This window comes from Pelophylax lessonae, assembly GCF_965119305.1.
Source record: "Pelophylax lessonae genome assembly, chromosome: 1".
Taxonomy (NCBI): domain Eukaryota; kingdom Metazoa; phylum Chordata; class Amphibia; order Anura; family Ranidae; genus Pelophylax; species Pelophylax lessonae.
In genome coordinates, this window is record NC_138768.1 from 575,071,648 (window position 1) to 575,143,736 (window position 72,089).

The 72,089-nt window shown below is 42.0% G+C and overlaps 1 protein-coding gene across 1 annotated transcript; it reads left to right on the plus strand.

Annotated features, from left to right (window-relative positions):
• Window positions 1-537: 537 nt before the first annotated feature.
• On the plus strand, window positions 538-18,355 carry LOC309566320 (uncharacterized protein). The gene is made up of 4 exons (XM_082271430.1): window positions 538-608; window positions 4,847-4,903; window positions 5,884-5,970; window positions 17,385-18,355. The coding sequence occupies exons 1-4, from the start codon at window positions 546-548 to the stop codon at window positions 18,312-18,314; spliced, it is 1,137 nt and encodes a 378-aa protein (XP_082127556.1). The 5' UTR covers window positions 538-545; the 3' UTR covers window positions 18,315-18,355.
• Window positions 18,356-72,089: the final 53,734 nt, after the last annotated feature.

Sequence of the window (72,089 nt, forward strand, 5' to 3'; positions counted from 1 at the left end):
AATGAAAAATACTAAAAAACTTTTTGATCTTAAATGGAATCCATGGTTTATTTACAAAAATTCACCAAATGTATAGACTACATGCCAATACAGTTCTATATTGCTCCCTAGTTTTGTTCTCTTTGTCTAAGAGAACAAATACTTCCTCCCCTTTTTTTTCCCTCTCTTATTGCGGTTTTATATTATACAATTGATATGCATTTCTAAAACAAAATGATATGTTCGTTATAACCTAATGATATAACAAGTATGACCATACCAAAGATCGCTTTTTTTTTTTTTTACATTACATTGTACATATAATGTTTTTCCTATTATTTGAAATGTTTTACTCTATTTTCCAAACCTTGTCAATTTTTTGTATCCCGCTATACGTTCTTTGTATTACAAATTATTTTTATTTCAATAGTTCAAGTTTGTAATAAAAAAATAGAATGGTGGAGAGTGTTATATAAAAAAAAAAATGATAGAGTTATATAAAAACCATTGTTGGGCTACCACTTAGATGACCTGTAATTATTGTGTCTTGTCCACAGAAACATAAAATGAAGATTGTTTTTGTCTGGGTCTGCCTCCTTACTAAGGCCAGCGCATTTCCAGTAACTATGGTTGGTACCCAAATACAAACTGCTGAGTGGATGAATATGTTTGTGTTCTGACAAAGATAGTCTGTTCCTGTGGTCTGCTGTTGTGTTTGGTATTTCGTTGCAGCACGCATATTATAGAATTAGTTACAGTGTTATTCCAGCAAATAGATATTGTGATAATTGATATTGCTGAATTATAAAGTGTATGTGAACTCTGACTATGATCCTAGAAATCTTGAGATCTGATAACTTCCTGTGCTCTCTAACTCTGCTGCACTGCTATCAGTTACATTATTACTAGTTCTCTCTAAGACCTACAGAACACCTTTCCTCTATGTTTTCAGGAGGTAAGGGAAAGTGTTTAATAGTCCTGCCCTAGGCTAACAATGCTGTTCCTCTATTGATACAGTATGGTGAGTGAATGTGGTCACCCTAGGACAAGAAGCGTGTAGCTGACAGGGTCACCAGGTGGAATTAAAGAAATTAAAGTTATTGTAAAGTCTCTTTTTTTTTGTTAAAAATAATAAACATGTTATACTTATATGTTTGCACAGAGCAGCCCGGATCCTCCTCTTCTCGGCAGGGCCGGATTAAGAGCATCATGGGCTTGGTGCTGAGGATTTTGAAGGGCCTTAAGGGCCGTGCCTTGGCATGCACCCAGAGGAGGAAGGGTGCAGCCATGCATGCCTAATTCAACATGGGATGCTGTCTCTGAAGCCCATAAACACATCCATGCATCGGCAACTGTCCCTCCTTGTCCGGCCTTCGTGCTGTGTGGGGAGGTTTTGAGGGAGCTGCCTGGGGAAAGCGAGCATAGAAGCCAGACTTCTGTGTTTACAAGTGACAGAAGAGCGGTAACAGTGAATATGGCCAACCCGGGGCCTATATAAAGGTAGGGGCCTGGAGCTGCAGCTCCAATAGCCCCTACGTTAATCTGGCCCTGCTTCTCGGGTCCCACTTAAGTGCTCCTGGCCCCTCCCTCCTGTTGAGTGCCCCCACTGCAGACAGCTTGCTATGGGGGCACCCGAGCTGAGCCACAGCTCCGTGTGTGCATTCAGACACTAAACCGTGGCCCGGCCCTGCCCACTTTCTTTCCTCATTGGCTGACTGACTTTGATTGACAGAAGCAGGAGTCAGTGGCGCCGCGCTGCTGTCTCAGCCAATGAGGAGGGGAGTCCAGGGCCTCCGAGACACTCCTGCAACATTGCTGGGTCTAGATGGCCCTCAGGTAAGTATTAGGGGGAGGCTGAGGGGAGCTGCTACACACAGAAGGGTTTATATCTTAATGCATAGAATGCATTAAGGTAAAAAATCTTTTGCCATTACAATCACTTTAAAGCCCTAAAAATAAAACAAATGCATCCACCATATTTAAACACTGGTAGGCTGAATTATATGCTTTCAAATAATACATTTTAACCACTTCAATACAGGGCACTTCCACTCCCTTCCTGCCCAGGCCAATTTTCAGCTTTTAGCGCTGTTTCATTTTGAATGACAATTGCGCGGTAATGCAACACTGTACTTAAACCAAATTTATGTAACTTTTTTCCCCACAAATATAGCTTTCTTTTGGTGGTATTTGATCACCGCAAGGTTTTTTCTTTTTTGTTAAACAAATAAAAAAATACCAAAAAGTTTGAAAAAAAAAAAAAAAAAGTTTTTTTGTTTATGTTATACAATTTTGTAAATAGATACATTTTTTCCTGTGCTGATGAGCACTGATGAGGCCGCACTGACAGGCACTGATGAGGAGGCACTGATGGGGTTGCACTGATGGGGTGGCACTAATATGCGGCACTGATGGGCAGCACTGATAGGCAGGACTGATGGGCACTGATATGTGGCACTGATAGGTAGCACTGATATGCAGCATTGGTGGGCACTGATAGGCGGCATTGATGGGCACTGATAGGTGGCACTGATGGACACTGATAGGCGGCACTGATGGGCACTAATGGGCACTGATAGGCGGCACTGGTGGGCAATAATGGGCACTGGTCGGCAGCACTGATAGATGGCAATTATGGGCACTGGTGGGCAGCACTGATGGGGAGGGCACTGGTGGGAAGCACTGATGGGGAGGACACTGGCGGGCTCCCTGAGCCCTAATGGCCATCCCTTGTGGCCATGGTGGGCATCCCTGGGGTCATGGGTGGGCATCCCTGGTGGTTCTAGTGGCACCCCCCCAAGGGTCTGTCCTGGTAATTAATGCTCCTATTACCAGTGCAGACCCCCCCCCCCCCCTGTCAGGAGGGCCGCAGATCGGCTCTCCTCTACTCGTGCCTGTCAGGCACGAACTAAGGAAAGCCGATCAACGGCTCTTCCTGTGTACTATGTGGCCAGCTGTGATTGGACACAGCTGGTCACATGGTAAAGAGCCTACGTCAGTAGGCTCTTTACCGAGATCGGAGATGCGGTGTGTCAGAGTGACATGCCGCATCACCGATCGCCGTCATATGACGTCCGGTCAGGATAATGCAACCACCTTCCCGCCGTCGTTTGCCTATAGGGCGGGTGGGAAGTGGTTAAAAGCACTACTAAATACAACAAATGTATTTGTTTAGTAACAAGTTAGGAAGTGCAAAAACACAAACACACAAAACATAAAATGTGGCCAAAAGCTGCATTTGCCCTACTTTGCCTGCAGTGCAAATGCATCTCACTAGGACAGAGGGGATTCCCTTCTTGGGAATTAAACCAGTAATCTAATCAAAGTAGTTGATATGGGAAGAAGAACTACTGCAACCAGCATATAACCTAAGTAGACCAGTGCATCACACCAAAAAAGTGTCACCAGACCAGTGCTGCCAGCAACAGTGTTCCTGATCACTACCACACCAGTACAGTGTCACCATACCAGTGCAGCCAGTCACAGTCTCCCTGATCACTACCACACCAGTACTATTGTCACCAGACCAGTGTAAGCCAGTAACAGTGTTCCTGATTCCCCCCCCCCCCCCCCCACACACACACACACGCACTAGTTCCAGTGTTGCCAGACTAATGTAGCCAGCAAAAGTGTTCCTGATCACCACTACACCAGTGCCATTGATCCAGACTAGTTGCCAGTCCCAGTCTCACCAGACAAGTGTAAGCCAGAAGAAGTGTTCCTGATCACCACCACACCAGTACTGTATCACCAGACCAGTGCAGCCAGCCACAGTCTTCATGCAGCCAGCCACAGTGTTCCTGATCCCTACCACAGAAAGGGAAGTTTCACCAGACCAGTGCAGCCAGCCACAGTCTTCCTGGTCACTACCACAGAAAGGGATGTGTCACCAGACCAGTGCAGCCAGCCACAGTCTTCCTAATCAATACCACAGAAAGGGAAGTGTCACCAGACCAGTGCAGCCAGCCACAGTCTTCCTGATCGCTATTACAGAAAGGGAAGTTTCACCAGACCAGTGCAGCCAGCCACAGTCTTCCTGATCGCTACCACAGAAAAGGATGTGTCACCAGACCAGTGCAGCCAGCCACAGTCTTCCTGATCGCTACCACAGAAAGGGAAGTGTCACCAGGCCAGTGCAGTCAGCCACAGTTTTCCTGATCACTGCAATACCAGTCCCAGTGTCACCAGACCAGTGTAAGCAAGTAACAGTGTTCCTGATCACCACCACACCAGTGCCATTGACGCAGACTAGTCACCCACCAGTCCCAGTGTCACCAGACCAGTGTAAGCCAGCAACAGTGTTCCTGATTGCTGCAACACCAGTCCCAGTGTTACCAGATCAGTGTAAGCCAGTAACAGTGTTCCTGATCACTGCCACACTAGTCCCAGTGTCACCTCACTAGTGCAGCCAGGAGCAGTGTTCCTGATCATCGCCACATCAGGGCCTGTGTCACCAGGCATGGTAAGCTCTCTGTGTCTGTCAATGCTCTGTCTGCTTGTGACTGTGACAGATCTAATTACTGTGTAGCTTTCACCTGCACAAGCACTAGACCAAGAGACCCAAGGTGTGTGGTATATGTAGTTTCTTTACAGGTACTGGACAAGTATTAGATCTCAGACTACAGAGATTATGCCATACCTTGTGCAGAGCAATGACAAATGCCTCATGTTTCAACACAAACAAAAATTGCTGACACAGGAAGGTGAAGATTTACTCTACTATAGACTGTCTGTGCAGGGCAAGAAATGACACCATAAACTACATGTCCAATGTGCATCTTAAATAGGTGAAGAAAAGGTGCTGTTAGTAAGGTTTACCATATTTTTAAATATGCTAATCTTAAATATCTGCTCTTCTTTATTAAAGACAGAAGCTCCACCAAATACAGAAGAAAAAAAGCCTTGCTGTGTTGGACCACCACGTGTATGTATCTACATTTTGCACAGCAAATATTGTTTATGCACCATGTTAAACAAATTGTATACACAATGAAAATCTTCAAAAAAGTTATCAGAACCAATTTTGGGAACTAGCGTGTTGGATTTATCCCAGTGTAATATATATTGTCCTCTGGAATTCAGTACAATATTACACATACCTTGGAGATGATTATAAAGTATGCTGCCAGATATACATTGCCTGGCCAAAGAAAAAGTCGCCACAAAAGAAAACACCTTTAGCTTTGATTACGGCACACATTTGCTGTGGCATTGTTTCGATAAGGTTCTGCAATGTCACAAGATTTATTTCCATCCAGTGTTGCAAAACTTTTTCACCGAGATCTTGTATTGATGATGGGAAAGTCAGACCACTGCACAAAGCCTTCTCCAGCACATCCCAAGGATTCTCAATGGGGTTAAGTTCTGGACTCTGTGGTGGCCAATCTATGTGTGAAAATGATGACTCATGCTCCCTGAACCACTCTTTCACAATTTGAGCCCGATGAATCCTGGCATTGTCATTTTGGAATATGCCCGTGCCATCAGGGAAGAAAAAATCCATTAATGGAATAACCTGGTCATTCAGTATATTCAGGTAGTCAGCTGACCTCATTCTTTGGGCACATGCAGTAACTATCCAATAGGATAATTACTGCATGCTTAGTTTAGTTAGTTTCTTAGTAAATTCCAGGTGGCAACTTTTTTTTTGGCCAGGCCGTGTACTGTATGTACCAGGATGAAGTATGCTGACAGTGTCTCATGCTAACTACTGGTGAAATGAAAATGATTACACTTGTTCTTTGTGCTCAGTATACTGTATACTGACAGCATTATCAGTGCCTAATATCAATTACTTGGATTTAAAGCAATTGTGTTTCTGGAATGAATAATGTAAGCTCAATATGTGATAATTTTGTTACTGTTCTTTAATATTAATATGCAGTTTTATATATTTACTTCTAGTTACTTTTTAAGGGCTATGATTCCAAACATGGAATCAATGTATATTTATTTGAATTCCCACCACTGAAGGATGGCTCTAAATCAAACGTAAGTGTATTTATTGCTTTTAAATACTTTTAAACATTTTGGTTATTTTGTAAGATGAGCAGCTGTCTTTAGGCTAAACTAGGATTGTATTAAATGTGTTACTGCAGCTGAAAGTAGTAGTTGTTTTCATGTCTGCAGTCTCTGACCATCTCCCGTAGTACAGGTCCCTCTCAAAAAATTTGCATATTGTGATAAAGTTCATTATTTTCTGTGATGTACTGATAAACATTAGACTTTCATATATTTTAGATTCATTACACACAACTTAAGTAGTGCAAGCCTTTTATTGTTTTAATATTGATGATTTTGGCATACAGCTCATGAAAACCCAAAATTCCTATCTAAAAAAATTAGCATATTTCATCCGACCAATAAAAGAAAAGTGTTTTTAATACAAAAAAAGTCAACCTTCAAAAAATGATGTTCAGTTATGCACTCAATACTTGGTCGGGAATCCTTTTGCAGAAATGACTGCTTCAATGCGGCGTGGCATGGAGGCAATCAGCCTGTGGCACTGCTGAGGTGTTATGGAGGCCCAGGATGCTTCGATAGCGGCCTTGAGCTCATCCAGAGTGTTGGGTCTTGTGTCTCTCAACTTTCTCTTCACAATATCCCACAGATTCTCTATGGGGTTCAGGTCAGGAGAGTTGGCAGGCCAATTGAGCACAGTAATACCATGGTCAGTAAACCATTTACCAGTGGTTTTGGCACTGTGAGCAGGTGCCAGGTCGTGCTGAAAAATGAAATCTTCATCTCCATAAAGCTTTTCAGCAGGTGGAAGCATGAAGTGCTCCAAAATCTCCTGATAGCTAGCTGCATTGACCCTGCCCTTGATAAAACACGGTGGACCAACACCAGCAGCTGACATGGCACCCAAGACCATCACTGACTGTGGGTACTTGACACTGGACTTCAGGCATTTTGGCATTTCCCTCTCCCCAGTCTTCCTCAGGGTCCGGTCACCTCTTCTCGTTGTGCAGCGTTTTCTGCCACACTTTTTCCTTCCCACAGACTTTCCACTGAGGTGCCTTGATACAGCACTCTGGAAACAGCCTATTCATTCAGAAATTTCTTTCTGTGTCTTACCCTCTTGCTTGAGGGTGTCAATGGTGGCCTTCTGGACAGCAGTCAGGTCGGCAGTCTTACCCATGATTGCGGTTTTGAGTAATGAACCAGGCTGGGAGTTTTTAAAAGCCTCAGGAATCTTTTGCAGGTGTTTAGAGTTAATTAGTTGATTCAGATGATTAGGTTAATAGCTCGTTTAGAGAACCTTTTCATGATATGCTAATTTTTTGAAATAGGAATTTTGGGTTTTTATGAGCTGTATGCCAAAATCATCAATATTAAAACAATAAAAGGCTTGCACTACTTCAGTTGTGTGTAATGAATCTAAAATATATGAAAGTCTAATGTTTATCAGTACATTACAGAAAATAATGAACTTTATCACAATATGCTAATTTTTTGAGAGGGACCTGTATGTCTGCAATCTCTGACCATCTCCTGTAGTATGTCTGCAGTCTCTGGCCATCTCCTGTAGTATGTCTGCAGTCTCTGACCATCTCCTGTAGTATGTCTGCAGTCTCTGGCCATCTCCTGTAGTATGTCTGCAGTCTCTGGCCCTCTTCTGTATCAGGTTGTTTCTGACCATCTCCTGTAGGAATGCACTGATACTGGATTTTTATTAGCATATCCCTTTTCCCCATCCTGCACTCTGTAGGAGCCGTACAGGAGATCAGATCTGTGGGAGCCGTTGGGAGACAAGCTGATAAACACAGAAGCCAGACGTCTGTGTTTACAAGTGATCGGAGTGAGCAGGGAGCAGAGAGCCTGAGCCGGAGGTGGTGGAACTGAGTTCCACCAAGTTCCAGCTTAAAAAAGCCCTGGTTGTTTATACATTGAACAGGGTAAAGCTGCCCACACATGTTACAGACTAACTGTAGAATCTACTTTAGATATACCAACAACTATGTAGATAAATAGACAATCTTGTTACAAATTGATTGGAAAGTTTAGGGAGGTTGTCATATTACACAGTTGTGGAAATTTTAAAGGAGATTGTACAGAGATTGTACAACCAGACTGTAACATATATGGTGAGCTTAAGTCTAATAACTTTTACTTAAAGCTGAAGTTTAGGTATGGATTTTATTGCATTGTTATATTGGTTCCAGCTTGGATAAATGTAAGTATGCATATCTCATACCTGGCAGATCCCTGTGTAAGCTGCAAATCATTGTAGCAGTTACTACTACTACAGTGATAGCAATAGTCTTCTGGGTCCAGTGCTAAGCACCTGCCCTTCTGCCCAATGACTGCCTAAAGGAGGTCGCTCATTATGTGCTGCCACCATTAAGAGAAAGCCTTGTTTGTTTCTTGTTTTAAATACAATGTTTTCTCTGATCGGAGGAGATGAAAATGATAATATCACTGCCCCACCACTCCACCTCATCCAATCAGGCAGTCAATTAAAAAAATACAGGGTTTTCTCTGAATGGCAGCAGTGCCATACAAGTGAACTCCTGTAGAAGGGCACTGCAGTAATGGCAAGTACTACAGTAATTTGTACCTTACACAGGGATTGGTCAGGTATGAGATATACATACTTACATGGGTCCAAGCTGGAACCATGTAACTATGCAATATAATTCATACCTAAACTTCAGCCCGTGGTCCTTCCAGAAGTAAAATTTTTATTTATGGAAAATATTGGTAAATTTAAACACTTATTGGCTTCTTGTATTTCTGTGACTTTGAAGGTGAAAATGTGAGCTTGAGCTCCCACCAACCAAAATGTGAAGACAATTGCCATGGTGTTCCACTATTTTGTTGTGTTCTTCATGCGTTTTATATAATGGGGAAAAAGGTTTGAGAATCCAGGAGCAGAGTCTGGATCTATAATTTTGGGATAACTTACCACTGGAGAACCCAAGCGATAAAGAAGCAAGTGGGTAATCCAGTTTGCTGGCACCAACCAAAAAATATAATTCTCTCTAGTCCTTTACTGCATGAAGTTCTATACTTCGGCTGTCCCAAGTATAATGGCTTCCACTAATGCACTTCGTATTCTAGATGAGCCAACTGCATTTTAAAGGCCAAGGGGGAAAGGTTTAAAGGAAGATACAATATACTGCGCTATGTACAGAGTGCAGGATTCAGAAGTACAGAGAGCAGAGTCAGAAGTGTGCTGGGTACAGGGTCCGCTACTTGCAGAGTGTAGGGTTCAGGAGCGTGCTATGTACAGAGTTTAGGGTTCAGGAGTGGGCTACGTGCAGAATGTAGAGTTCAGGAGTGCCCTACATATATAATGCAGAATTCAGGAGTGCACTTCATACAGAGTGCCGGGTTCAGGAGTGTGCTATGCACAGAGTGCCGGGTTCAGGAGTGTGCTATGCACAGAGTGCAGAGTTCAGGAGTATGCTATGCACAGAGTGCAGAGTTCAGGAGTGCGCTATGCACAGAGTGCAGAATTGGAGAGTGCATTGCCTACACAGAGTTCAGGAATGCACTACTGTACATATAGAATGCAGAGTTCAGGAGTGCGCCATGTCCAGAGTGCAGAATTCAGAAGTGTGCTACATACAGAGTGCAGCTTACAGGACTACATTACGTATAGAGTGCAGAGTTCAGAAGTGTTTTATGTACAAAGTGCAGGGTTCAGGAGTGTGCTATGTAAAGCATGCAGGGTTCAGGAGTGTGCTATGTACAGCGTGCAGGGTTCAGGAGTGCGCTACAAACAGGGTTCAGGAGTACGCTACTTTAAGAGTACAGGGTTCAGGAGTGCGCTTCATACAGGATGCAAATTTGAGGAGTATGCCATGTACAGAGTGCATAGTTCAGGAGTGTGCTACGCATAGAGTGCAGGGTTCTGGAGTGTGCTATGTATAGACTGCAGGATTCAGGATGTACAGAGTGAAGGGTTCAGGAGTGTTCTACATACAGAGTACAGGGTTCAGAAGTGCACTACAGGTAATGATCCCCTAAGGGCAGGGAGAGATCTGTCAGAGCCGCTGGGAGAGGTAAGCTTTCACAGTGACAGTGGTGAGTGGAGAACAAGAGGGCCAGAGCCGGAGGTGGTGGAACGGAGTCTTGCCACGTTCCGGCTCCAAAAAAGCCCTGGCGCTACTAAACTTTTATGCAACCTCTATACTACTACATTTATTTGAAAAGCCAATAATAAATAAAAATGAAGGTTAAAAAAAAAAAAAAAAACACTTGTGTGGTTTAGTCAATTTTTTTTCTGCTAGACCTTAGTGATCTGCGTAACTGTGAGTGTGGCAGGTACAGTATGTGTCATTTGCCTACATACTGTGTGCCACAAGATGTCCCTCTTTATTATTTCAGAATATTGGGAGGTATGCTGCAAGTACAGCATACTATACTTTTGATGTGAATCCAGATGGAAACAAAGAAAGACCAAAAATGTTATTTTGCCAATCAGGCACTCATCTGTCAATATCTGACATTGCACATAGGGTTTTTGTCATAAACAACCTCTAAAAATGTGCAATATCTGCAAGTGAACTGGTATTTCAGGGCTTTATAAAACTCTGCTACTGCATAAAGCACCATCTCTTTACTCACAACTTGGGTTGCTGAGGATTAGTAGCTGAAAACAATAGCAGATTGTCCCAGGTATTTGCATGGGGCCTTGCAACCTATGTAGCAGAAGATTAAAAATGCTATTTGATACAAAACCCAGAAGTAGTAGTGGTATCTGGTTACAGCCTTCTTTATTGTAATATGTACATTGGGGGAAAAAAGTATTTGATCCCCTGCTAATTTTGTACGATTGCCTAATGACAAAGAAATGATCAGTTTATAGTTTTAATGGTAGTTTTATTTTAACAGCGAGAGACAAAATAACAACAAAAATATTCAGAAAAAAAGATATAAATTGATTTTAATTTTAATGAGTGAAAAAAGTATTTGATCTCCCTATCAATCAGCAAGATTTCTGGCTCGCAGGTGTCTTCTATACAGGTAACAATATGAGATTAGGAACACTCTCTTAAAGGGAGTGCTCCTAATCTCAGCTTGTTACCTGTATAAAAGACACCTGTCCACAGAAGCAAGCAATCAATCAGATTCCAATCTCTCTACCATGGCCAAGACCAAAGAGCTGTCCAAGGATGTCAGGGAAAAGATTGTAGACCTACAGAAGGCTGGAATGGGCTACAAGACCATCGCTAAGCAGCTTGGTGATAGGGTGACAACAGTTGGTGCGATTTTTCACAAATGGAAGAAACACAAAATAACTGTCAATCTTCCTTAGTCTGGGGCTCCATGCAAGATCTCACCTCATGGAGTTTCAATGATCATGAGAATGGTGAGGAATCAGCCCAGAACTACATGGGAGAATATTGTCAATGATCTCAAGGCAGCTGGGGGCCATAGTCACCAAGTAAACAATTGGTAACACACTACGCCATGAAGGACTGAAATCCTGCAGTGCCTGCAAGGTCCCCCTGCTGAAGAAAGCACATATACAGACATATCTGAAGTTTGCTAATGAACATCTGAATGATTCAGAGGAGAACTTGGTGAAAGTGTTATTGTAAAATGAGACCAGAATCAAGCTCTTTGGCATCAACTCAACTCGCCGTGTTGGGAGGAGGAGGAATGCTGCCTATGACCCCAAGAACACCATCCCCATCGTAAAACTTGGAGGTGGAAACATTATGCCTTGGGGGTGTTTTTCTGCTAAGGGGACAGGACAACTTCACCACATCAAAGGGACGATGGACAGGCCATGTACCAACAAATCTTGGGTGAGAATCTCCTTACCTCAGCCAGGGCATTGAAAATGGGTCGTAGATGGGTATTCCAGCATGACAATGATCCAAAACACACACGGCCAAGGCAATAAAGGAGTGGCTCAGGAAGAAGCACATCAAGGTCCTGGAGTTGCATAGCCAGTCTCCAGACCTTAATCCAATAGAAAATATGTGGAGTGAGCTGAAGGTTCAAATTACCAAACGTCAGCCTTGAAACCTTAATGACTTGGAGAGGATCTGCAAAGAGGAGTGGGACAAAATCCCTCCTGAGATGTGTGCAAACCTGGTGGCCATCTACAAAAACGTCTGACCTCTGTGATTGCTAACAAGGTTTCTGCCACCAAGTACTAAGTCATGTTTTGTGAAGAGGTAAAATACCTATTTCACTCATTAAAATGCAAATCAATTTATAACTTTTTTGAAATGTGTTTCTCTCAATTTTTTTTTTTTTTGTTATTCTGTCTCTCACTTGTAAAATAAACCTACTATTACAATTATAGACTGATCATTTCTTTGTTAGTGGGCAAACGTACAAAATCAGCAGGGGATCAAATACTTTTTTCCCTCACTGTATTTTATGCAAGGAATGACTGAATGAATGGATGTTTCCTAGGTCTTCATATTAGCTACTCTCACTTCTTTTCATGAAAGTGGAAAGACTACAATATTGAAATGTCATTTTAGTTTTAGTCGTATTTTAGTCTTTTGACTAAAATTATATTTTCGTTTTAGTCGTATTTTAGCCATCTGAATTGTTTTAGTTTTAGTCATATTTTAGTCAACTAAAATCTCCAGTACAATTTAGTCGACTAAAATCTCATACATTTTAGTCAACTACAAATCAAATGGGTTTAGGTAAATTGTAATGCATTAGTTAAACATTTCTAGAATTTCCAAACGAATTAAATACTCCTGGAATAAAATTCAAATAACATGTTATTATTTATGGTATTGAGGTTTGAACATGCACTGCAAACACAGATTTAGAGCCTATTCCCATTGAGGCGACATGACTTTGGGGGGCGACCTGTGAAGTTGCGTGCACCGCTGTGCACCGCGACTTTGGCGCGACTTGCAGAGACTTCACATAATGGAAGTCTATGCAAGTCACTCCGAGGTCACCCCAAAGTAGTACAGGACCCTTTCTCTAAGTCGGAGCCACTTGTGTCGCTCCTATTAGAACGGGTCCTGTACCACTCAATGGACCGCGACATACCGCGACTTGTCAGGGTGACAAGTCGCCTGACAAGTCGCGCCAATGTGAATGGGCTCTTAGCCATTGTGATATATAATGTCTTTATAAATGAATCCAAGTTTCATAAACAAACAAAAATATTGCTTTTTGACCAACAGAAGGGCAACTTTAAAATACAAAAAAAAAAACTGTTAAATCTATTGGCTGCAACGTCACTGCATATATTGCCTACATTAACCACTTGCCTACAGTGCACTTTCACCCCCTTCCTGCCCAGACTGATTTTCAGCTTTCAGCGCTCTCACACTTTGAATGACAATTACTCATGCAACACTGTACCCATAAAAAATTTGTGTCCTTTTTTTCACACAAATAGAGCTTTCTTTTGATGGTATTTGATGGTATTTAATCACTACTGGGTTTTTTATTTTTTGTGCTATAAATAAAAAAAGACTGAAAATATTGTGAAAAAACGCATTTTTCTTTGTTTCTGTCATAAAATTTAGCAAATGAGTAATTTTTCTTCACAAATTTTGGCCAAAATTTATACTGCTACTTATCTTTGGTAAAAATCACCCAAATAAGTGTATATTATTTGGTCTTTGTGAAAGTTATAGAGTCCACAAGTTATGGTGCTAATCATTGAAAATTGATCACACTTGACCACACCTGATGTACTGAAGGCCTATCTCATTTCTTGAGACACTAAAAGGTCAGGAAAGTACAAATACCCCCCAAATTACCCCTTTTTGGAAAGTAGACATTCCAAGGTATTTAATAAGGGGCATGGTGAGTTTTTTGAAGTTGTCATTTTTTCCCACAACTCTTTGCAAAATGAAGATTTTTTTTTTTTTTTTTTACAAATTGACGTATTAACAGGTTATTTCTCTCACACAGCACATGTATACTTGCAACTACACCCCAAAGCACATTCTACTACTCCTCCTGAGTATGGCGATACCACATGTGTGAGACTTTTTCACAGCCTGGCCACATACAGAGGCCTAACATCCAATTAGTACCGTCCGGCATTCTAGAAAAACAAATTACACATATAATTTCCTGACAACCTATCGTACTTTTGAAGGCCCTGGAGCACCAGGACAATGGAAACCCCCATAAAATGACCCCATTTTGGAAAGCAAACAGCCCAACGTATAATTTTTGAGGCATAATGAGTCTTTTGAATATGTCATTTTTTTCCACAAGTTTTTGGAAAATGTGGAAAGAAAATGAAAACACATTTTTTTTACACAAAGCTGTCCATTTATGCAATATTTCTAACACATAGCATGTACATAGCAAAAATTGCACCCCAAAATACATTCTGCTATTCCTCCTGTATGGCGATACCACATATGTAACACTTTTTCACAGCCTGGCCACATACATATGCCTAACATCCAAGTAGCACTTTTCACAAAGTTGTCCATTTATCCACTTTAAGACTGGGCCTATTTTTGACACTTGGTGTTTACAAGCTAAAATAATTTTTTTTGCTAGAAACATTATATATTTTTTTTTAGCAGAGACCCTAGAGAATAAAATGGAGATCGTTGCAATATTTTTTATCATACCATATTTGCGCAGCAGTCTTCCAAATGCGATTTTTTTGAAAAAAATTCACTTTTTTTAACTAAATATAAGATAATGTTACGCCGAGTAATTAGATACCCAACATGTCATGCTTCAAAATTGCGCATGCTCACAGAATAGCGCCAAAACATTGGTACTTAAAAATCCCCATAGGCAACATTTTAAAAATTTCTGCAGGTTACTAGCTTAGAGTTACAGAGGAGTTCTAGGACTCAAATTATTGCTCTCGCTCTAACGATCGCGGCAATACCTCACATGTATGGTTTGAACACCGTTTACATATGTGGGCGGGACTTGCGTATGCGTTTGCTTCTGCGCGCAAGCTAACGGGGACAGGGCGCTTTAATTATTTATTTATTTTCCTATTTATGTTATTTATTATTTTTTTATTTTTACACAGTTTAAAAAAAAAAAATGTTTTGATCATTTTTATTCCTATTACAGGGAATGCAAACATTCCTTGTAATAGAAATAGGCATGACAGGTCCTCTTTATTGTGAGATCTGGGGTCAAAAAGACCTCACACCTCAAAACTACACTAAAAAAGAAAAAAAAAAAAAATTGTTGAAAGAGGAAAAAACAAAAGAAAAAAAAAAGCGACCCTTTAAACCAGATGCTAGGCAACGTCTTTTGACGTAGCTCCAGTCCTCCAAGACCATAGAGTCGAGTGAGGGCCATCTTGCCCTCACTTGACTTCCTGTCTCTGAGGATCCGGGACCGGATAGTTTTCCCCGCTGCCGGCGGGTCCGGTAAGCTGGGAAAACGTCTGGGACGCGGCAGAAGGGGGGGACCTCTTCCCCTGCACCGTAAGGGTAATTCCGCGGCGAATCCGCCACTGGGACCACCCTTATCTGAAAGCCGACCGCCCGCTGTTTCAAAAAATACCGGGGTTATGGGGGCTATCTGCTGCCATAACCCAAGTATTTAGCTTTTAATGGCCGACGCATATAGTCGTTAGGCGGTCAGTAAGTGATTGCATGTATATGGCAAACAGGTGACGATGATTGATGGGGTGACAGGTGACGATGACTGATGGGGTGACAGGTGACAATGACTGATGGGGTGACAGGTGACGATTACTGATGGGGTGACAGGTGACGATGACTGATGGGGTGACAGGTGACGATGATTGATGAGGTGACAGGTGACGATGATTGATGAGGTGACAGGTGACGATGATTGATGAGGTGAAAAGTGACGATGATTGATGGGGTGACAGATGACAATCACTGACGGGGTGACATGTGACGATGATTGATGGGGTGACAAGTGACGATCACTGATGGGGTGACAAGTGACGATGATTGATAGGGTGACAGGTGACGGGCGATGGTCACCGATGGGTGACAGGTGACGGGCGATGGTGCACGGCGGTACTGATGGCAGTCTCTGGTGACCGGTGAACTTTAGGCTATGTCCACATGTGAGCGTAGCGATCGCGGGCAGAATCACTGCGATTCCGCCCACGATCCAGAAATCATTGCAAATGGCGGGATGCCTGTGCGTTGCCCGTGATTTGCAATAGCACCCCAAACGCTGTGCGATGTTGCAGCGATTTCTGCCTGCCGAATCGAGGTAACATCACCCAAACAACGCATGACGCCCCAAAGAAGCTCTTGTACCTTTTTTGGGCGTCATGCGATGTTTGCGCGATGTTACCGCGATTCGGCAGGTGGAAATCGCAACATTGCACAGCGTTTGGGGTGCTATTGCAAAAAACGGGCAACGCACAGGCGTCCCGCAATTTGCAATGATTTCCGGATCGCGGGCAGAATCGCGGTGATTCTGCCCGCGATCGCTACGCTCACATGTGAACGTAGCCTTATGGGTGTCAATTTCTGGGCACTGATGAGGTGACTGTTGGGTGACAGGTGACATTGGGGGGGGGCTGAGGACTGTGTGGGGACATTTATTTTTGTGATTTTACTTTTTACAGGTGTACAGAGCAGTAACTCACTGTTTCTAGCTCTGCTCCCCTCATACTGGAAGCTGTGAGTTAACAGTGAGTTACTGCTCTTTGTTTACATTTTGTGATCGGCTATGAATGGATTCACAGCCGATTACATAGTAAACAGTCACTGTCAGTGACTGTTTACTACCGCCGGTGACAGCTGTGTTCCTACGGAACACAGTGCCACCAACATGACCGCGCTGCGCGCTCCCGATCGCGCATGCGCGGTCATCTTGTGGGCGCCTCCATTGTGATCGGCTGTGTCATTGGAATACAGCCGATCACGTGGGAAACAGCCACGCCCATTGGCTGTTTCCCCCCTGCCGGTGACGGGAGGTGTCCCGGGGACACCCCGACACCGGCAGTGCAGGGCAGCGCACACGCGATCGCGCGCCTTCCCTGTATCCTGGGATCACGTCATATGACGTCTTCCCAGGATAATGGTCGCACCGCTACGCCGTCAATTGACGGCGGGCGGGCGGGCGGCAAGTGGTTAAATATTGGGAAAAATATAAGAAAAGCCTTTTTCTTATTTTTTTCACTTTCAGCAGATTAGTATGTGCCCCTTACTTATCCTTATGCAGTAGTGCAAAACATGTTTAAACTTTAATTTGCTATTATTTCAGGCTTTGGATGGAATTGTGTTGCCGATTTAGAAATGGCCAGCCGAGGAGTGCTCATTTTGATGTAAATTTTTGATTTAGTTTTAGTAAGTCTTTTGACTTAATGTCATTTTAGTTGTAGTTGTATTTTAGTCATCTGAATTGTTTTAGTTTTTGTTGTATTTTAGTTAAATGGAATTAACACTGATTGCATAATAATGTTGCATGAAAAGCATACCTACACTTCTATATTGATTTAAACCTTGATGCTTGATTTCTTTTTTATGATCCAGGTGAAAGATGAAAATGTGGAACACTCAAATACTACATCAGAGATTAAAAAAACAAATCCACTTTTAAATACTGGAGATGGCAACCAACATGCAGTTGCACTTACTGAAACAAATACACCAGCTTACCCACATGGTTTTAATGCTATTCCTAAACAAGTGAGCTATTCTAATAATGTTTCCAAAGTTGATACGAAAAAAAAGGATTCGATATTTCAAGAAACATCTAGGAATCTTTCACCATCTAACATTCAACAACATAAACTGGATCCTGAAACCAAAAATAGTCCTAGAACTGTCGCACAAAATGATACTGAACAGTATGAAAAGGTAAAAAAGACTGATATCACAGTCGGGGACGAAGCAAAACATACAGAAGTTGGAATCACCGACAGACTTAATGATGTTGATGGGTTTTATAGTACAGAGGGAATTATACTTACTGACATTTCAGGCTATAGTGATACCAATGTTACTAAATCAGACCCAAATGTAAGCTATCCTTCTAAAGATGTAGAGAATGGTAACATGCTTGACTGCAGGGAAAGTGATGGCCTTTGCAGGAACACTTCCAAATATGCAGAACGTACACAAGTTACTCAACCAACAACAGACAAGGAAGTGCATTCCCCCACTGGAAAGAGTTTTGAACATAATGCAAATGTAACACATAATTGCAAGAAGCACACAAATAAACCAAATAAGGGATATAGAAAGCCAGTGACACATAAAGATAAAGTTAACAAGCAACCTGATCAGCCTAAAATGAATGGTAGGCAATCCTTTATAAAGTACATTACTAACAGAAATTCCAAACATAGCAGCAAACAACAACAAAGGTATGCACATTTTGATAGTCATAATCGTTATCGTCATCATCACAAACAAAGTTCTTCAGAAAGTGCAAGTGACAGCAGTCAACAGTTCGGCTAATATAATAAACTAAGAGATCAAATGATTCATTAATGTTATTCAGTGTTGTTCTTGGTTATACTCATAAAGAATACATATTATGTCTGCTCAATTCTGTTTCTGTATCAGTAAAACATTGAATAAAAAGAAGAGGATGTGCATAATGTGATTACACAAAACAACAAATTGGATTTCAATTTCCTACGACACATCAGTTACATAGTAAGTTAGGTTGAAAGAAAGACACATCCTTCTAGTTCAGCTAAAAATACCTAAAATACAAAATTGAAAAAAACTGCATACACAGAACCCCAAGCTAACAGTTAATTGAGGGAAAGTAAAGACCCATGTTTAAAAATGGAACCAGTTTTATCCTACAGGGAGAAGAAAGTCCTTTCTGATCCCCCAAAGAAATCAGATACTCCATGGATCAACAACATACAGTGTCATTTTAAGCAAATAATAATAGGTAATTATATCTTGTGCATTTAGAAATATATTCTGCTTTTTTTTTGGTAATCTACAGAGGTGGCTACAGCCAGCTCCTTAAGAAGTCTATTTTACATTGCCAAAGCTCCTACTGAAAAAAGCTTTTCCATAGGTAGAGGTTAAGACCCCTTTTCTCCAGGTGCAAAAATCGCACCCTTGGTTATTTGCATTGGCCTTAAAATGGACATGTAGTAAAACAAGCTTACTACATGAACCATTAACCACTTTACCACAGGAGGATTTTGCTGTCTTATGTCTGGGCCACTTTTTGCGATTCGGCACTGTGCGACTTTAACTGACAATTGCGCGGTCATGCAACGGGAAGGATTTCTGTCGTTTTTGGTGTTTTTTTTTTTAACGAGTAATGGCGGTGATCTGCGATTTTTTTGCGGGACTTCTACATTGCGGTGGACAGATCGGACCCTTGACTGACATTTTTGACACTTTTGGGGGTACCAGTGACATTACTACAGTAATTAGTGCTATAAATATGCACTGTTACTGTAAAAATGACACTGGCAGGGAAGGGGTTAATTTTTATTGGTGATCAACGGGTTAATGTATGCCTGGTGTTTACTGACGTGTGTGGGGGGAGGGGCCTGAGTGACACAGGGACAGATCGCAGGTTCAGCTATGCTGAACCCTGCAATCTGACCCAGCCTGTCACTTAGGAGATCCGCCCGCTTTGTTTACACAAGTGGGCGGATCTCCACACTCGATTCCCCGATGATCGGGGAAGAGCGGTGGTGATCACCGACGCTCCTCCCCTGGCCCGACTCCCGCTGTGACTGAATACAGCGGGAGCGAGCCTCCGGCGGCACGCACGCGCCGCCGAGAGAGGGGAATGTCTGGCGGCGTCGCCAGACGTTATCGAGCCACTTTGCCGCAGTAGAGCTCCAGTGAGCAGCGGTAAAGTGGTTAATGTACTAAATTTTAAAGCAGGATTCTTGGTCTTATACTCTGAACATCCTCATATATCTATGAAGTGCTTAGGTTGGGGTAGAAGGAAAAGTAAAAAATACTTGATTTTAACACCCCTTAAATAAGTACTAAAATGACACTGATGTTTAAGACACAGATACTTTTTCATTGAGACCTGTAGGGATGGAAATATAAAAGTTTCCATAGCAAACTTGATTTTAAAGTGAAAGCTTCTGGGCTGTTCATTTGACCCTGGCTTTACTACTTGTGTTTGACATGGAACAAGCATGCTGCCCAATAATAGTGTTGACTTCTACGTGTCAGTAGGCAGTGAGACATGACTTAGGACAGCAGCTCTGGAGTCTGGTATACTTAATAAAAATTAGGTAACATTGACTAAACAAACAAAAAAAATATTTAAGATATGACCAAACAGGGTAAATACTGGACATGTATATGAACACTGATTAAAGGAGGGAAAAATATCACTTTTTTTTAAAATATGGAATCTGCATATTACAGCAGCTGAAGATATCCCTGTTCATGATGGTAACAATGACAGTAGCAGTGTGGTGTGATGACTAGGGAGTGATTTTAACAGTAATGATTTCACAGCAAAATAATTGATCTCACCATGGGTTTAATTCTCACTTTTTCATTCTTTGAGCTGCTTTATTTTTTTTCTTTGCTTTATTTAGTATTCTTTGTATTTGTACTATTTTGTGGGTGTATTTGATTGTTACTTGTTTAACCACTTGCCGGCCACCAGCAGTACAATGCAATATGGCTACCTGGAGGTGTTCTGTACACAGAATGTGTACTGAACACACCCCCAAAAGCATAATTTCCTGCTTGTGTGATTGGCTCACCGATTTTCCCAGAAGTCTGCACTAAGATACGAATCAGATTTCAGGCATTCCCTGGAACAAAAATTTCATTTTTGGTGAGATGCTTCCAATTGGAACACGTCTAAAGGGATGCAGGCACAGCAGATTTCCTCATTAGAGCTCTGCAGGTGCCACAGCTGATTGATAATTATGAAACCACTCCCATTAGACTCACTTTCCCACATGGATACAGACAAACACAGAGGGATTTCTTCAGAATACCAAAATCTGCACCAAAGGTTGTTATAATTTTAGCAATGTACATAGATCACCCAGATGGGGAATTTTTTCTCAACAAAAGTGGAGTTACGCTTTAAGAATGGTCTGTGCATTTGAATACTTGTATTTTATGTAAGTTACAGTTTTCACTATATTTTTTCAATAAAATGTTACCATTTTTCCATATTTGTTTTGCTGTATTAATTTTTTTTGTGCATGAATTCATCACAGCCTAGCCATTTAGAGGGGCCTGAAAAACTTAAGGAGCACCCAGAAACTTTAAAGGGGGAAAAAATTATGCATCTGATTTCCTAACGACCTGTTACATTTTTAAGAGGCACTGAAGTGCCAGGACAGTAATGACCCTGAAATCTATTTTTCATGAAATTGTTTCCTGCTGTGTTTTTCTACCTCTTTGTAATATCCTCCATGATCTCAAGAACATATCGTTTTCAGTTTCATCTGTTTTTAAATGAGCAGTGCATGTTAGTTGTGGTCATGTGCACTGTTCTATGCACACTACAAATCCCATAGTCCACAGTCCATAGTCCATCTTGGGAGTGAGCAAGAGTAGGGGTAGCTACGTTCCTACATACAGTGGGACCATAGAGAATGAATGTAGCCATCCTCTAACAGGGCATCTGGATAAAGCAAAAAAAAAAAAGAAATTTGGAGATTTGGAGGAGGCTGAGAGCAATAGGAGATAATTGTTTGAGCTAAGAATAGATACTTGATTATTTTTTTTTTAAACTAGGATTAAGTGTCACTTTAACATATTTCTCACACACATGAGCATACTTAGAATTACACCCCAAAATACATTTTGCTACTCCTCCTGAGTATACCACATGTGTGAGACTATTTCACAGCCTAGCCACATGGAGGGGCCCAAAATCCAAGGAGCAGCTTTAGGCTTTCAAAGAGCATAAATTGCACACAAAACATCATTCATTTAACTGGCACTGGTGCTGACTGGCAACCATGACACTGGTGCTGGGCTTTGCCTGGATAACTAATTGTTATCCTGGAGCAGTCTCGCAGAGTCCGGGAAGGTATGGCGTTCTTAGCAATAACTGTAAAGATAAGTCAAGAATGATATACAAGAATTAGCCAGCAATTTAATTCAAATCTTTCTGTGTTCAGATGTGCACTTGAGGAGGCCCAGAAGATATTAAGAAAATGTTGCAGCTTTGTAAAATTACCCCCACCTAGGAGCCTGTCCAAAAACCTCCCAGTTAGCAATTCCCATGTCCCCAACTGTAAAATATTTCAGTTAAAATTAGAAGTAGATTGGGAGGTGTTGTGAATGATTGGAAATTCAGCAGTGATTTGGGTAAGTTTCTAGACACCTTAAGATAACTTTGGTGCTAGTTATTGTTATAATACTTAAGCACATACTAGAATGTGTGACCTTCCCCGGGCCTTGTTGTAAAAACTTTGAAGGACCATTCCTGTGATTACTTAAAAAGAGGACCTTTATCTATGCCACATCCCAAAATGCAGAAAAACAAACAAAGTATGCAGAACCCCTGTTCTGCCAAAGGCAGACGTTACTGGCATAAGCATGAGACCAAACACACTGATATTTTTTACTATCAAAATTTTAATTTATACACATAGTGATAAACACATAGTTGGTATCACATCAACACAGTACAGCAACACACATCTATTAAAATCACTGTGAAAACAGTAAGACATAGGATGAGGTCAGTACAACATATCCCTTACTCCCATATACAGGATGAAGTATTACACAAATGCCGGGGGTGCATGTATTGTACTAGGACACCTCCACTGGTCACAGGTCAACGCATTTCACTACAAAGCGTAGCTTCCTCAAGACCACATGTGAGAGGGAATCCTATTCTGTTGAATATAGTAAGCATATATTACATACATATAATCTGACAGTTTTTCTTTAACCAAACATACAGTATCTCACAAAAGTGAGTACACCCCTCACATTTTTGTAAATATTTTATTATATCTTTGCATGTGACAACACTGATGAAATGACACTTTGCTACAATTTAAAGTAGTGAGTGTACAGCTTGTATAACAGTGTAAATTTGCTGTCCCCTCAAAATAACTCAACACACAGCCATTAATGTCTAAACGACTGGCAACAAAATAAGTACAACCCTAAGTGAAAATGTCCAATTTGGGCCCAATTAAACAACCCACCCCCCCCCCCCCGATGTCATGTGACTCGTTAGTGTTGCAAGGTTTCAGGTTTTCAGCATCATATCCATACAACAAATAAACATATGAAACAAATAAATGTCCCAATGATTGACACAATTGTGCCCAATTGCAACCAAAAGAAAAGTTCAAACAGCAACAGAAGAGGTCCAGGTCAGGGTGCTGTGTACAAGAAATGAATCCACCACCATAAATAGTGACTTCCTCCGCCGTTAATGTGACATGCTGTAGATACGCTATGCGCTTACCAGAATATGTAAAAACATCAGCATCCAACTCAACATAAGGACATCAATGGATTAGGCGAATGTAGTGCTTCTCTCAGGATGGTCCACACAGTATGCAGAAACCCACGATATCCACCAAACAACATAAGCAGCCGGCCTCATCCGGTTTAATGCGGAGCTTGTCATCCACCTCCTCTAGTACAGCATGGTTTCTTGACACCCTCTTTCTCTACAGGAAACTCTGAAACGCAACTACAACAAGCGTGTAATCAAGCAGCAATGGCTGGATGGAAAGTTCAGTATTATCTCATCCTATTCAGAGCTGCCACAGAACTCCATGTGTCCACTGAATGTGAAATCCTTATCTGCAGGTTTAAAATCTTATCAGTGTTTGAATTTTTTAAAATGTTTTTCAGATTGGTAGCGACTAGTTTCTGCCCAGTAGAAGGACCCTGGTGATGTCAGCTGACATTGTACATTGTACATTGTAGATTACATTGTACATTGTACATTGTACATTACATTGTAGCAAAGTGTCATTTCTTCAGTGTTGCCACATTCAAAAATAAAATAAAATATTTACAAAAATGTGAGGGGTGTACTTACGTTTATGAGATACTGTACATTTTAGTATGCATTTTAAATATACAATATATTTTCCCAGAGTGTAAAATGGTCCAATTAGATTTATCCCAATGGGATGGTTTTTGTACTTGTGGTCATATAACCTAACCACGAGATGGCATTGATCTGGCTTTAGCATATAATCCACTAGGGACTTTATGTTGGATTGCTATCCGTCTCTATGGGATTTTTTGTGAGTACATGCATCTATACAACTAGATGGCAATGATTTGAGTGTAGCACCACATTCCAACCACTAAAGGTCCTTAAGATAGTTTCAACCTCATTTTTTTGTTATATTTTATATACATCTTCTAAGTTTTTATAACTAATATTTTTAGTCTAAAATGAGGTACACTAATTAAAGCCATATGTGGGAAGTCTACAGTATGTAGCTAGTCAATACATGAAAATGTCAATCAGTACAGATGGATCGAAATAGATTAGATCATTGTTAAGCGGTTCTGTGTAAAAATAATGTAATGTGGGGTACGAACATGTGACCCCTGATGACGTCGGACACATGCTGATGAAACGCGTAGGGTGGAACTAAGATGTGACACACCGCTTCCGCTTTTTGGAACGCCGGTGAAGCGCAGTGCGGTGTCCCCTGCTTTTTAAAGGCCTGAGAACTTCCATCTGAACTTCTGTGTAGGGGTATATATACACACACACATGTATGTATATATACACATACACATATATAGGTGTGAAAATAGCAGAAACCTATGCTTGCGCTAATGAAATAATTAACAGGCATTTGGCTTCTCTGCTATAAAACCTATATATGTGTATAAATACATATAAGTGTGTGTGTATATATACCCCTATACAGAATTTAAGATGTTTTACCTGCCTCCAAAGACCCCCAAAAAATGCCCAAAAAAACCGCCTGCTGCAAAAACACACCTGGGCGTTTTTGTAGCTGGCGTTATTTTGGGCATTTTTTGGGCGTCTTTGGAGGCAGGCATAACATCAGAACTTCTGTGTAGGGGTATATATACACACACACATGTATGTATATATACACATACACATATATAGGTGTGAACGTAGCAGAAACCTATGCTTGCGCTAATGAAATAATTAACAGGCATATGGCTTCTCTGCTATAACACCTATATATGTGTATGTGTATAAATACATATAAGTGTGTGTGTATATATACCCCTATACAGAAGTTCAGATGTTATGCCTGCCTCCAAAGACCCCCAAAAAATGCCCAAAAAAACGCCCACAACAACACACCTGGGCGTTTTTTTTTGGCGCAGGCGTTTTTTTGGGCATTTTTTGGGCGTCTTTGGAGGCAGGCATAACCTCTGAACTTCTGTATAGGGGTATATATACACACACACTTATATGTATTTATACACATACACACATATAGGTGTGATAGGAGCGGAGACATATGCCTGTTAATTATTTCATTAGCGCAAGCATAGGTTTCTGCTACTTTCACACCTATATATGTGTATGTGTATATATACATACATGTGTGTGTGTATATATACCCCTACACAGAAGTTCTGATGTTATGCCTGCCTCCAAAGAAGCCCAAAAAATGCCCAAAAAAACACCTGCGCCAAAAAAAACGCCCAGGTGTGTTGTTGCAGGCGGTTTTTTTTGGCATTTTTTGGGGGTCTTTGAAGGCAGGCATAACATCTGAACTTCTGTATAGGGGTATATATACACACACACTTATATGTATTTATACACATACACATATATAGGTGTTATAGCAGAGAAGCCATATGCCTGTTAATTATTTTATTAGCGCAAGCATAGGTTTCTGCTACTTTCACACCTATATATGTGTATGTGTATATATACACACATGTGTGTGTGTATATATACCCCTACACAGAAGTTCTGATGTCATCCCTGACTCCAAACATGTCCTCAAAAAAGCCCAATAAAACGCCTGCAACAAAAAGCCGGGTGTAAAAGTAGCGAACTACTAACCTGTTCTATATTAATTCTAATACAAACAAACTTTTTTTCTGGTTCTGGACATGCTACAGAGCTGAAACTTCACAGGTACACTTTTTAGACCCCCCCCCCCCCCCCAGACACTAAATCCAAAGAAATCTAATTTTTTTTTTTCAATAATTGGCTCTCTATCAAAAATGACAATTTTTAAGAACTTTTTTTTGTTGTGTGATTAATAGTCCCTGGGGCATGACCCAGAACCCTAGGCACTTTTTAGGAGCATTTATTGGGTTTTAGGGCTTCAAAATGGTGTTTTTTGATTACCGAAGTTCGGGTCCCATTGATTTCAATGGGGTTCTGAAATCTGGGCCGTTCGGGTGTTCTGGTCGAACCGAACTTTTGAAAAGTTCGATCATCCCTACTAATGAATAGTAGTAGAAAGATATTTAATACAAGAACGATTTAAAACTCATGGACTCATTGAGTCCTGGAAATCTTGTGGCGGCTAAGGAATAAATCCATTTGGATTTGCACTACAGCAGGAGTTTGTGAATATCTCCCCCACTTTCAAGCTTGGGTATATGTTCAAAGGCAAAAAAATCGAATTTTAGCTGAATCAAAGTTTTAAAAGAGACCAATGTGTCTGCTAATAGTTGTTTCCATTTTCTTTTTGAAGATTAGAGACACATCATCTCTAATTATGTGAAAAAAAGGTCTTTTCGTTTTCCCAATGTTCACGTGTCTCTTAATAAACAACGCCGAAGGTCTGGCAATCAGCCCAAAATTTGGCCCTGTATAAGGGACCATTGGGAAAGGTCACCTCTCGAGCGTTCATCACAAGACTGCAAAAGTTGCATTTTCTACATGGTTAAGTTCCAGTGAACTTTGGCAGTGAGAATCGAGGTTTATTTAAATAGTGGCTCTGAACCAGTTAGTCCTTCAAGGAGGAAGATCTCCTGAAAGTGATTTGAGGTTGTGTATTAAAAAATTTAGAAACTGTTTCACCAGACACTGAAAGGTGCCAGTATTTTTCAAAAATGTGCCGTACGAGTTTGTGATATAGAAAAAAGAAGAGTTTGGGACTTTGAATGAGGAGCATAGCAAATGTTGGGTCGGGTGTAACAATTAGTTATACCAATATATCAGTAACAAAAGAACATATTGTAAAAATCACAGGATTTATTGCGGCTACCACAGCATGTAAACACATTAAATACATAATGGTAATAAAATGACATGTTGAAAATCGTGTTTTCCATTTCGCGTCGAGAAATTCATGATGCCATTTTTATGTTGAACATACCCAGTTGACTTATACAGTACTTATTATCCATTATTTACCTTACTTTTATAATTATCAGTTTCCCTATGCATTTTATTTGTAACAATCTTGTCTCATGTCAATGTTTCATGACCTCTTCATTTGTGATGTACTTTTTTCCATCATGTCATTTTATTACCATTATGTATTTTTTTTTTTGAAAATTATGTTTATTAAGTTTTATAGCAACATACAAAACAGAGCCATTTGGGCATACCCCGGCTCAAAAAATAAAACAACAAAAAAAAAAAAAAAAGAGAAACAAAAAGAACATAGAGAGCAGAACAAACAATAGGGGGGGGGGAACCCCCCCACTAACCCCCCAACAGTGGCTGCAGCTCAAAGATAGTCAAGAGTATCACAGGTATGTACCGAGTCCTCTAAGCATTGGTGGTCCTAATCGCGGTCCAGTGCACACCGTAAATCACAAGCTTCACATAGCACAAAGCATATATACACATAAACCTAAGTAGCTGGTCGAGTTACATCAACGGCCGGAGCCGAGGAATCATCAGCGGTATCTGCAGCATCCAACCACAGATCCCACACTTTGTGGAATTTTTTGGAACATCCCCTATATTTGTACACCGCTTTATATAGAGGTATCATGGAGTTCACCAGCGTTTTCCATTGTGACAACGTCGGGATCCCAGGGGCTCTCCAACGCATCACCACCAGTTTCCTGGCATAGAAGAGCAGAAGCCCCAGGAGGGTACGTGTAGCAACAGAATGGGCCAGCCCGTTCACCAGCCCCAAAATACAAATCTCAATCTCAGCCGGGATAGGAATAGTAGTCAGTTTGGTAATGAAACCCCGGACCTCAGACCAAAACCCCAGCAGGGACGGACAGTGCCAGATCATATGGGTATAGGACGGGGAATCCCCATTACAGCGCCAACAGGCATCCGGGATGTCAGAAGACACCCTGTGTAATCTGGAGGGCGTAAGGTGGAACCTATGTACAATTTTAAATTGGACCAGCCGGTCCCTCGAGGAGACCAAATATTTAAACGGGTAGTCCCAGACATCCTCCCAGTCCTCCGTGTCCAGGTCCCGCACCTCCGCCGCCCAGAATTCCTGCAATCTCTCAAGACCCACATGCACGCCTGGCAGCAAGGATCTGTAGATGGAGGACAGCGGTTTCCGAAGATGTTCGTCCCTAAGGAGGAGCTCCAAATCCGCCGGAGTCATATCAGGGGGAGAACCCCCAAACTGAGTCCGAAAGGCGTGGCGAAGTTGCAGGAACCTGAAAAAGTATGAATTGGGTAGATCAAAATTGGCCTTAAGCCTATCAAAGCTCAGCAAACCCTCCCCTTGACAAATGTGTGAGAGACACTTTATACCCCTAGAGGCCCACAGAGACGGGTCAGGAATGAGTAAGAACTCAGACAACTCCGGATTGCGCCATAAGGGGGTATTAGGCGAGAGCCCGTGGGGATCAGATTTAGTATAAGGAGAGACCAGCACCCAAGCCCTGATGACCGCCTTCATAGAGTTGGTGAGGGGATATGGGGCACGGGCGCCACGGAACAGGGCGTTGCGCAGTGCCTCATAGGACCCCAGAAGCGCCGCCTCAAGCACCACCGCAGAGTTCGCGTCATCCGATACAAGCCAGTTGTGGGAATGAGTCAACAGACCTGCAATGAAATACATGAAGAAATCCGGGCAAGCCAGACCCCCATGCGTCCAGGGCCGCTGTAGGACAGCTAGCCGCAGTCTCGGGGGGCGAGCCCCCCATATGAAGGCGGTCATTTGAGAATGAATGGCTCTAAAGATCCGTTTCGGGATCCACACCGGCGACTGCCGCAAAACATATAGTAGGGGAGGCAACAACTTCATTTTAACAAGGTTTATGCGCCCAATCAAAGTCAGCGGGAGATTCGCCCACGCCCGGAGCCTGTCCTTGAAGGACTGGAGGAGAGGGTAAAGATTCAGAGCACAGAAATCCTGCACCCTCGGGGAGATCGTGACCCCCAGGTATCTGACACTGTCCGCCCAGCACAAGGGCAAAGAGGGGTCCGCCCGTGTCCGGGACTCCGCGTCCACCGGGAGCAAGAGAGATTTCTCCCAGTTTACTCGGAGGCCCGACAGCTCCGTAAAACGCGACAGCAGGGCCAGGACAGCCCGGAGGGAGGGGCCCGGGTCCCGGAGGAACAGAATGATATCATCCGCGTACAACGCCAGCTTTTCCTCCAGGGACCCCACCCGAATCCCCCCAATCTCTCCGGAACCCCGAACAGCCCTCGCCAGGGGCTCCACCGCCAGCGAAAACAACGCCGGCGACAGTGGACACCCCTGACGGGTGCCACGTCGGATATCAAATACAGGCGACACCCTACCCCCCAACTTGATCTGTGCCTGAGGCTTACTGTAAAGTATGTCAATCCATTTGCGGAAGGTAGGACCAAAACCAAACGAGCGGAGCACCTCACTAAGGTAGGGCCAGGCCACAGAGTCAAAGGCTTTCTCTAGATCCAATGACACCAAGACTCGTTGACTTCGATCCTCCGCCGGGACTTGCAGGTGTGTATACACCCGGCGGATATTGATATCCGTAGATTTCCCCGGCATGAAGCCCGTTTGGTCAATGTCGACTAAGAGCGGGAGGACCTTCATCAACCTAGTGGCAAGGATTTTTGTGAGAATCTTCAAATCACAATTAAGAAGGGAGATCGGCCGATAGGCCGAGCAGAGGGTAGGGTCTTTGCCAGGTTTCAAGATCAGCACAATGTGGGCCTGAGCTAATGAGTCCGGAAGCGCGCCAGCCTCCAGACTGGCTCGGTATAGACTGCACAATCTGGGGGCCAGGTCTGCAATATACATTTTATACCAATCCCCCGGCAGGCCGTCCGGACCCGGGGTCTTCTCGGGGGGAAGAGAGCGGATGGCCGCCTCCACCTCCTCCAAGGTCAAGTCCGCCTCCAAGGAAGCGGCCTCATCCTCATCCAAGTGCGGCAAGGAGAGATCCCCAAGAGCCCCCAGGTCCACCACGTCCCGCGGAGGGGAGGGCACAGAATACAGACGTTGATAGTAATTTCGGAACTCATCAAGAATAGCAGCAGGGTCCGCAGTGGTGTCCCCCTCCTCCGTTCGGATAAGGGGGACAACTGTTTGAGATTTAGAATCCGCCACCAGGTTAGCCAGGAGCCTCCCGTTCTTGTCACCACCCTCAAACACTCTAGCCTTGAGTGAGCCAACCTCCGCCAAGGCGGCCGAGGAGACATGCAAATGTAATGCCCTCTGGGCCTGGACCAGGGAGGAGTGCGCCTCAGGAGTCTGATCCAAGGCAAAATCAGATTCAGCCAAGGATACCCCTTCTTCTAACGCCAGCAGCTCCGCAGCGCCCTCCACCCTGGCCGCCTTAATAGCACTAATGTACTCCCCACGAATAGTGGCTTTAAAAGCGTCCCAGCAAATCATAGGTGTAGATGTATCCTCATTACGGTCCCAATACTGAGAGATCTTGCCCTGCATCGCCTCTCCCACCCCAGAGTCCCGCAGCCATCTTGTGCCCAGCCTCCAACACTCGTTCCCCCTCCGGCCCCCCAGCTCCAACGTGAGCTCCAGCGGGGAATGATCCGACAAACCCGAAGGTAGGTACACGGCAGAGTCCACAAGCCGGAGAGCCGAAGGAGGGCAGAAGGCGAGGTCAATACGCGATCCAGACCTATGGGGCGCCGACACATGTGTGAAATGGCGGAGGTCAGGATTTTTCCACCTCCAAATATCAGTTAGCTGTAAGGCAAAAGCCCAGTGAACAAAGTCAGGGCACCCTTGCCTGCTCGGGTTGGATGTGTCAAGCGTCCCATCCAAGATGGCATTGAAGTCACCAGCTAGGAAGATTCCCGGGGTGGAGAATGCAGCCAGGCGCTCGTAAATTAGATACAACACAGCACTAGAGAAAGGCGGGGGCACATATACATTTACAAACACATACAATTTGGCCTCAAACCGCAATGCAAGAATAATATATCGGCCCTGCGGATCAGTAACAACCTGCTCTATATGGCATGGGAACGACTTGTTGACAAGGATAGATACCCCTCTTGCATAGGAGGAGTGCGTGGCGTGAAAGGAATGCCCCACCCAGCGCCGGCGCAGTGCCAGTACCGAGCTCCCAGTCAGATGCGTTTCCTGGAGAAACAGAATATGCGGCTTATGAGATTGGAGATATTTGAACATTAGGGAACGTTTAATTTTATTATTCAATCCCCGCACATTCCACGAAAGCAGCTTAATACCTCCCGCCATGGCATCCAAAGCAAAACGGCTGCAGGATCCCAGGGAGGGAGCGACCCAGCGGCTCCAGGAGGGGAGGTCCCCACACCACACACTCCTCCCCACCAGTTATACACTGGCCGGACCAAGGATCAAACAGTACTCGGTAAAGATACATAATAGAGAGAACGTCTGAGCACAAAATATAAGACAGTGAGCTAGCAGCCATGAAAAAAAAAGAAAAACCCAGTAGCACAAAACAACAATAAAAAAGAAAAATTAAAACAGTCCCAAAAAAATTGTCCCTGCCGACCAGGAAAACAACAACACCCTGGCACGGCTTCATCCCAAAAACATGTGGTACCTCTTGCGGCCACAAGAGGGAAACAGTTACTTCAGGCCGCAAGCATGGGGTGCCGTGAGAGAGCCACCCGCGAAAAACAGGGGAGGCGGGTGGCACCCCACTGCACAGTCAGTGGCAAGGGAAAAGGGCGATAAAGGAAAAATAAACAGTCAATCGCAGTGTCAAAAATAAAAAATAATAATTTTCCGTGTAGGACACCAGAGTAGTAGAGCCCGAGAGCTCCTCATCATAGGAAAAGACAAACCATCCCAACAAGGAGCAATGAGGCAAGGGGAGACCAAGGTCTCATCTAGAAAATAAAAAATGGGGGTCAAGGCAAAAACAGGGAGAGGATAACCCAGGGATCCAGAGTGAAGAAAACCGGGGCAAAGAGTCATCCAGGGAAGCAAGGGAGAGAAAGGGGTGCAGCTGCACGGATCCAGGCAGGATGAGGAAGAACAGCAGTGCAGATAGGAGCCATTACTCACACCTCTCAACGAATGGTCAGCAGCCAGGCATCCGCGTCGTCCGGGGTATTGAAGAACCGCACCGTGCCCCCATGAGTGACCCGAAGCCGACTCGGGTATAACATGCCGTACTGGACCCCCTTTTCGCGTAGTCGGCGCCGGACATCAGTAAAGGACTTTCTCTTCCTCTGGAGGTCAGCCGAGAAGTCCGCATAGAGCTGGATAGAGGCATTCTCGAATCGCAGTTCGGGATGCTTCCGGGCCTCACCCAGGATGCGGTCCCGGTCCCGGTAATTAAGGAAGCGGACCAGGAAGGGCCTAGGAGGGGCTCCAGGAATCTTTTTGCCGGTAGGGACCCGGTGTGCCCGCTCCACCACATACGTGGGCGATACCTCCCGAAGGTCCAGAAGCTGCCTGAAGAACCCCTCCGCAAACTCCGCCGGGGTCTCACCCTCCGCTCCCTCAGGCAGGCCGAGGACCCGGACATTGTTGCGCCTCATGCGGTTCTCCGCATCATCCGCCTTAGCCATAAGCGTGTCCACCTTTTGTTGCAGGGCATCCAGCAGGCCAGAGTGGCGGGCCGTCGAATCTTCCGTCGTGGATACCCTGTCCTCAACCTCCGTGAGGCGGCCTCGGATCTTGTCGAGATCGTTGCGGATCAAGTTGCACTCTTCCGCAAGATGATCAATGCGGACCAGAAGCGAGGTCTTGCTGTGCTCGATGGCTTGCAGGATGACCGCCGTATTGGCTCCCACGTCCTTGCCCGGAACAGCCGGATCAGGGCTGGCGACTCGCGCATCCTCCATCTCTGCCAGCAAGGCCCGAAGCCGCTCCGTCAAGATGGCGTCCGGGCAGGCCGCAGGCAGGGCCTGACGCGTGGCAGGCTTGCACGGAGTTGCCGATTTCTTCCCCTTGGACGGCATATTAGAGCAGGATATCGATCCTCAGCAGTTAGAAATGAAACCTAGGCAGGTACAGTCAGCGGATTCCCCAGGATGGCATAGATTGAATCAGGATGGCAGGAGCTCTCAGGGCAGACGTCCGTTCCGCTCTACATCCAAGCCACGCCCTACCATTATGTATTTAATGTGTTTACATGCTGTGGTAGCCGCAATAAATCCTGTGATTTTTACAATATGTTCTTTTGTTAATCATGTATTGTTACACCCGGCCCGACATTTGCTATGCTCCTCATTCAAAGTCCCAACCTCTTCTCTTTTCTATATAACCAGGGATGGAGACACATCTATATGTCTCATATAAAGTCCCAAAACCCCCCTTTCATGTACGTGTTTGTGATGACCAGAGTATCTAGTAATTAATCTTACATTTGTTCAGAAATTTTAGATCTAGTAGTGTGCAATAACCTGTCTCTGTCTTGATTACAAGTTCTATGATAGACCTTTTTGAGACAGGATCCGCTATAACCCCAAGTGGTGGGAGATCATGTTGTAGAGAGCGTCTACATCTATGGCCACTAACCAAGCTCCCTTTAGGATACAAATACCATCATGAGCCAGTAACAAATCCCTGGTATCCTGAATATATGAACTCAAGGACCTCACATGGGGGCATAAATAGTCATCCACCAATTGACTCGCTGGTTCAGTTAGCCACCCATTTCCTGAAACAATGTGCCGCCCCAGAGGGCTGTCTATACATTTGTGTATTTTGGGTAAAGTGTATAATGTTGCTGTTTTTAGAGTTTTCGACTTATCACACCCTCATTAAATGCATTTCCGATGAGACTTTTGTATTTAATTACTACTCAATCCAGATAGCCACTGGAGATACATCTGTACCAATGATGGTTATTCAGGATGTTCATAACCATAGCCTTAAATTGCATTTCATCCATTACTCCTAGATTGCTGCCTTTGTCAGCCGGCCTAATTTAATATCATCATTGTTTTTTAATTCAGATAAAGACAATTTTTGGGCAGAAGTTAAATTGGACATAGGTTCATGATCCCAATTAGTTTGGGCAATTTATTTGGTAACTTGCTGAGTAAATGCCCAAATTTTTGGATTGGCTTGCAACAATGGTAAGGCTCTGGATTTAGGCTTGTATAGTTGGGGAGGTGGGAAACATCTTGGTGCAGGGGTGGCTCTGAGAGGAGAGAAATCAGAGGAGTCATCGTCAGAAAAATTGGTTCATGAGCATGAAAAGGCAGGTGTCCCAATACTTTTGACAATATAGTGTATCTTTTTGGCCTCTCATCTCTAAATTGTACACATTGGCAGGTTTAGAAAATTTGTTTAAGCTTTCTTTTTTTTTCCAGTTATACATAGTACATAACCTTTCTCAGTCTGTAAATCACAAACAGACACGATCACATCAGCTCCAGGTTTAACACCAATAATAGACCTGGTTTGGATGGGCACCAGCTTCCATATAAGTGCATCCTCATTTTCATAGGTCTTTTACAACTTCTTCTTGCAGTTCCTAACTAACACAGAGCTTTAGCAGGAATTTTGTTGTGTTTATGTCCACGGATAATGATTTTAATGAATTTGAAGCCAAATATCATCAGGTATTTTCTGGGAGGGGGGGAGGATGTCAGGTAGGCCGTACAGGGTCCCGTGATTTTTAACAGCAGTCTTGATCTGCAGTGTGAGTGTAGGTCAAGGATAGGGCTCCACTTGTTGGCGAGTAAGGGCAGTGCTAGGGAGAGATACTTGACAAGGAAGAAAAGAGAAGAATTCCCTTTTAGTGGTTATTTTTTGCAGCTTCTTGGTATTGTCTTCCACCATCAGTCATATAAAGTGCAAGGACTTTGGGGATCTCAAGGGGACCCAGTAATATATATCTCCTTCAGGGGAAGTGCTCTTTTGGGCATTCTGTGGTCTTGACTCTCATATTTTATTGCTATTGAAAAAGTGCCTTGTTGACAGACATTACCTCTATAACCTGCAACATAAGTAGTGCCATTTCTGTAAACTCCCCTATTTCTGTGATCATTGAATTTTTACAATACAAGTAACATTTACTTACTAACATGTGTTGAAACCTCTCACTTTTCAGGTATGCCAGTTAAGCCGAACCAAAAAGCTGGCCTGGCACTGTTGAACTGGAAGCAAAACAAATGTTATCTTTCTACTAATTCCCCCCACTTCCAGTAATAAACCCTAACAATGGCAGACATAGATGGGATCCAGCCTGGGTGACAACCATGGTTCCCTCTATATACAGTATACAATGAAGGAGTCAGCGTAGTCACCCAGGGAATAAGTATGTTAGTCACAGTATTTCCAGGCGAAGATAGACGTAAAAGTGCCTTAAAAAGAAAACAGCCACCACATTCAAGGTCGGATAAGCTTGATAAACTGCAATATATTTTTTTTGGTTTGGGGTTTGGATACACTTAGTTGTTTGTGATTGGTAGGGTAAACCTTTATCAGAATTACAATCCCTTCCAATTTATTATATAACACATCACAGTTATTATACTCCAAAGCTCTTTGAAGAAACTAACTTTTTTCTTTTTATGTGGATAAAACAGCAAATTAAAATGCAGCATTATACATAAACGTCAGGATTTAGATGTAAAGCGGCAAGTGTGTGTGTATGTGGGGGGGGGGGGGGGGGAGAAGTGGCCACTTCTTTTCTATACTAGCATGCTCAAAGTTTCCTTACAGTGTTGAATTTGATACAATATCTTTCTGTCCTCTTTGAGCATTGGTAACAGCCTGAACTTTATCACAACAGTGGCACCTACACAATACACAATACTTTAAACCTTCCCTTTTTTCCACAACACAGGAAAGAATCAGCTACTCTCACGTGCACATGTTCCCAGTTGGAAATTTTCTGTGTGCTAACAAGTGCCTCCAGTATATATATAATTTTTTACTATCCAACCCTACGTGGAATGCAAGAATGCAAAGAATGCAAAAAAGTGACCAAGCCTAGGTGATAATTTATGTTAAACAAGCAAACAAAATGTCCCCTACCCCCACCTATAACTGGCCTTCACAACAAAGAGCTGTGGACTGACACGTGGACTGCCCCGTGAAGACGTCCAATGACAAAACGTATGTAGGGTGGGAGCTAGAAGTGTTGCCATCACACTGTGTCGGGTCAGCTCGATTACATGCCGGTTATACTTGTGTCAGTGGAAACACTTTTAAATATGTGTGTATTATCTATATATTCAAGTGGGAACATTTTTAAAAAGGTTTCATGCTATGCCGAGTTTTCTCTCCTTTGTTGGATTTTTCCTCGCCTGAAATATCGATTGAGAGTAAGCGAAGATTGTTTTAGATGGTCTACCAAGATACCAAGAAGCTCACAGATTATTACTCCCCTAAGGGAAAACGCCCATTTGCTGGTTTATAACATTACCAGCCATTTGATCTGGTTAGCGATTTTGAACATAAGTGGTGGCGGACAACACACTTGGTGTAGTGATAGCACATGAAGACAAGAGAAACATATATTTTCTTCCACGCTAATTTTGCACATAGTTTTTTGAATCTCATATCAAGTTTGGATTTATATGAACGTTTATGATATTATGGATGTGAACACGAATTATTTGTTTGTATTTACATCAAAGTACATTTGGGAAGGTTTGGAGCACTGCAGCACTTTTTTGTTACATTTTTTTGCTATATAATATGTTTGTTGAATACCTTTAGTGATACAAAATTTGTCAAGCACTTTTTTTATGATACAAATACGTTTTGGTTTACAATATTAGCACTTTAATGATTCCAAAGGTTTTATATTATGAAATATTGTCTGCACACCTGTATACAGCGCTGTCACCTTTTTAGTTTGTATTTGAATACAAAGCTCTATATACAATTAGACAAGCTGTAGTATGTTGTTGTACAACCACCAAAATTCAGAGGCAGGCGCTGTTTTCTTCGGATGTGTGTGTGCAGAACCTGAGACCCTGCTTAAATTGTATGGGGGAACCTGAAACCCTACTTTTTACAGTAGGGGGAGGGGGAGATTCTGAGTCCCTGCTTTTTACAGCAGAGAAACCTGTGACAATGCTTTTCATAGCATGGGGGAACCTGTCCCTGTATTTATTTATTCAATGAAATTTTATTTTACAGGAAAATCATATCACATACGCAGTAGTCTTGTACATTAACAATGGTAAATAGGAAATGAGCTTAGGCAGAAAATAATCAAACTGAGTGGTTTGCACCACTGGCTATAAGAGAAGGCATGGGTTAAGGCTTGAGGAAAAAGGGAAATGAATAAGGTAATCTTTTGGCACCAATTCTGGATCTGCCTCATGCTCAAAGTAGGGTCTAAGTATGGCAGGAAATAAAAAAAAGGGGGGGGGGGTAAGAAGAGGATTTGAAGTGGATTTGGAGGGAAAGAAAAAGAGAATTGTGTATTTACTTCCTTTATATTTTAATTTTCCTTTTGCTTCCCCTCCTCTTCTAGTTTATAAAGTCAGTGAATCAGGGATGAAAGTGGGTGGTAAGTAAAGTTCACTCCATGGTTCCCATATCATCCCAATTTTTTTCTTCCAATTGTTTTGTCTAGCGTTGAATTTTTTCAGAGATCATAACCATTCTCTGATTCTGCAAACTGGTTCTGGATATAGTGTAGATTGATTTCAAGCCCCTCTTCGGGATAAAAATGTTTTTTATTGCTGTCTGTGTCCCCATTAGAGAGATTCACCCTCGCTATTTGTCCTGTTTACGTTTGTCCCCAGAGAAAGAGTGAAAGAATGACAGTAAGGGGGGCCTGTTTTAAGGCCCGAACTCATGGGATAGTGATAGCGGAGCAGTTTCTAGGCTCCTTGTTCCCACTTTGTTAGGCAGTTAGGCAAGTAGGTGGGGTTTAGGTGTAAGCAGGTGTAAAGTATAAGGGTAAAGTCGTCAGGATCAACTGACTTTTAATAAGTCAGTTGATAGGTTAGGAATTTTCCAGAAGGACATGTCACATGACCTTTGGAAAATTCTGGAAGGGGTCTGAGCCCCTATAAAAGACAGCTCACAACGGCTCCCTTTCACCTGTCTCAAATGACCTCCTGCCTGTGAGCGAACCCCCCCCCCCCCCCCCCGTCGTGGCCTACATATTATGTGGTTTTGGTCACCTTACTGTTTAGAAAGGGGGACAGTTAAATAAAAAGTAATGTATTAATAGTATGGCAACATGAGTGGTAGTGACTATTGTGTTTTTTATTGGATGTGTTTTGAGTACCATTCTACTAAGTTATTGTAACAGTTTACGTTATGCATTAACTTTATACCAATAATAAAAGGCCATGGTCATTTGAACTCCACCATGGTTTTGCCTGGGTCCTTTATTTCAGTGCTCCAATGCTGTCTACAATCCCATATTCCACATTTTGGGTTTTCACCAAAACAGGAATGTGGGGAAGTCTCCCAATGGAGAAACTAGTTCTGGTGACCCTGGTGACAACCAGTGATTCCCTCACTTTGCAGGAATTTCCTCTCACTTTCCGTTTTGGCTATTGGACATGAAGTGAAAGGAAATCTCCCAAATGGTACACAGATGGCAAAAAAAAAAAAGAAATGACAGAGGTTATAATTATAACCCTCCCTTACTCTATCCAAAATGAAAAAAAAAATGTCTGGCCTTTAGCTCTACTTTAACGTAGCCATCTATTATATAAAGAAATAAAGATTAAAAGCACCTATAGTTTAATAAAATGTATTGGTAAATGTTACATAACCCTGACATAAAATATGAGAAAGGAAGAAAGAACTGGGTATAAGAAACCTAATATTTTAATATATCAAGATGTTAGGGATTTTGTTTTTTAAATATATATTTTTATTAACAATTATTTTTTCCCTTAATATACAGATCTGTTAAACGTAATTGCTAAGTTTTATTTTGTATTTCTTTTCCAAAATAATCTAGTTCTATGTTTAACTGTATTTGAAAATATACACTGGTGTACATACAGTACAGTAAATGTCCCCATATATTTTAGGACTATTTACTCAGAACTGTCCTTGTTTGACCGTACGATAAATGGATTGGCAAAATTCCCATTAACTGTACTGTAATAGGGAGCATGAACCAGTAAGACCTCCTGAACCTGCTGCTACTACCAGCCACAAGCAGAACATAACAAAATTCCTTTCCCTGCAGGGGATATTAGTATATAACATGTCTCTTCTCCAGAAACTGTAGAAGCAAAATCCAGGTTTTCTGACTCCTGCTGACCGCACCTTAAGACTTCTCTCTAGGGGACTCACAACCCAGATCTCCCCTATCAATATGGTAATATTTAAGCCGCGGTTTAATTGTAATTATGGTTGAATAGGGATTCCAGAGTTTAACAATACCACAGGACATTATAACTTACCACCTGAACACTAGGCATAGTGAAGACTTGCACAAGGAATTACAAAACATTTCAGAGAAGACACCAGACTTTTCCAGAACTCCAGAACAGTGCTTTAACTGTTCTTAAAGCACTTGCTCTAGAAGCCATGCCTGGATGTCCCAACCTCCAGATTATTATTTAAATGTGATCACTTCTATGACATTTTATATTTGCAATACTGGGTGATTGTTTACATATTAGTAAAACCATATAAGCAATGAAAATCAATGTATAACTCTCTCCACAAATAAAAAAAATAGCCTATTAAAGCAACATTAAAAAAAAACAAACCCATATTTATTTTTATGGATTGGAGAGGATAGTGGGCAGACAACGCAAGGGGAAACATGCTTACAAAGGAGCGTAGCCAGCTCCGTACTTATATTAACACAACGGATGTGTGATCCTAAAAGCAAATATAGTCTGTGCCAGATCATCCAACAGAGTGCAAAGTAAGAATCAATTAAACAAGCTTGTGACAAACTTGAATTTTTTATTTAGAGACTGCGTAATGTATCAGTCAAATAATGACAAAGTTGTATATGAAAGTAAAGGAGAATTAAATAATTTAAGATGCTGATCAGAGCCGCCTTCAGCCAAAGCATTTTTCTTTTAGTTTTGGATAGAGTTTGGTGAAGGGTTAGAATCTCTCAACTTTTCATTAGTGTCTGAGTTCCTGTTAGGGAGATTCACACTCCCTTCCTGTTCAGTCTGACACCTGTCAAAAAGACAGTAAACAAGGAAAAATCTACCAGAGACAAAAAATAAGAAGACAATTGTATATTGGAAAAGCAATAGAACCATTTGTATTGAAGTCTGTGACTCCATTTGGGAGATTTCACCTAACCAGAGAGTACAGGAAGTGAGAAAAATCTCCTTAATGAGACACTGACAGCATTTAAAACCTCATTTGTATGTGGCATGTTTCACTCTTTCTGAATGCCTTAGGCCCCTTTCAAATGGGTGGTACAATTAGGTCAGCCTGTCAGACCTGATTGTAAGCTCAACATACAGTGGCGATTGAAAGTTTGGGCACCCCAGGTAAAATTTGTAATAATGTGAATAAAGAAGCCAAGGAAAGATGGAAAAATCTCCAAAAGGCATCAAATTACAGATTAGACATTCTTATAATATGTCAACAAAAGTTAGATTTTATAGAATGATGGACATTGACACTTTCAAAATTACAGAAAACAAAAAAATGGCATCTGCAAAAGTTTGGGCACCCTGGAGAATTTATAGCATGCACTGCCCCCTTTGCAAGGCTGAGACCTGCCAGTGTCATGGATTGTTCTCAATCATCGTCTGGGAAGACCAGGTGATGTCAATCTCAAAGGTTTTAAATGCCCAGACTCATCTGACCTTGCCCCAACAATCAGTACAATGGGATCTTCTAAGCAGTTGTCTAGAAAACTGAAACTGAAAATAGTTGACGCTCACAAAGCTGGAGAAGGCTATAAGAAGATAGCAAAGCATTTTCAGATGTCAATATCCTCTGTTCGGAATGTAATTAAGAAATGGCAGTCATCAGGAACAGTGGAAGTTAAAGCAAGATCTGGAAGACCAAGAAAAATATCAGACATAACAGCTCGCAGGATTGTGAGAAAAACAATTCAAAACCCACGTTTGACTGCACGATCCCTCCAGAAAGATCTGGCAGACACTGGAGTTGTGGTACACTATTCCACTATAAAGAGATGCTTGTACAAATATGGTCTTCATGGAAGAGTCATCAGAAGAAAACCTCTTCTACGTCCTCACCACAAAAATCAGCGTTTGAACTTTTCAAATGAACATATAGACAAGCCTGATGCATTTTGGAAACAATTTCTGTGGACCGATGAGGTTAAAATTTAACTTTTTGGCCGGAATGAGCAAAGGTACGTTTGGAGAAGAAGGGGCACAGAATTTAATGAAAAGAACCTCTGTCCAACTGTTAAGCATGGGGGTGGATCAATCATGCTTTGGGGTTGTATTGCAGCCAGTGGCACAGGGGACATCTCACGAGTAGAAGGAAAAATGGAATCAATAAAATCTCAGCAAATTTTGGATGGTAACTTGATGCCATCTGTGAAAAAGCTGAAGTTAAAGAGAGGATGGCTTCTACAAATGGATAATGATCCTAAACACACCTCAAAATCCACGGGGGATTACATCAAGAGGCATAAACTGAAGGTTTTGCCATGGCCTTCACAATCTCCTGACCTCAACATAATTGAAAATCTATGGATAGACCTTAAAAGAGCAGAGCGTGAAAGACAGCTCAGAAATCTCAAAGAACTGGAAGACTTTTGTAAGGAAGAATGGGCAAAGATACCTTAAACAAGAATTGAAAGACTCTTGGCTGGCTACAAAAAGCGTTTACAAGCTGTGATACTTGCCAAAGGGGGCAGTACAAGATATTAACTCTGCAGGGTGCCCAAACTTTTGCAGACGCCTTTTTTTTGTTTTCTGTTATTTTGAAAGTGTCAATGATGGAAATAAAATCTAACTTTTGTTGACATATTATAAGAATGTCTAATCTGTAATTTGATGCCTTTTGGAGATGTTTCCATCTTTCCTTGGCTTCTTTATGCACATTAATACAAATTTTTACCTGGGGTGCCCAAACTTTCGATCTCCAGTGTAAGTCTATGGACATGCATCCATTTATATCAGATTACCTCCCAGTCCTTCCAGGTCTAGAACAAAATGGGAAAGGTCCAATCAGAGAACACATTGCATTGATTGAGAAAATGCAAAGTGTCCTCTAAATGGCGCCCATGCCAAGCGAGCGAACTCCTGTGTCCACTGAGCTGCAGGGTAGTCACTCGGACTGGGACCCAGAAGTCTGTGGCAATCACCGTAGTAACTACAACGATTTCCAACTTCCAATGGACTGGCCAGGTATGGCATTTGCATGCTGTGATATTGCAGGTAGTATTGCTCAAGTGTGTAGTGCTTTCTAGTGAGTCTATGACAGTCAAGAACTATGTTTTGGGGCTTAGCAGCCCACATTTATTAAAAACAAAAACAAAGCTAAACAATTGCCTGTGCAGGGGTTTTCAGCATCATTACAAACATGAAAATAAATAATGATCAGCCTCTTGGCTCTGTTGCAGTACTGCTGCTCAGACCTCAACCTCAGACCTATGAGTTGGTCCCTCGGACCAGTACACAGTACCTTCTGTGCTTAAATGCAGTCCATGCATCACTGAAATGCGTCCTCTACATATCACTCCACAGCTGCCTGCTGCACAGGCCCACACCCTGGCCTCTTGACAGGAAAATCTCCTAGCACCCATATGAAGCTCTCCTGTTTACTAGCCTGAGACCTCCTGGCTTTTGGGTGGAGCACAGCTGTCCCCTCAACAGAGCACACCTGCCTCCTGACTGAAGACCTAATCTATGCCCAAGCCTATGTACACATGCACTCATAGGCTACTGGTCCTCTAGTAAGACCTGGGCACAGGGTTGGAGGCTTATTTCCTTCTAAAGTTTTCTCTTCTCAAAATCATTATTTCATAGCCCCACACTCTGCATTTGTGTGAACCATGTGTCCTTTATACCTACATATACACAAAGGCAAGGCCTTACACTGTTATATAGCTGCCCTCCCTATTTGTTTCAATCAATCAATCAATCAAATCAGAAGACAGAGCATGCGAGACTGTATTCTCATTTAGGACACCTCTGTGCTACCTGTCAGCCAAGTAGGCGAACTGAAAGACAGATTATGATGTTGAAGCTGATACAAGGGGGTTTGATTCCCAATCCCTTTTCCCAGTATGTTTCCACAAGCGCCCCTTCCCAAATCTAAATGGGGTCCCACTGGCCTTTTTACCAAGCCTTCTCCCTCTTTTCTTTGGTTTCCTGGGCTTAGTCTTAGTGTACATTTCGGGTATATTTTGGCTTTCCCAACACCTCCCAAAACTACTGTCCTGAGGTTTGGAGAGAGCCAACTTCAGCCTGCACCTGATAAGGAATCATTCCTCCTTGTATCGGCTTCAACCATCATAATCTGTCTTTCAGTTCACAAGCCCTTTTGTGGTTACCCTTGGCTATCAAATCATCATTCATAGTAATAGTCAGCCATGTATCACATACTTTATGCTCACTGTTAACAGTATTGTCAGCCCATCCCTTCTTAGTGTCTGGTTTGGCAGTGTCTGCATAGGGCACATATTTAGGCGAGTGATCATCTCCCACAGGAACCTTGCCAGTCACTGACTTGCAGGCAGTTGTCCTAACATTTGAACTTTACCACAGCAATTTATTTTAAATTGGTGACCCCAATATTTTTAACCATCTCAGTGTCTCCTGGTACCTTAACCAGTACCTCTGTGGGTTATGGACAAGATTTCTGCCATTGCTTTCTTCAGTTTCCTGCCTTTCGTGTCACAAGATTTGGTGACTAATGCAGTATGCACACCTTTCAACAACTGGTCAGCAGCAGCAGAAATGTTTTCCGTCAGGCTGTTATGCAGAGAGACCTCCGACATCTTTGACACCTTTGACTTTTTCCCAGTTCCCTGGAGTATCTTCCTTTAACAAAAGTACCAGGAAGCAAACCAGCAGGGAACTGTGAGACAAATTTCCAGATCATTAATAAGCATTGTATCAAACAACTGCAATTTTAACCATCTTTGTCCAGTACAGCCTATAATATATTGTTCCACCTAGTGGTACTTTACAGTACAAGTTTGTCTGAGCTTGTCAGCTCGAGCAGGAAATACCCAGGTATATAATGGCTATACATTTAAGAGTTCAAGCACTTACTTTAACATATCAGTCATAACAAGGCACCCCAATGTCATAATCAAGATCTTCTTGGGGTTTTTTCCAATATTAGGGATGTAGAGGGGCTCATTCGCTGAGGCTTGAGAGGTTGCAATCTTTAAAGGGACATCCTCCTAGCTGGAAGTAGCCAACACAACAACCTGGTGCTTTCTCATTCTCAGCATCCCATTACAGCAGCTGCATTGGCAAAGTTGCTGCTCGATTTGACATCCATGTAGGTGCAGGTGCATGTCCCTGAACTAACACTGAAGCGAAAATTAGCGTTCCACCAGTCAACAAATGCACCATCACCCCAAAATAATGTAATTGAAAAAGGGTTGTAGGCTAGAGAGAGGGGCTATACCGGTACTGTTTCTACCACCCCGAGAAACAAAGTTTTGTTTCTCGGGGCGGTAGAAACAGCACCGGTATAGCCCCTCTCTCTAGCCTACAACCCTGAACTAACACTGTCTACATTCAGAGCTGTGCACCCACACCGACTTAGATGTGTTAATGACACTGGTGGATTGGTTGTTGCCCAGTACAATCTTCCTAGGTAAGTTTGACTGACCTGAATGGATTGAACTGGGGACAGACTGACCTGGGGGGGAAACATACTAGGGACAGATCGACTGGGGGGGGGGTTATGCTGGGGGACAGACTAACCGGGGGGGTTACACTGGAGGACAGATTAATCTAGGGGAAAGGATTATACTGAGGGGGGCAGACTGACACCATACGCCATGGTGGAGCGGCGATAGTATAAACAAACCAGCAGGTGACTCCTGGGTGTTGCTCTTCCCGGCTTGCCTCCAGGTAAAAGAAGGAGAATCGGTCAAGTTCTTCACCTTACCTGAAGATGCTATGTCCTGGCTGGAAAGCTTACACAAGTAGCCTGCTAAGCTTCCCTCCTTTTTTGTTTGCGGTTTTATTTGTTTACCCTGGGTGGATGGCCTAATCTACCTTTCCCCCTGAAGACACATAGACTATGCCTAAGCTTATTTTACTACCCAACTGTTCCTGTGGGGTCTTGTGTGAGTCGACTTTGTTTCTCTATGCTGGGCCACTTCCTCTGCTTTCGTGCGGCACCCTGGGCTACTGAAACTCCTGCATTGTCCTGCAGATTTTATACTTCCCACTTCACTTCAAAATTTACTTTGCGACAAAGCCACGTGGGTGGTGACATTGCGCCTGAAGGCGCGGCCAAATGACATCAGATGCGGACAAGGTTACCGATGCTGGAAGCCACCAGGACATGCACAATTTTCATACTTTCTGCCCTGTATGCCACCAGAATAAAATGAATACGAAACAATCCAAATGACTTTGAAGTGCAGACTTTCAGCTTTAATTCAAGGAGTTGAACATAGATATTGAAGAACAAATTTTAGGAACTGCAACAATTTTTTATACACACTCCCCCCATTTTCAGGAGCACAAATGTAATTGGACAAATGAATATAATCATAAATAAAATGTTTGTTTTTAATATTTTGTTGGGAATCCTTTACTGGCAATGACTGCCTGAAGTCTGGAACCCGACCATAAACAATATAAAAGACTGGGTTTTCTCCTTTCTGATGCTTTGCCATTCTCTAACTGAAGGCTGTCTTCAGTTGTTCTTTGTGGGTCTTTCTGTCTTTAGTTTTGCCTTCAGCAAGTGAAATACGTGCTCAATTGGGTTGAGATCAGGTGACTGACTTGGCCATTGCAGAATATTCCACTTAATTTCCTTCAAAAGTTCCTGGGTTGCTTTTGCAGCGTGTTTAAGATCATTGTCCATCTGTGCTGTGAAGTGCTGTCCAATCAACTTTGCTGCATTTGGCTGAATCCGGGTTGACAGTATATCTCTAAACTAGAAACAGTTTAGTGACCCGGGGCAACCACAGTGGGGGGGGGCCTCCATCCCTATATATGTATACAAAAAATATTGAAAAGGTCATGGGACTTTGAGTGAGGCCAACCACTTTACCAAAATAGGTATATAACGTACAAATAATGTCAAATTAGTTGGAGAAATAGAACAATGCAGAAAAAAATAATACAAAATGACAGTTTGCGAATTAAATAAAAAAAGTATGTATTGAAGAATTAACCTATGACTATTCATGATAGGTACAGTAAACACATGATGCAATTACATTATAATATATAGATAAAGAACAAATACATGATTGGTATAGGTATAATAATTAAACAGCTTGGCACATGACGCATTTCGCTGAACGCTGTCCGCATCTTAAAGACTATAATGCAAAGAAAGATCTAAAAATCTGAATACATTTTTCATCATCTATCATTCCCAAAAGGTTCCTAATTAAATGTTGACATTGAAGAAGGATTGCATTTCTTAGTGCACTTTTGAGAAAGCCATACATCACACATACTGAAATTTGGAAAAACTCTGCTTGTTACTGATTGCTCCTTCTTCTTATAACTCCTTGTGTACATTTGAAGGTGAATTTTATTATGATATGTGCCTTCCTATGGGCTGTTCCATATCTTGTGCCTATTTTGAAAAATGTGATACTTTACTACAGTGAGTAGTTTCTTTTAAAGCAGGCATTGATGGAATATTACAATATATGTATATAGGTATATGTAAAGATAAGGAAAGTTTAGAATTTTGATTACCTTTGGCAAAAATAGAAAAAATAAAATCCATGTTTTGATACAGTTTGATTCTCCTTCCGAAACAGCTATTAAACTTTTCTTGGTTTTTCAGACAGAAGAAAGTGTTATTAAGAGAACTTCAGTTTTTATTAGGATTATTAGCATTTGTGACTAGAATTATACCCATTGGCAGGATATTCTCGCGTTGCTTTTATCTAGCTATGTCAGGTTTTAAATCAGAATTTTAAATTAGAATAACTACTGACTTAAAAGATTAGTTAGTCTGGATGCAACATTTTGATATCTACAATGGTCATTCATTTTTTCTAGACAAATTTATTTTTGCATCAGATTTAGAATTATTTACAAATGCAGCTGGATGGTGTGATTTTTCTGCAATTTGGAGGAAGCATTGGTGCTGTGGTGAGTGGCCGGACAGATGGATCGGCATGAAATCTACAAAGAGCATAGTTTTGTTGGAGTTTTTCCCTTTGGTCATAGCTTTAGAAATTTGGGGGGAGAGCAGTTTTCTAAAAAAGAAAAAGGATAGTAATACACTCCGAAAATAAGAGAATTATATATGCAGTAAACTGCTTATCATCCAAATCCATTTTTATAGTAAAATTGTTCAGATATCTGGTATTTTAAAGCTTATGTTTCAACATTTGGTTAAAGGCCAAGTATGTACTTGGGAAAGAGAATCAAATTGCGGATGCTTTATCTCAATCTCAGATATCCAGATTCCAGATTGAAGTGTGGACAGATTGAAGTATGGCCTGCACCAGACATGTTAATTGTTCATCTTGGGGGAAATGATGTCGGTAATGTAAAAACACTTGATCTTATGTTTATGATGTTTATGATGAAGCATGACTTACATCGCTTTAAATTATCTTCCGCAAATACTACGATTGCCTTAGTATGATAGTGCTATGATACGATACTGCCTCATCATATATGGTCGAATAACCCACATCTTGGACATGGTTTTGGGGTAGGCTGGACTTGAGGTTTTTAGGTCCGGCAGGTGGAGACTTGTTGTTATATTTGTTTAGTGAGGCTCAAGTCCTTAATGACTGAGATATTGGAATTTAATTTGCTGAGAAAAAAGTGTACGTTTAATTATTAGTTATAGGTTTATTAATATGCCGTTATTATTTATTTAAATACACCAATAAAAGTGCCGTGGCCAATTTTATTCCATCAAATTTGTGTGTGTCTTTATTCAAACATTAAGTTAATAAGGTATTCAGGAGAGGGACAGAGGTGCAGCCTGCATTCTCATGGCATAGAAGGGCACAACCCTTTGAGCCTGACAGCATGGATATGCGGCCGCCCCTCCCTTTGGTTAAAAAAAAAGAAAAATAATAATAAATAGAGAATTTAAATAGGAATGGGTGAGAAAACATGTATCACGTAATTTGGGAAATTTCTAGAATGTTACCTGATCAGTTAGAAGGTTCCAGATCACAGATCAGTGGGGGGGGGCTCCACTAAGGGTTTTTTGCCAGTTGGTCAATGTCGGAGCAACAAGCTCCCCACCCTCACTCCCTTGTCGCAAGGCACATTATGTGGTATTGTCACCCTTTATATTTAAAGGGGGGACTTGTTGTTATACTTTTCAGTGGAGCTCGAGTCCTTAATGACTGAGCTATTAGAATTTTATTTGATAAGAAAAGTGTAAGTTTAATTACTAATTAAAGATTTTTAACTACTTGACCCCTGGAAGATTTATCCCCCCTTCATGACCAGGCCATTTTTTGCGATATTGCACTGCGTTATTTTAACTGACAATTGCATGATCATGTGACACTGTACCCAAATAAAATGTATGTAATTTTTTTCCCCCACAAATAGAGTTTTCCTTGGGGGTATTTGATCACCTTGGTGTTTTGTTTTGTTTTTTTTGCACTATAAACAGAAAAAAGACCAACAATTTTGAAAAAAAAAAAAACATTTTTTTTTACTTTCTGCTATAAAACACATCCAATAAAAAAATAAAAAAATTGAATTTCTTCATCAATTTAGGTTAATATGTATTCTGCTACATATTGGTAAAAAAAAAATCCCAATAGGCGTATATTATTTGGTTTGGGCAAAGGTTACAAGGTATACAAACTATGGGATATTTTTATTTATCTTATCTTTTTTTACTAGTAATTGCGGCGATCAACGACTTATAGCGGGACTGTGAAATTGCAGTGAACATTCTGACACTTTTTGGGAACCAGTAACACTAATACAATGATCAGTGCTAAAAATATGCACTGTTACTGTACTAATGACACTGGTTGGGAAGGGGTTAACATCAGGGCCGATCAAAGGGTTTCACTGTTTGCCTAACCAGTGTTTATGTGAACTGTGTGAAGTGCTTTTACAAGGGGAAGAGATGGAAGTTATTCTCTGCTTTGCAGGAACACAAACTCCATCCCTTCCCTCCTGTCAGAAAGGAGATCTGCCTTATTTACATAGGCAGATTGCTGTTCTGTGTCCCTGCCTGAAGATTGGCGTGTGGCGGTAGACATCAAGAACCCACTAATTGACTTCCGCTGTGTGTAAAAACAGGGGGAGTGAGCTTGCCGCTAACCTGCATTCGCACCCCCTACACTGAAGTGTGGGGTCACTTAGAAATATGTGATCCTGCGCACAGCTACCGCCCTGTAGCAGTAAAATTGCTATAGGGCAGTCGGCGAGTAGTTAATTGACTGTTATTAATTATTTATTTATATACACCAATAAACGTGCTGCGGGCAATATTATGCCATCAAATTTGTGTGTGTGTTTATTCTGTCATTTAGGTAATAAGGTATTTTAGAAAGGAAAAAGGTGCTGCCTGCATTCCCATGTCTGCTAGCCTGAGACCTCCTGGCTTCTGGGTGAAGTAAACTGGGCTGGAGCCCTGAACTAATTTTTTTTTTTTTTTTGCAGCCAGCAAGTTGAATGAAAACAAAACTGATTCCTCCATTCATACAGGGTGGATGGATGAATTGCCTCCCCCCCGCTGAGGCCCTGAGCTGTCATAACTCACTGATCAGCAGCTGATCATCAAAAGTTTTCCAGCTTGTTCGTTCCACATAAGTGAATCTAAAGCCCTGTACACACGCAACGAATTTCCGCCGACCGGTCGTCCGTCTTTTGTCCAAAGTGGTGTCTGTTGGTTGGAATGTGCTCTAGACTGCACAAGAATTTTCCCGCAGGACAGAATTCTACTTCAGAAGTGATGTCATGTGTTGGATTGCTTTCTATGTGTTCTTTCATCTCTGAGCATGCCCAGTCTTGCTCATAAGATTTTTCCCCATCGAAATCTGTACTAATGAGACGAAAATCGGACATGTTTTGACGGTCCACAAAAATTATATAGCCTGCACACCAGGATTTTTTTTGGCCGAAAAGTCGGAGTCGGTTGTCGGAAGCACCATACTAACAAGCCGAAAATCGGCAGATTGGTCGTCGGACGAAATTTCCCGGCCGAATTTCTACTCGTGTGTACGGGGCTTTAGGCTAGATACACACTATACAACTTTTGTTGTTCGATTTCCTTTAGATTTACCTTCAACTATGTAGTGCAAGGGCCTGCCTGACTGCATTCAAATTGAAAGTGTTTAGGTTTGACCTCATATTATATGGTTTTGGTAAATCTAAATGTCAGAATGGTTATACTGCTCTGAATATAACAGTGTCTATTTATGTCAATAAGCAAAGATCTGTGCGGTAGGAGAATCTCCACTTATTTCCACAAATCAATATGTAGCAAATTCTTTTTATTGATTAATTTCTTTTTAAAAGCATATACCAATCTTAGTGAAAACAGTCTACAGTATGGAATATATAAGAATATTTATTCACCAGACATGTAATCACAATAAATGATCAGACTTGAGATGACACAAAAAGATAAATTTACATAAAATATGAACTTCAAACAATAAATGCAATGTGATATTTAGCTTAATGATGAAAGTGAAAGTGAAAGCAAGATTACCTCTTCCCCAGGTATAGCATAAACCATAGGTAAGTGTTCTATATAAACAGACCACAATTGTCTGCGAATCGCACAGCCGACAGTCACTTCGCTGCAGATAAAGTGAGAATAGGCTATGCGAAACGAGAGACTAATACGCTAATATGCGCTAACTCTGATATTAATAAAAATGTATAGAAAAAAAATCAGCTTTTTAGAGAAAAATCTACTATGGTTTATACGGCTGGGATTGTAATCTTATTACCCTTAAATATGCAATATAAAACATATAAGGAAGGAAATAAACAATTGAACAATATAAAATAACATAGCAAGTAATATTTACCACACTTAAGATGGCTGCTAACTTCAAATGGTCGTTACCAGAGTCCTTAAAATGGATGCCTTTCTTAAGATAGCGGCTTCCCTCCAAGTTTCAGATAAATGATGGAGCAAGATGGAGTATGTCTGGATGAATATATCGAGGGATGTAGTAGTGTGTATGTTGTATGTGTAATGTATGTTGTCAGTAGTGATGTGTCCTGTGTCTCTCTCTCATCTGGGTTTTCCTATTTATATGGTATAGAACAAAGGACTATTAAAATTACCATAAGTTAAACCCAGAGGGAGTAACTTCATCCCCATTGGTTGGGATGACTTATCCATTAACTGGTGATGTCATTGGGTGACACCTCTTGGTCAACCATTATATGGATATTAAAACTATATGATTTCTCCATTTAAGAATATCATAAAACAACATAAATTCTATACATACTCTCATCTATTACATGTCCATTTAATAACTCCATATGTATCTAGGTAAGGATGGAATCTGGTAACACCATAATATAATTAATATATCTTATTTAATATACTGTATATATCTATATATATTGGAAATGACTGTCTAAACCTAAGACTTCAATTAGTAGTAGTCAGTCACCAGAGATGGCAGTATTGTATTGCTCTGAGCTTCAGTACACAGAATGATTTACCTACAAATAAACTTTGAACCTTATATTGACAAAGAGCTTACAATCCAGACCTCCTAGACTAGACACCTGGCAAGGCCAGAAAAGTTTTATGATGCTTCTACAATTTACAAAGGTTTAACATGAAGTCTTTCTTGAAATGCAGTGATGAGTCATCAAAATCAGATTAACTTTCTTTTAGCAAGGATGAAACAATTATAATATATAACGGATTTATAACGTATCTGTAAATCTTATTTTTTTAATGGGTCTAAAACACAGAAAATATAGACTAGGGTTTATGATTACCACACAGATAAGATTATCTTGGTATAGTGTCTTAGACTTTATCTAAAGACAATCAACAGGCTATTTATTTATTACCTTAGGTCAACACAGCACGTCTGTGTAAACCTGTTTAAGAATTTCCTGAATAGGCACTTTTTGTTAAAGGAAATTTAACCTTTCAGTAACCTTACAAAAATGGATGTCACTGCTCAATATTTCTATATAGAACAAAATATGACATTTCCATATTTCTTTTATTTTTTAATCTCCCCAAATAAGCCTGACATAAAGGAAAAAATCAAAAGAAAATTGTGTAGTGTGTATTCCACTTTACAATCAATTTCTGTCAAACAGGGACAGCCACACACAGATTGAATTTTGTGCGATCCCTGTGTGAAGATGCCAAATTTCAATCTAACTATGGCCAGCTTTAGTGTCTGGTGAAACAGTTGTTAGCTAAAGAGTAAATAAGGGGAAATCTTTCTAACAGATAATTAAAAATGAAAACCAAAAAAAATGTGAACAATTATTGATTGTTCTTTTGTTTCCTATGTTACATATATTCCCTGGCGCTTAGGTTGGATTCTTTGAGAAAGCACTGTACCTAGCGCGAAACATGTCAGAATGAAACCTGTTCCTGCTGGCTATTTTAATAAAAGAAAATGATAATCTGCATTTCGGTGTGCGGCATTCCTGGTTCTAGTGCAATTAATTGCTTCAGCATCTAAGATGTTATTGTGGAGTATGAAGTCTGGTCTCACCTGGAGTGGCTTGTGAAATAATTGATAATAGGTGGGAAGGAGGTTGCAGATGATGGTGGGCATAAATGTTTATATATATTGACAGCAAGTCACTGTAGCCAGGTAAGCTTTGTTTCACACTGGGGTAACCTGTCATGCTACTTAGTACCCTGACAAAAGGTTTCTGCACTTCTTAGGGGCAACTTCAGAGGGACTTGCCTTGACTTCTGTTAAAGAAATTGTTTGCAAGCCACGATGAAGTTGCGCCGTGCGGCGCGGCTTCAAAATCAGGCGACTTTAAAGCCGCGCTAGTGTGAAGTGAGACTAAAGGAAAACATAGTAATGTGCATGTTCTGTGCTAAGTAAAGCCCCGTACACACGTACCGATCGTCGGCCAAACGATCGGCCGTCTTTTGTCCCCGGGCTGTCGTGTCCGCTGAAAAGTGCAAAAGACTGCACACGAATTTCGTCCGCCAACAACAGCTGACTGCAGAAGTGATGTCATGTGATGGTTAACTTTCCCTGTGTTTTTTCTTTTCTGAGCATGCCCAGTCTTGCAAATCTGCTGTCTGTCGGCCGAAATCTGTACTGACTGGCGAACAATCGGCCGTTCTGGTGTCGGCATACAAAAATTTTAATGCTTGCACGACAGATTCTGTTCGGCCGAAAGTGCGCTGTCGGCTGTCGGAAGCATCATACTAACAAGCCGAAAATCGGCCGATCGGTCGTCTGCAAAATCTTTTCGGCTGACAATCTGCACGTGTGTACGGGCCTTAAGAGTTAAATTTGTAATTAGACTGCTGCCAGGTGAAAGGTGTGGTGTCCTTTGAAAATCAGAAGTGTGAGGTCCCAGCGCTGTCTGTGCTCTACTCAATATGTATTATAACCAAATAATCTAAGAAAAACACAAGATATATATATATATATATATATATATATATATATATATATATATATATATATATCAAATTCTATAAAATGTTGGGTAATGGTATATAGCCCCAATTTTACCTGCTATGGGTATGGTTTAATTTCATATATGAAAAACTTTTTAACCCCTTCTGAACTGGAAGGATTTGCCCCCGAAATGACCAGGCCATTTTTTGCGATTCGGCTCTGCATTACTTTACTGGACAATTGCGCAGTTGTGCGACGCTGTACCTAAATAAAATTGATGTCCTTTTTTTCCCACAAATACAGCTTTCTTTTGGTGATATTTGATCACCTGTGCTATTTTTTTTTTTTTTTTGCGCTATAAACAAAAAAAAAAACATTCTGCTATATAACATTCCCCCCAAAATAATGTAAAAATCAAATTTTGTAATCCTTTTAGGCCAATTTGTATTCTGATACAAATTTTTGGTTAAAAAAAAAAAAATCACAATAAGCGTATTTTGATTGGTTTGCGCAAAAGTTATCGAGTCTACAAACTAGAAAGATACAGTATATGTCATTTTTATTTATTTTATTTTTTTTGTTAGTAATGGCGGCGATCTGCAATATTTAGCAGATTGAGGCGGGCAGATTGGACCCCTAACTGATATTTTTGATACTTTTGGGGGGACCAGTGACAATACTACAGTAATTAGTGCTAAAAATATGCACTGTTACTGTAATAATGACATTGTCAGGGAAGGAGTTAACCTAGGGGTGATCAAAGGGTTAAGTGTGAGCCTAGAGGAGTGTTTTCTAACTGTAGGTGGGAGGGATTTGTGAAATGATCATAGAGACCTATGAGCCTATATAGGAGGATCACAGGCACTCTGTGATAATTTCAGAGGAAAGAATGGTCAGCTGTGTTTACAACAGCTGACCGTTCTTCTCTCTCAGCGAGGAACAATAACAGGTGCCCAGCGGCAATTGCGCCCGCTGGCCCCGTGCATCAGCATCCTCACTGCCTAGTGAGGATGATGATGCATCCCCACTGCCTAGTGGGGACGTGAGCATGCTGCTAGCGCCGCGGGCTCGCCTCCCCAGCACCAGACGCGCGACCGAAGTAGGGCTATGTCGGTTTGCGCAGGAGAGGCAGCCTGCCGCAGTAAATGTGCAGCAGGCGGTCTTAAAGCAGTTAAGGCCCCTTTCACACAATTAGACCAATCAGGTCCGCCTGTCCATTTTTTAGGCGGACCTGAAAGGGTGTGATCAATTTTTCAAGCTGACATCCGCAATCCCATAGACATTCATTATGTCCGTATATCACCCGCAAACGGGTGGGGGGATTTACAGACATACGGAGCGTCCGTGTGAAAGAGCCCTAAAACCTTCAAAATTATGTTACAATGTCCTGAGTACATGATGGGCTGATATCTCTCGAACTGTTATAATGAGTGTTATAGTTGAGGCTCAAAGAAGCCACAGGTGTGATTACACCCTTTATTCAAAGTGAAGAATTTCTAAACAGCAAGAAAAAAGTGTGAATGAAGAAAGAAAACTGAATTCCAGAAATCACTTTGACTTACGGCTCAGGAAACAACAGACATTCTACTAAAAGAAAGATTGATTCCTTATGTTGCTATTTTTGTGCACACTATTTTTTCCATATGCACTACTCTTCTAGGAAATTAAAAAGTAGGGCGTAGTTTGAAGTCACTAGATCATCCATAATTCACCCTCAGCAGCAGAATTCCAAGTATTTATTTTAAACCAAAGACACTGAAAGAAATGACAATATTTGAGGAGCAAACAGGATGTTGCATTTATGAAGATGGCGTGTTAATTGTACATCTGATGAGACATAGTGCTCATCATTTCCTATTGACAATAATGCAGACTGCTGGAGACAGACGTGTTATTTTATGTGGCTGAGGCTCTGATGTCACTAACTAATCTTGCCAGTAACTTTTTATAAATAGATCTGAATATCTTGGGAAAACCATATAGCTGACGGTAACGTCACACATAAAAATAATACAGCAATAACTGAAAGCCCTTGACAGTATCACTGGTGGATGGGCCATGGGACCATGGCTTTGAGGACAAATACTCTCTTGTTACAACTACCAGAATAATATCCTTTGACCAACTCCATTCTTCTCACAAAATCACGCTTAGACAACATTTTTGCTATCTACAGTTAAGACACATAGACTCAATCCTCTTCCCCCCATTCCTCTCCATATATCCTTACACGTTTTGAAAACATTTGAAGATCCAATTCACATACTGCTGCCCACATTTCTGTGATTTACTTCTCTAATGTCTACTTTAGGAGACCACCAGTACATCCCGAACAAATCTAATCCAGGAAACGGAACTTGGTGTGATGCTAGACCCTGAATATTGGCAAATCATGAGTAGAGTTGAGCAGAGACCTGGATGTCCGTGTTCAGCAGGTTCGGCCGAACTTAAAAAAAAAGTCCGGGTCCGTGTCCCGGACTTTTTCCGAACTTTACCCGGACACCGAACCCCATTGAAGTCAATGGGGACTCGAACTTTCAGGCACTAAAATGGCTCTAAAACACCAATGGAAAGGGCTAGAGTGCTGCAAATGGCAGCAAAATGTAGTTAAGAGCATGGCAAGTGCTCTTAAAAAAATCCCCTTTAAATTTGTAATTTTTAAATAGCAGATTAGAACAGCAATCTGTAGTAAAATATAGCTGAACGCTGCACACAACAGACTGATAAAAATAGATTTTTTTCTCCCTCTTCCTCCTCCTCCTCAGTGGGCTCAAGTGAGGGCAAAAAGATCGTTCACTGCACCACCCCCCACACAGCAAAATCGATGTAGACTGTCCCTGCCTAATCTCTCCAGCCTGTCCCTAAAATGCTCAAAAAGATCGTTCACTGCACCACCCCCCACACAGCAAAATCGATGTAGACTGTCCCTGCCTAATCTCTCCAGCCTGTCCCTAAAATGGTCTAATAACTGTCCCTGCCTACACTCCGACCTGTCCCTGCATTCTTTTCGGGCACAATTTTTCACTGTCTGTCCCTAATCAGCAGCAGCCAGCACGTATGATGTGTGCTCTCTCCCTAAACTACAGCAGAATGATGCGCCGCGCTGTGGCTCTCGAACCTATAAAGACATGGGTCACATGCTTCAGATGGCCAACCACAGCTACTAATACATTAGTAGGCATGGCTGTGATGGCGCACACCAGTTAAACGCTTGTTGATTGGCTGTTGAAAGCCCGCCATTAAAAGCGCGCCATTACATACAAAACAGGAAATACAATTACCGAACACGGATTTTAAACCCGAACATACAGTAAAGTTTTCGGGTCCGTGTTCGGGTAACAAAAATCCAATTATTCGGTACGAACCCGAATAATACAGTCCGTGTTCGCTCAACACTAATCATGAGTCAAGATTTAGCCAAATGTCCTAAAAATGTACTAATCCTTGAAAACGTATATAAAATTTTATATTGATGGTACTATGCTCCAACACATCTTGCCTGCTGCATACCAAATTACCCATTCACCTGTTTTAAAGTATGCCCTCAGGAAGGTGCAATGGTCCATAATGGATGGACATGCCCAATAATAAGCAAGCTTTGAATCCAGGTCTAAAACCTTATTTGCACTTTACTTCATACTAACCTAGAAACTCCTATAAAGCTCTGCTTCACAAACCCATTGCTGAAATATTTTGCACAAAACAGATATTAATTGCTCATATTTTTACAGTCACCAAACTTACAATAGCAAGAGACTTGAAAACACCTATCTAAGCTTTGAGGCAGTAAAAAATAGATTAAACGATATCATGCTTAATGAGAAGTTAACGGCTATCTTGATCAATACCTACAAAAAATTCCTACGCATGTGGAAGTCCTGGATACCATATACCCATCCATCCAGATTTGAGAATCCACCACTTAAAATTTGATAAAGTAGACACAACAACCCCCTGGGGCCCCCCCACCCCCTCATTTCACTCTCCTCCTTCCTATTCTTTGAGAACCCCTTTCTCTTTTCTTCTGACCTCCTCAATACCGCCTCCTGTTTTTCCTTTTCTTATTTGTTTTTGTTTTTTTGATGGTTCTTCATCTTTACTTACAGCTCACAATTATGTATTTTCACTTGCAACCCAGTTTTTTTTTATTTACATTTCGAATAATCACTAATCTTCAGCATTCATGATTGTGTTCATACACTACCCTGTCAATCGTTTATGTTTTTTTTTCCACATTTAAATACCCTTTGTGAGTAACCAGACAAATTATTTTTATACATCTGTATTTCCTATGGATCTACACTTTGTTACCACTGAAATTGCTTCCATTGCATGTCAATGCTGTAAATTTATATTAGCTAATAAATCTTCCTAAAGCGAAATACAGCGGTACAAATACATTTCTATACCTTTCAATCATCATATTCACATGGTACCACACGCAGCATTCATACTCAAACAACCTCCAAACATGCTCAATAAATAACACTACCACTTCTTATTGGCAAAACTTATGGCCGCGGCCTTAATTAATTGGTTTTAAATATCATTTTCAAATATCAACTTTATATGCATCACAAACCACTTTTAACTTTACTTCCATACCATTTCCAACTCAGCTATTACAGCTCGAGTCGAATAACCACATTTTAATATTAAATAAACTGTCCCCTTTTTCACACTAAAAGGTGACCCACCTCATTAACAAGGCTGCAACAAGGGAGGGAGGGTTGGGTGAGCTCCGCTGCTTGAGTCTTCCCGTGAGGACTGGCACAAATTTCAGTCAGGACCCCCTATTTATCACTATCCCCCTAGGTTCTAGCAGTATCCAGCACCTTCTATTCACCTGCACCTATCAGATGTCAAGCCCCCGAGAGACCATACCCTTACCTGCAGGGGGAACTTGAAACCCCCTACTAGCTGCGGTGGTACCATGAGGAAAAGGGGGGCCTTGAAACTGCTATCCCCCTTTTCCCCACAATCTAATATATATATATATATATATATATATATATATATATATTTTTTTTTTTTTCATCAGTTTTTGTTAGTGTAGCCATAGACAGATAGATCTTTTTTAATGACAATGGCTTATGAGGCACTCCGCTTGTCACTGCTTTTTTTTTTGATTCTTTGGTATTTTCATAGATGAAAGTATGGCCGTAGTTTGCAGAGGAGTGTGATGTTCATGAATCTTGGCCATGCATTTTTTGAGATCTGTATTCCTAATAAAATATTACAATAGATACTGTATAAAGCCTATCTGGGTAACATTAACCACTTACCGCCCGCCCGCCGTCATATGACGGCGGGACGGTGCGGCTATTATCCTGGGCGGACGTCATATGACGTGACCCAGGAAATGCAGGTCAGGCGCGCGATCGCGGACGCGCCGCCGTGCACTGCCGGTGTCGGCGTGTCCCCGGGACACAGCCGGTCACCGGCAGGGGGGAAACAGCCAATAGGCATGGCTGTTTCCCACGTGATCGGCTATGTTGCAATGACATAGCCGATCACAACAGTAGATGCCGGCAGAAGACCGCGCATGCGCGATCGGGAGCGCGCAGCTCGGTCATGTCGGTGGCACTGTGTTCCGTAGGAACACAGCTGTCACCGGCAGTAGTAAACAGTCACTGACAGTGACTGTTTACTATGTGATCGGCTGTGAATCCATTCACAGCCGATCACAAAATGTAAACAAAGAGCAGTAACTCACCGTTACTAGCTCTTCTCCCCTCATACAGTTTCCAGTGTGAGGAGAGCAGAGCTAGAAACAGTGAGTTACTGCTCTGTACACCTGTAAAAAGTAAAAATCACACTAATAAAGGTCCCCACACAGTCCTCAGCCCCCCCCCCCAATGTCACCTGTCACCCAACAGTCACCTCATCAGTGCCCAGAAATTGACACCCATAACGTTCACATGTGAGCGCAGCGATCGCGGGCAGAATCACAGCGATTCTGCCGCGATCCGGAAATCATTGCAAATTGCGGGACGCCTGTGCGTTGCCCGTTTTTTGCAATAGCACCCCAAACGCTGTGCGATGTTGCCGCCATTCTGCCTGCCGAATCGCGGTAACATCGCGCAAACAACGCATGACGCCCAAAAAAGGTACAAGAGCTTCTTTGGGGTGTCATGCGTTGTTTGCGTGATGTTACCGCGTTTCGGCAGGCGGAAATCGCGGCAACATCGCACAGCGTTTGGGGTGCTATTGCAAAAAACGGGCAACGCACAGGCGTCCCGCAATTTGCAATGATTTCCGGATCGCGGGCGGAATCGCAGTGATTCTGCCCATGATCGCTACGCTCACATGTGAACGTAGCCTAAAGTTCACCGGTCACCAGAGACTGCCATCAGTACCGCCGTGCACCATCGCCCGTCACCTGTCACCCATCAGTGACCATCGCCCGTCACCTGTCACCCCATCAATCACCATCACCTGTCACCCCATCAGTCATCGTCATCTGTCACCCTATCAATCATCGTCACTTGTCACCCCATCAGTGATCGTCACTTGTCACCCCATCAATCATCATCACATGTCACCCCGTCAGTGATTGTCATCTGTCACCCCATCAATCATCGTCACTTGTCACCTCATCAATCATCATCACCTGTCACCTCATCAATCATCGTCACCTGTCACCCCATCAGTCATTGTCACCTGTCACCCCATCAGTCATTGTCACCTGTCACCCCATCAGTCATCGTCACCTGTCACCCCATCAGTCATCGTCACCTGTTTGCCATATACATGCAATCACTTACTGACCGCCTAACGACTATATGTGTCGGCCATTAAAAGCTAAATACTGGGGTTATGACAGCAGATAGCCCCCATAACCCCGGTATTTTTTGAAACGGCAGGCGGTCGGCTTTCAGATAAGGGTGGTCCCAGTGGCGGATTCGCCGCGGAATTACCCTTACGGTGCAGGGGAAGAGGTGCCCCCCTCCTGCCGCGTCCCAGACGTTTTCCCAGCTTACCGGACCCGCCGGCAGCGGGGAAAACTATCCGGTCTCGGATCCTCAGAGACAGGAAGTCGAGTGAGGGCAAGATGGCCCTCACTGGACTCTATGGTCTTGTAGGACCGGAGCTACGTCAAAAGACGTTGCCTAGCAACCGGTTTAAAGGGCCGCTTTTTTTTTTTCTTTTTTTTTTTTTTTCCTCTTTCAACAATTTTTTTTTTTTTTCTTTTTTAGTGTAGTTGTGAGGTGGGAGGTCTTTTTGACCCCAGATCTCACAATAAAGAGGACCTGTCATGCCTATTTCTATTACAAGGGATGTTTACATTCCTTGTAATAGGAATAAAAAATGATCAAAACATTTTTTTTTTTATTAAAAAAGAATAGCGCAACCATGCAAAAGAAATGACTATTAAATATGGAGACAATCCATAAATAAAAATGGGGATTTAGTCCCACCATATGGCCATATCGTGCTCAAGCCCACCACTGCGTCAAAGTACCCCATTATCAGTGGGTCCTACACTATCCATAAAAAGGGGTGAATCCAGCCTCTCCAACCCTTGGAGACAACACTCCTTGCTGGGATGGATGTGCTAATGCACTACAAAGGACTCCTCCTATATCTACTTGATGGTGGACTCTGATAGAGTACAGGTGTGTGTGGGGGGATGCTCAACCTCAGAAGTCTGGTCAGACCGAATACATAATAAACAAGCAAAAAATTGGGGGAGCAAACCCTGAACATGTATATCTAAAGCCGGTGCAGCTATGGACCAAGCAACATGTATATTAAAAAAGAATAGCGCAACCATGCAAAAGAAATGACTATTAAATATGGAGACAATCCATAAATAAAAATGGGGAGTTAGTCCCACCATATGGCCATATCGTGCTCAAGCCCACCACTGCGTCAAAGTACCCCATTATCAGTGGGTCCTACACTATCCATAAAAAGGGGTGAATCCAGCCTCTCCAACCCTTGGAGACAACACTCCTTGCTGGGATGGATGTGCTAATGCACTACAAAGGACTCCTATATCTACTAATATGGAGACAATCCATAAATAAAAATGGGGCTTTAGATATACATGTTCAGGGTTTGCTCCCCCAATTTTTTGCTTGTTTATTATGTATTCGGTCTGACCAGACTTCTGAGGTTGAGCATCCCCCCACACACACCTGTACTCTATCAGAGTCCACCATCAAGTAGATATAGGAGGAGTCCTTTGTAGTGCATTAGCACATCCATCCCAGCAAGGAGTGTTGTCTCCAAGGGTTGGAGAGGCTGGATTCACCCCTTTTTATGGATAGTGTAGGACCCACTGATAATGGGGTACTTTGACGCAGTGGTGGGCTTGAGCACGATATGGCCATATGGTGGGACTAACTCCCCATTTTTATTTATGGATTGTCTCCATATTTAATAGTCATTTCTTTTGCATGGTTGCGCTATTCTTTTTTAATATACATGTTGCTTGGTCCATAGCTGCACCGGCTTTAGATATACATGTTCAGGGTTTGCTCCCCCAATTTTTTGCTTGTTTATTATGTATTCGGTCTGACCAGACTTCTGAGGTTGAGCATCCCCCCACACACACCGGTACTCTATCAGAGTCCACCATCAAGTAGATATAGGAGGAGTCCTTTGTAGTGCATTAGCACATCCATCCCAGCAAGGAGTGTTGTCTCCAAGGGTTGGAGAGGCTGGATTCACCCCTTTTTATGGATAGTGTAGGACCCACTGATAATGGGGTACTTTGACGCAGTGGTGGGCTTGAGCACGATATGGCCATATGGTGGGACTAAATCCCCATTTTTATTTATGGATTGTCTCCATATTTAATAGTCATTTCTTTTGCATGGTTGCGCTATTCTTTTTTAATATACATGTTGCTTGGTCCATAGCTGCACCGGCTTTAGATATACATGTTCAGGGTTTGCTCCCCCAATTTTTTGCTTGTTTATTATGTATTCGGTCTGACCAGACTTCTGAGGTTGAGCATCCCCCCACACACACCTGTACTCTATCAGAGTCCACCATCAAGTAGATATAGGAGGAGTCCTTTGTAGTGCATTAGCACATCCATCCCAGCAAGGAGTGTTGTCTCCAAGGGTTGGAGAGGCTGGATTCACCCCTTTTTATGGATAGTGTAGGACCCACTGATAATGGGGTACTTTGACGCAGGGGTGGGCTTGAGCACGATATGGCCATATGGTGGGACTAAATCCCCATATGGATTGTCTCCATATTTAATAGTCATTTCTTTTGCATGGTTGCGCTATTCTTTTTTAATATACATGTTGCTTGGTCCATAGCTGCACCGGCTTTAGATATACATGTTCAGGGTTTGCTCCCCCAATTTTTTGCTTGTTTATTATGTATTCGGTCTGACCAGACTTCTGAGGTTGAGCATCCCCCCACACACACCTGTACTCTATCAGAGTCCACCATCAAGTAGATATAGGAGGAGTCCTTTGTAGTGCATTAGCACATCCATCCCAGCAAGGAGTGTTGTCTCCAAGGGTTGAAGAGGATGGATTCACCCCTTTTTATGGATAGTGTAGGACCCACTGATAATGGGGTACTTTGACGCAGTGGTGGGCTTGAGCACTATATGGCCATATGGTGGGACTAAATCCCCATTTTTATTTATGGATTGTCTCCATATTTAATAGTCATTTCTTTTGCATGGTTGCGCTATTCTTTTTTAATATACATGTTGCTTGGTCCATAGCTGCACCGGCTTTAGATATACATGTTCAGGGTTTGCTCCCCCAATTTTTTGCTTGTTTATTTATTTTTTTTAAACTGTGTAAAAATAAAAAAATAATAAATAAAATAAATAGGAAAAAAAAAAAAATTAAAGCGCCCTGTCCCCGTTAGCTCGCGCACAGAAGCAAACGCATACGCAAGTCCCGCCCACATATGTAAACGGTGTTCAAACCATACATGTGAGGTATTGCCGCGATCGTTAGAGCGAGAGCAATAATTTGAGCCCTAGACCTCCTCTGTAACTCTAAGTTAGTAACCTGCAGAAATTTTTAAAATGTTGCCTATGGGGATTTTTAAGTACCAATGTTTGGCGCCATTCTGTGAGCATGCGCAATTTTGAAGCATGACATGTTGGGTATCTAATTACTCGGCGTAACATTATCTTTCACATTATGGAAAAAAATTGGGCTAAATTTACTGTTTTCTTATTTTTTAGTTAAAAAAAAAGTTAATTTTTTTCAAAAAAATCGCATCTGGAAGACTGCTGCGCAAATATGGTGTGATAAAAAAATATTGCAACGATCTCCATTTTATTCTCTAGAGTCTCTGCTAAAAAAAAATATATAATGTTTGGGGGTTCCAAGTAGTTTTCTAGCAAAAAAAAAATGATTTTAGCTTGTAAACACCAAGTGTCAAAAATAGGCCCAGTCTTAAAGTGGATAAATGGACAACTTTGTGTAAAGCGCTACTTGGATGTTAGGCCTATGTATGTGGCCAGGCTGTGAAAAACTGTTACACATGTGGTATTGCCATACTCAGGAGGAATAGCAGAATGTATTTTGGGGTGCAATTTTTACTATGTACATGCTATGTGTTAGAAATATTGCATAAATGGACAGCTTTGTGTAAAAAAAATGTGTTTTCATTTTCTTTCCACATTTTCCAAAAACTTGTGAAAAAAAATAACATATTCAAAAGACTCATTATGCCTCAAAAATTATACGTTGGGCTGTTTGCTTTCCAAAATGGGGTCATTTTATGGGGGTTTCCATTGTCCTGGTGCTCCAGGGCCTTCAAAAGTACGATAGGTTGTCAGGAAATTATATGTGTAATTTGTGCTCCTAGAATGCTGGACGGTACTACTTGGATGTTAGGCCTCTGTATGTGGCCAGGCTGGGAAAAAGTCTCACACATGTGGTATCGCCATACTCAGGAGGAGTAGTAGAATGTGTTTTGGGGTGTAGTTGCAAGTATACATATGCTGTGTGAGAGAAATAACCTGTTAATACGTCAATTTGTAAAAAAAAAAAAAAAATCTTCATTTTGCAAAGAGTTGTGGGAAAAAATGACAACTTCAAAAAACTCACCATGCCCCTTATTAAATACCTTGGAATGTCTACTTTCCAAAAAGGGGTCGTTTGGGGGGTATTTGTACTTTCCTGACTTTTTAGTGTCTCAAGAAATGAGATAGGCCTTCAGTACATCAGGAGTGGTCAAGTGTGATCAATTTTCAATGAATAGCACCATAACTTGTGGACTCTCTAACTTTCACAAAGACCAAATAATATACATTTATTTGGGTTATTTTTACCAAAGATAAGTAGCAGTATAAATTCTGGCCATAATTTGTGAAGAAAAATTACTCATTTGCTAAATTTTATGACAGAAACAAAGAAAAATGCGTTTTTTCACAATATTTTCAGTCTTTTTTTATTTATAGCACAAAAAATAAAAAACCCAGTAGTGATTAAATACCATCAAAAGAAAGCTCTATTTGTGTGAAAAAAAGGACGCAAATTTTTTATGGGTACAGTGTTGCATGACTGAGTAATTGTCATTCAAAGTGTGAGAGCGCTGAAAGCTGAAAATCAGTCTGGGCAGGAAGGGGGTGAAAGTGCACTGTAGGCAAGTGGTTAATTTTTGCGAAAGCTCCGTGCATCATATCAAACTGCCTTTTTTCTCACAGTAAAAAACTGTTTTAATCTTCTCTCATCCTTACTTGCATCTCAGTGCTGCTGATCTCTTCTAGCCTTTTTCATCCACTTTCCTGTCTTCCATGCATTTTATGGGCTGCAAATCATTTCTCTGAGCCACCTCCTGATAGTGACAACACTTGACCATGCCTGCATAATATGCAGTATGCAGTTTAGGGCAGGATCACCACTAGGCAATATTTTAATGAAAGCTGTAGATATATAAAATATTATTTGAAGTTTTTTTGACTGGGATTACATCTACTTGAAACACAAACTTCATCCTTTTTATGCCTCATGGGCTAATTTGGTATGCAATCTGTTTCTATAATGCACTTTCATAATCACTTGACATCACAATCTCCACCACGTTCAATCACAGAATGCTTCACATACAGTACATTCAGAAGATGCAAAGCATTCTCTGAATGGCACCTGTACCGAGCACCTGACCTCATGTGTTCAGAATGCAGCAGACTAGCGGCTCTGCATGGGAACCAGAAGCAAATGGAGATCACTGGAGTAGTGTGGTGTCTACTTCAGTGATTTCCAGCTTCCAGGAAGCTAGGTATGGTATATGCCAGGGTTCTTTCTAAAGGGCCATTTTATTGTCCTTCAGACTTTAGGACAGCTGGGCTGTGAAACTTTTCCTCACATCAGTGAGAGTAAACATCGTCACATTTTGTATTAAGAGGGAGGAAAAGTGCCTCATCGTTGGTATCATCTGGAGGAATAGTAACCTATTGTTGTTGGGCACCGTTTCTCCCACTGACAATTGTTGGTTTCAGTTGACAGAATAGTGTCTCATATCAGTGAGGGAAATCATGCTCAAGGGCTAAATAAAGGCAAGCAAAGGGGTCCATCACAATTTAGAGGCCACTGGTATATGCAAAAGTCCACGCTGGACAAATGTTACTATGTATAAAATAACCATACCTGGAATTCTTCTTTATGTCTGTATATACTGCAGTATGTCCCTTTTAATCTGAATTTACTGCCAGGTGGAAGCAAATTGAAGGTGTTCTATTGAATTTCATGAACATACATTTACCTCATGAAACCGACTTACTAAAGTATGAGGTGGGATGGGAAGTAGTAAACTTTGTTCATTTCAAAAATACAACGTGCATATAATTAGAGGTTTGATGTGAATGCAGGCTCACTACACCTTACTACTTAGTAAACTAGTCTCACACAGTAACACCTATTAACTATACATTTGGATCTGGATGTGTTTAACCACTTCAATACAGGGCACTTTCACCCCCTTCCCGCCCAGGCCAATTTTCAGCATTTAGCGCTGTTGCATTTTGAATGACAATTGCGCCGTCATGCAAGACTGTACCTAAACCAAATTTATGTAATTATTTACCCACAAATAGAGCTTTCCTTTGGTTGTATATGATCCCCACAAGTTTTTTTCTTTTTTTCTACACAAATAAAAAAAGACCGAAAAGTTTGAAAAAAAAATGTTTTTTGTTTACGTTATAAAATTTTGTAAATAGATACGTTTTTTCCTGCACTCATAAACACTGATGAGGCCGCACTGACAGGCACTGATGGGCACTAATAGTTGGCACTGATGGGCACTGATAGGTGGCATCCTTAGCACACTGATAGGCGGCACTGATGGGCACTGATAGGCGGCACTGGTGGGCAATAATGGGTACTTGATAAAAGAAAAGGAATTGGCAGCACTCCAGGTTGAGTCAAAATCCAGGTTTATTGACTGGACATCCAAATATGACAATCGTGACAAGGTAGACGCGTTTCACACACTGACTGTGTGCTTAATCATTACCTACTAATGATTAAGCACACAGTCAGTGTGTGAAACGCGTCTACCTTGTCACGATTATCATATTTGGATGTCCAGTCAATAAACCTGGATTTTGACTCAACCTGGAGTGCTGCCAATTCCTTTTCTTTTATCAAGTTTTCACGGAGGCGAGCCGGGGCATGCACCTATGTGAGTCATCAGGCAATCACACCACCTTGAGCAGTGACTCCTTGTCTGTTCAATACTAATGGGTACTGTTGGGCCGCACTGATAGATTGCAATGATGGGCACTGGTAGGCAGCACTGATAGATGGCATTCATGGGCAGCTCTGATGGGGAGGGCACTGAAAGGGGCCCTGATTGCCATCCCTGGTGGTCATGGGTGGGCATCCTTGGTGGCCATGGGTGGGCAATCCCTGGTGGCTCTAGTGGCACCCCCCAAGGGTCTGCACTGGTAATCAATGCTCTGATTACCAGCACAGACCCCCCCCCCTGTCAGGAGAGCCACAGATCGGCTCTCCTCTACTCGTGCCTGTCAGGAGAAAAGCTGATCTACGGCTCTTCCTGTTTACTATGTGACCAGCTGTGATTGGACACAGCTGGTCACATGGTAAAGAGCCTACGTCAGAATGGGAGGCGCGCAGAGCGCTGTATCCTGCTGGATGTCATATGACGGCCAGTCAGGATATTACAACCACTTTGCCGCCGTCAATCCGCTATAGGATGGGCGACAAGTGGTTAAGTTAATCTGTTGCATGATAAAATACATAGGCGTTCACAGGGGGTGCACCGGGTGTGCCTGGGCAAACCCTATTTCAGGGGTCAGCAACACGCCGATCGTGATCTACTCGTCGATCTTGGGCAGGTTATGGGTAGACTGGGATTCTTCCTTACCAACCCCTGGAACCTGGACAGGAGGGGCGGTGGGGCGTGGCATTTACTGGAACTGATCTGTATTTTTCTCATGCAGCAGCTAAAAGTAGACTTCTCCTGCTTTCCCTCTCACTTTAATTGAGCTGCCACAGGAAAAAAATACAGGAGATCGGTACCAGTATATGACTTCCCCGCCACCCCTCCTGTCCCTGTTCCTCTTCTTTCTGCTGCTCGGGCCCCTCTGTGTGTTGCCTTGGTCCCTCCCCCGCTGCTGTGGGGGATCACTTCAGGATGGAGAGCAGGAACGGGACCAGTAAAATGTAATGTAATCTACCATTCCCTTCCTTTTCTGAATGAACAAAACAAGTGATTGAAACTGATCACTTACTCTGTTCATTCACAACTGAAGTATGAAATAGACTATTCAGGCACTGTGCAATGATACTCAGTTCATAAATTGGTGGAACTTAAATGCCTCGCAACTGGGAGGTAAACCGTGAGCACCAACTATGATGCCCAAGCATGACAATTTAACCACAAAGATCCTCAATGAAAGCTCTGAGGGATTCTATAGGTCTGTACAGCCACAAGCCAGTGTTGTGAAAGCTGGTGGCTGGTAATTGTAGTTCCACATAGGTGAAAGACCAAAACCACAGTTAATATAAACATACTGTATAAAAATGTTTATTGGTCCAACAACAAACTTAAAAAGGATAAAAAAAATAGGCTTCTGTATAAACAGACTGGACTGTGTAATTGTGAATCACATGTTGCAGTAATAAAAGCAGATGCTGTGTGAAGGATATGGTGAAGGATATGATGTGTACTGCTGGCACAATGTGGAAAAGACAGGGATGTATTTTGCAGGCAAAGATGCAAAAAGCCAGGACGCGGGCTCACCGATCAATGCCAGGACAATCCAGGGAGACTCAAGCAGAGGATGGGTAGCCAAAGCTTCCAGGCGGCGTGCCAGATGCAACATCATGGCCACTGTGGTCATTAGATGCAGTGCATGTTGAGGCACCAGGGGATAGCAACAATATTCTGTGGAGCAATCTCTCAGAAGGCTGTCATCATGACGACACGTTTCAGGCATGGCCCATCTTCAGGTCATCCCTCAATGCTTTCACTGATATTTCACCAAAGCCCCCCGATGAGGATCCTTAAAAATTTAAAAGAAATATTAAAAAAATAATATTGTAAAAAACTATTAAAAAAAAAGAATAATAATAACAAAATAAAAAGAAAACTACTAACACCATCCACTGCAATACTGACACCAATCTCTGTCCTACTGACACTGTTCACTCAGTAATCATTATCAGTAAAGTGGCACCAGGTTCTGCAGTGTTTAGCATTGCCTTGGTAAGGGTGTGTGTGTGTGGGGGGGGGGGGGGGGGCACTTGCAACGAAAATTCTATTCGTGCATGTACATTAAATGTTTATTTTTAAAAAAAATGTCTTAATACATTTTAAAACATATGTGTAGACCTCCCCACCCCAACCTCCAGAGGCCTGGTGGTGACCCCCAGAGACAGGGAGGGCCGACATTCCTCCTCAAGGTGCAGGTTACTAGGCATGGTGGGTGGTGTACAAGGTAGAAAGATTGGCGCCAGTCACTTTTATGCTTAAACAAAGAAGTTTACTTCTCACAGCAGGAAAAATGTGAGAGAGAGGGGTAGGGCACAGGACACCCTTAGTCAAAAACAGCAGCAGACTTGCAGATCTGCAGACTCTTTAGACAGAAAATATAGAAAAGGAAAGGCAGTACAGAAAAAGAGCCTTTAAGCTGAAACCAGCAATCTGTACTTTGTAGCATAAGCTGTCCCCTATAGCAACAAGATTCAACTTACAGTATTGTATGAAATTCTTTTGGATAAGTTCTCTCTTGAAGTTTTCCCAGCCACTTCATAGTCCCCGACTCATGAAGAGTCACCTCTGGTACTTCCTCAGAACTCCATCCTTCTCAGTATTGCCTCCAGGTAGTGAGCAGGCTCTCCCTTGCAAAGCCTTGAGCACATGGCTAGGCCTCATAAATTAGCCAGGCTAGCTACCATCTAGCACAGCGAAATTTTTTAGCAGCCCTGTTTGGGCCAAAGGGTGCTACATATGCTTACATTTATTTATGAGTGTGTGTGTGTGTCTGTGCGTGTGTATACATATACATACACACACACGCGTGTGTGTTTGAGCTACCTATGAAAAAATGTGTTTACAACAAGAAAGCGTGTTAAAGCGGAGTTTCACCCTCGTAAAGTGTTTTTTAATAAAAATACCCCTGGGACAGTCAGGGCTAGTGCATTCTACAATGGATAGCCTCTGAACTGTCCCAGGTCGCACTTAGCTTTTAGAAGAAATACTTACCTTGAAAATGTCTTGTCCAGTGCTGCCATCTCAGGTGTGGGCAGCTGAAGCCAGCGCGTCCTCTTCGGGGTCCTCTTCTGTGTCCTCTTCATCCCAGAATGCCCTGCACCGGCCCCGCTCGTCATGTCCGGTGCAGGCACGTCATTCCTGCACAGCTTCTGGGCATGCCCAGAAGCTGTTTAGCGGTGAATGACGTGCCTGCACCGGAACTGACGAGCGGGGCCGGTGCAGGTGCATTGATTCCTGGGAGTAATGACGCTCAGCTCCCAGGAATCAATGCAAGCAGGAAGTGACGGCGCGGGCCACGGCCGAAGAGAGAGGAAGAGGAAGTAAGGTGAGTATATTTTCTTCTAAAACAAGGTAAGAATAGAAAAAAAAAAATGAGTGATTATCCATTTATTTTTCAAGTGACAGAGAGGAAGAATATGGCAAAAAGTTGCATTTTAGGGTGTAACTCGACTTTAAACTATATATATTATTTCACATTTTTCTCATTGGATTAGATGAATAAAAGTGTGGCTTGTCGGGGCCTATTCAAGCCAGCCTGTTGTGATGTGTTGACACACATTAACATGCAATATGTTGTTCAGTAACTTTCTTATACCCCGTTCAAGTGGGGTAATTACATCCGTGCCCCATGCAAGGCCGTTTTGTTACTAGCATAAGCATGCACAGGTGTTGCCTGCATCCCCGTGCCAGCAATCCCATAGCTGTTGTTTGGGACACAGCAGCTGCACCGACACAGCCGCTGCTCCAAATGTGACATCCATGCATGGCCTCAAACACACCCAGGGTGCATTCAAGGACACTCGCCCAAGCCTACACCCACACCCACACCCACACGAATGTCATATTGGGACACAGCAGCTGTGTCCATGCAGCCATATTACGTCCCAATAGACATGAATGGGACTGCCCAAAGGGGGAACACCTGTGCATCCACGTGCCGGTAAACCTTGCCCTGCATGGGGCACTGTCTGATATAATTGTCCAGTGTGAATAAGGCCTTAGTCACTGACCCAAAACAATATTGCAGGTCAACAATCGCTCAGAAAATACTGAAACAAGTGGATTAGCATGGCAGCTAGGCAGTTAGTATTTATGTAAGAAGGTTAGCAATGGCAGCCTTCTCATTTCTCTTGGTTCAAATTTCCTTTAACTTTCCCTAGAAGCAGAAAGAAATCTGCCAGAAAAATCTGATTGCAACATACGAAATGTAAAGTCAGTATTTCTTTCCTTTTCGTAACCACTGTCCAACAATTCAACTAGCTACATCCCTATTCATAATAATCACCATGTTTAAACATATGTCATAAAAAGTTAAAACTGGAATGTTTTTTTCCGGCTAACATGTGGATTATGTATATTTAAAGAAATTCCTATACTGTTAACATGTAATTTTCAGTATCTTTTTTCCCCAAATTCTGTAATCTGACAAAACATAGGAAATAAGATTTACACTGCTAGCATACACTGTTTAACTCCAGTATGAACTATACCACATCCTTCAATATGGTTTATCTTTCCTGTTGTTTATTATATATGACAGCAAAAGGCACTTCATGTTGCAACAATCTAAATATACAAACCATTGTGGGATCCTGTTTCCTTACACGATGGCTTTCTAGAGCTTTCTACCAATATTCTATTGTTTATGTTGTGTCTGAAATAATGTTTTTCTAAAATGGTGCAAAGGTAAAAATGTGTGTTACTAGG

What these genes read in the sequence shown, in the direction of transcription:
- LOC309566320 (XM_082271430.1), top strand. Translation starts at nt 546, where the DNA reads ATGAAGATTGTTTTTGTCTGGGTCTGCCTCCTTACTAAGGCCAGCGCA. An exon ending in GCGCATTTCCAGTAACTATG is followed by an intron (nt 609 to 4,846) that starts GTTGGTACCCAA and finishes TCTTTATTAAAG; the next exon opens with ACAGAAGCTCCACCAAATAC. An exon ending in GCTGTGTTGGACCACCACGT is followed by an intron (nt 4,904 to 5,883) that starts GTATGTATCTAC and finishes ATTTACTTCTAG; the next exon opens with TTACTTTTTAAGGGCTATGA.